The sequence below is a fragment of the Diadema antillarum genome, unplaced genomic scaffold (genome assembly GCF_040938485.1).
Source record: "Diadema antillarum isolate AM-2024a unplaced genomic scaffold, OU_Dant_1.0 seq00000367_RagTag, whole genome shotgun sequence".
NCBI classification, from domain to species: Eukaryota; Metazoa; Echinodermata; class Echinoidea; order Diadematoida; family Diadematidae; genus Diadema; species Diadema antillarum.
The window spans coordinates 334,901-392,501 of record NW_027271368.1 but is presented as its reverse complement, the minus strand read 5'-3'; the positions used below and the strand labels follow the sequence as shown (position 1 = coordinate 392,501).

Sequence of the window (57,601 nt, the reverse complement as noted above, 5' to 3'; positions counted from 1 at the left end):
ATAGATTACACTGGCCAAAAAACACACACACAAAAAAAAATTGCAAAAGTTACAGGATTTTGAGGGAATGCCAAGTACTACTATATCAATGGAAGAAACTGACATTAAAAAATTCTGCTTTTGTTAATAATGAAAGTTGTCAATCACAGTAATCTTATAGTGGAGCATACCATTCAGCTTGACTTTTCTTTGCAACCATTTTCTTACAGCATCACCAACAAGCCCACATCAAACACAGCTAGCTTGCTTTGCTTGTGGTTAATATGAATTACATCTCATGCAAACAGTGCATACCAAATTGTGTACCCTAAAGTTTATTATGAACTGCTGCCCCCATCTGCCATTTGTTTACAACACCATTCATTCAAGCGTATAGCACAGATTGCCTGATTGATACAGTTTGCTGACTATTGCTAGTCACCGGGGGCAAACCACAATTTGCCCGTTTTCTTGTGTTGGTGGGTGGGGGACCACTTTACCGGGTTGGCACCCATGGAAGTGGTGGAGTGGTTTTCATGGTACAACATTATGAAAACCGATGTGATACTCACGGACAGTGCTTGCCGACTGCACTGATGACGCTGTCAAAGTTTGCTATCGTCTTCGTTGCGCCCAAGTTTAGGTGTCTCAGCTGGGGCAGTTTCCTGTGGATTACACAAATCATGGCAGGTATGAACTTTCTTATTAACCCTTCACATGTCATGGCTTCACTTGCTAAGCTTTTTCATCAGCCTTCAGTGATCAATACAAACTTGACCTAGCTGTAGATAAAGTAAGTCCATGCGGTGTAGCAATGTGCCTCGGTCCAACCGTAAGGCCATGATTTCAAGATATGGATTAGGGGGATTAGATAAGCTCTATTCATTGACAAAAAGCTTCAAAGCATCTGTGCCAACAGGCAATGAAAACACTGCAGCGTGTTAACAAGACACAGGAAGGTTTAAGCCTTGCTGGTCCACCACTGGCAATTCCTGTAGATCTACATCAAATAATGCATTAATGCTTGATAATATGTTATGATCTGTATTAGACCATATTCATTCTTCATACTTATTGTAAACATTTTGGCATGAGACATCCTGACAAAAGAGACAAAATTAAGACTTTTGAGTGAAAAGTTTCAGCACCCAGGTATTTTGAATATCAAATTTTTTCTTCCTGGAAATGTCGTCACTTTGTGTGGATGACAATCTAAAGTTGAACTTTACGTAGAATCAAACAGTTAAAGCGCTTACTACACAAGCTTGATGATATAAATACAGATAACTCCTGTTATAGCAAAATCCTCGGGACTGGGAATTTTCCTTTCTTGTTAAATCAACATTTATTTATTTTTTTTTTTGGGGGGGGGGGGATAGCTGAACAGTAATGTATAGAGAGATATATAGATGAAAATTTGGGGACACAAATTGGAATTTCTTTGTGACAAGAATATTGTTTTCATCATGTTCATTATAATGGGAGTGCACTGTACAAAGTCTACACACCAAACATCTGGGGGGCACACAAAGGTTAAGTCCTGTACAGCTGCTTACCGTACAATCTGCATCATCTCAGATTCGGTGACCTTGGAGCGATAGAGGTTCAGTACTTGGAGTTTTGTCAGATATTGCAGCGTGGTGTAACCATGGCTGTCTATACACCGGCAAGATGGGATGCTCAGCTCTGTGCAGGGATAATAGATAAGGCGGGACAGGAACACAATCATCCGAGATTTGGTACAGAGCATTTCACAATTCTGCATCTTCTGCTTTGAAAGACAAGCACGCAATATTCATAAAATTCACTTCATGTGTTTAAACAACAATCGTAAAAGTGGAAATTAATGTGGTGTGGAAATTTTTGCTCTTTCACACAACAAGAAACTAGCAAAAAAAAGCATGCTCATCTTTTTGCTCATTATATGAAACACTATGTCGTCTGTTGATTCCGGGAAATTAAAAATATGCAACATTCACCTTATCCTGCTGAGCTTGAAAAATTACTTTTGTGAATATTTCTACCTTTACAGTACTCTAACACCAAGTTTTTCTTCTTCACTTCCATTCTGAGGGAGATGCCTGTGCATACATACCTTCTAGTCTTGGGCAAGAATGTGCTATGTCTTCCAGAACATCTTTGGTTACAAACCGGCACGCCTTCATTCGTAGGACTCTCAGCTCACTTCCACAAGCTTTGATAAAACTGTAACAAGACGGGGGAAGGGAATAGTGAGACAGGACAGATACAAACTTAGAGCAAGTTAGCAAGATCACGGAGAGTAGACCAGTTTGAAAACAACCTGTCTTGAAAGAACAGCTCATATGAGAGACATATCATATACTCAGTTGAAGATATCATTTAACAACGTTCTTGTGAACAAGCGAATTCACCTGTAGACAACAAAAATAAGCCACAAGCACCCAGAGATAGGAAAATGGGACATCCTGAAAGGTTGAAAATGTCATCTCCTTTGTCAATCTAGGTTTCACTGATCATAATCATATCTGCAAAATTAATAAATGTGAGATAACCAAGAAGGAATCAACACACTACTTTCACAAAATGTGACATATTTAAAACTTAAAGAGAGGTAATAACTCTTGCAAAACGGACACCTCCCGTCAATCTGCCATCAGTTACTATGACTCGTCATTATACACATATAACGCCTACGTGTGCTTTGAGAGCTGATTGGTACAAAAAAAAAAACCATAGTATTTTACACACTGTCCAGAGTCCCTGGTACAGAAAGGGTTCAGCTGAATGGCACTAGCAAAACAGGAACAATTCATTTCTTCACATTTCACATCAGGGACCTATATTAGTAATGGCCCGGTGGTCCAGGGCCACCACAGGGCCACCAAATTTCCAAAACAGTTATTCTTTGGCGGCAGGATCAGGTAACTAGCATTCAAAGTGGATTGTTATGTTTCCTTTGCTTTTGGGCCAAGACATTTCTTTCTTCTTTTTTTTTTTTTGAGGGGGGGGGGGGGGGATAAAATTTGAAATTTAAAGACGTCAGTGGCCAAATGAATCACCAAACACAACAAAAAAAAGTTAGTGTCAAGCCCTGTTCATACCGATGGAATTCCTGCGCTTCAATCTTGCCCCAGTCCCCACACCAAGAGAGGTCCAGTTTCTGAAGCTGACTGCATCGCCCTCTCAATCCTGAAAGCGTGTTGTTGGAAATCTACAAATATAAAACAGGCAAAAGGAGAGAGAAATGGTACTAGAGAAGAAGCCTTAACTGGGAACAAATGTGAAATGACTTTTGTAACAGCTCTGGAAAGCACAAAAGAAAGATTTCTCAATAGCCTTTCATGTGCAAACCAAGTTTCTTTCTAACTGCAGAGGCGACGATCCTCCAGCAAGAAATTAAATTGGATGCTGACAATTACTGCAGTTTCAATTCAAAAGCCATAAGAACAAATTTCTGTATAATTGATAATGACATACTGTAAAAGTGGAAATTTTCACGCATTTCGCGCAACTCAGAGACTCCAACCCCAAGCACCTTCTGATCTGGAGATTCTCCCGCCTGAAACTCCTAGCAAACGGGAGACCCAAGTTTTTGTGTGCGAAGCGCGAAGTTCCTAGGGTTATAGATGCTCTCTGGTGCTATCTAAGGCTTATTTTTGCAACATACGATAGCAGGTAAGTGGGAAATCCTTTCCAACGGGAGACATTGAGCCAGGGCGGGAGAAATTCAATCTCAAACGGGAGAACGGGAGATTTTGCAAAAATGGGTTTTCGGCGGGAGATCTCCCGTCGAAAACGGGAGAGTTGGAGTCTCTGGCAACTATGTAAAAACTATTGTGAAATCAAAAGCATGCAAATATTTTTGCTTGCCATGATGTTACAGCATTTAATGTCTTGATTCTGCAGAATTAAAAACACGTGAAACTCTTCTTATCGGGCTGAGGGCTAAAAACTAGTCACACGAAAATATCCACTTTTACATGATATTATGTCAAATTTGCCATTACGATCTTTGCTCCAGTGAAAATAGCAACATATGTAGACTATTAAGCTTATATAGATGGTTGCACTGGAAACACATGGGACAGTTCCACAATGAAGTTTTGAGCTTCAAATTAATGAATTTTTGCATCAAGTTGTTTTTTTAGGGTAACTTATTGACAAATTGCCCTATATTGATGCAGTACTTGCTGCAAGTTGTAAGGATTAGAACCAGCACAGGCTGTCAAGCAGAAGCTTGGTAGTCATGTTGCTATGATACTGTCTGGTAATCAGGAGATCATTGGTTCGAATCTAACTCAAGAATGTATGCCTGCAAGTTTTTATCATGGTTGTGCTTTTAAAACACTGAATAGTTGGTGCTTAATCACTACAATGAAGGACAATTTGTCAATCAGTCACAATAGAAGTTAATAGCATTTTTAAAGAAATCACAATCAAATCAAAACTGATCTATAGAGGGCGTCCTACCAAATGCCAGTACGGTTGTAGGTTCAGTTCCATGTAGAGCAGCTGGTCGTAGCAGTGCCGTCTGAACAGCATGCAGGTGGTTGCTATGTGGCACTTGTCAATGAGACTGAGGTAGGTGAATATTAGCTGGATAAGTTCGCCCTGCAAGTCAGACAAAGAACATCATTCACATTTTGGTCTATATGTCACCATAGATCACTGTATACTTGTGATATCTTACATCACATCATATTTTCTATTCTTGTATACTAATAACAATTATCCTACACTTGCCACACAGATCAATTCATCAATATTAAACTGGAATTAAACCCAAATATAAATGTGCATGCCATTGAGTGAATGCAGCAATATTAGTAGAACACATCAGTGAAAGGTTGACAAAATGCGTTTTCAAAGTTTCGGTGCAGACAACTCCTGGATGCGAAGACTATCACAGTTTGTGAGATCATAAACCAGGTATGAAGAAAGATTTTTTTTAAGATATAAAGAACATATATGGAAAATTCCACAAAATTTATTTCTAATGAAAAGTAGACATTCCTTTACCTTGTTACTGACATGTTAAGGGTAATTCTATTCCCTTGCTTTATAACAGAGGTACATGTAAGTCAAGTGCTCTCTCTTTAAGCTAGCAAACTGAAAATATGTATAATTTTCTTTATTTCTAGATACTCTGCAAATTTGATACACCCCAACAGAGTATGAGTCTAGACTCTAAAGACAATGTTAAAATCCCCGAGTCCCCTTGGGTAATAGCACATATTCCTAGCCACAATGCCAAAACAAGTACCTGTAGGTACAGTGTGCCTAAGAAGAGAAGCAAAATTCAAGAAAATAGATGTCTTCCAAATGAATCTCTACAAATGTAATTATGGCTTTTGCAGAGTTTTCACCTTGCATATGAATATTTCTCTCAAGTGAAGTTAACCCTTCAGCACACTGGGGTTTTGTTTTGTTTTGTTTATCAAATGACACTGATGAAAGAAAACTGCTATAGGTGAGATACCGGTAGCATGTCAAAGAAACCATTGTCCGTAGTGGGCTGTGCTTTCAGGGGAGGGACAATGGAGTCGATATCCTTTTCGTCTGACAGGGACAGCTTTTTGAGATGCTCAATGTACACCTGGTCGATGTCGGTGCCCTCGTCCTTGACCACCTTCATACCAACCAGCTTCACGCCATCGAGTTCGGTGTAGTATTCTTGGAAGCGCTGGTTGAACACCAGACGAATGAGACTGCAGCGAAAGGCCAATTATGACAAATTCAAGATGAGTTTGTGAGTGTTGGATGGAAAAACAGAGAACAGTCCTTCATTTTTTCCTTGAAGCTAATCAACATTATATGAAAACAATTTTCTAAAGCCCATGTGTCACATCAGAATGAAGTTATTACTATACATCTGCTACTATAAGTGCAATATCCATTTTCAAAAGCAAACAAGGCAGCAACATTTTCTTGTAAACAAGGAGAAGACACTAATCAAAAGTACATAATTGATACAAACTTTCAAGTCCTCTTTCACTCTTTCTATGTTTTGTTTATCAATTGGCATGCATTCTGGAGTGATTGTTTTGCCGATTGGAACAGATGTCTGGAAAATAATTGTCAATAAATAGAGATTACTTAATCCCCTAAATGCTTATTGTGTCACCACGGCCTTCCTGTTGGACTATGACAGATTGAGTGGGCTTGCAAACTTTACAACTACTTGGTAGGCCAAGTTTGGAGGATATGCAAAATGCTGAAGAAAAAGGATTGTATTAAATATATGCTTTGTGCCTGGGCATGTAAGGCTTTTACTACTGTAAAACGAGGATTGTTCGCGTGCATTTTGATTTCGCGAATGAAAGTTCTTGTCTACACTGTTTGCATTGAATGCCAGAGGCAATTTGCGAAAATTTCACACCACGAATATATCATGTTTTACAGTATCTCAATCCAATATTCTACATTCCCAACAATGTGATGACAAAAGTAAAATCTGGACAGCCATCTCACTGCCCAGCATTTGTCAGAAAGCAATTCTTTTCTTACTTTGTTCGCGTGTTGACTTTTTCGATGGGAGGTGAAAATATCTCGGCTTGATTCGACTGCTGCGGATTACCCGACCACAGCTTATGCCACCTGTGGAAGAAACCACAACAAGTGTAATGCATACAAGTTTACGGAAGAATCTACTAGAAAAGATCATACAGAATTGAAGCAGAATGCAGACAGCTAATTGTTGAAAATTTGAGAGAAATTGGACAATACAAAATTCTACAATCACTTGAATGAGGGTTTCCACCATGACATTTCATGGGATGAAAGAGTAAACTTGGTCACTTGTAATTTGAAGAACTGCTTGTATGATGCTTTATTTGTGTATAAAACATTAGTATTTTCACTTTTTTCTGCAAACAAATGTGCATTACAAAAGGTTTTTGATTTTCAAATATTAGTAGAACACATTAGTGAAAGTTTGAGGAAAATTGTACAATCCATTCGAAAGTTATGAATATATCAAGTCTCTGTGCATCCATTGCTGAATGAGAAGACTACTACAGTTTGTGATGTACATATGCATACAATGATATAAAGAAAAAACAAATGGGGTTAAACGTATTTTAATATTTCTAGCAAAATAAAGAGTGCTTGATTTGAATGCTTCTTTCATAAAGCAGGGGGGGGGGGGGAATATTACCCTTAGCGTGTCAGTAACAAATCGAAGGAATGTGTAGTTTTCATAAAAATATGCAATTTTCTGGAATTCTGTTTTTATCTTTGCTATATGAATGTACACACATGACATCAAAAACTTCACATGGCAGTCTTCTTATCCAGGGATGGCTGCACAGACTCTTTAGGAATTCAAAACTTTTGAATGGATTGTCTGATTTTCCTCAAATTTCACTAACATGGAATACATATATTGCTGCATTCATTCACTCCACACCTATATCTGGTCGAGCTTGTCCTTCATATACCTTATGTTGTTCGGTTGCACTGGTTGCCCTTCTGTTGATTTCCTCTCAATCTCCGCAGCACAGATCTCTATGATGGCGCCTGGATGGTAAATCTCGTAGATGTTGATGGCTGTTGGGTACACCTTCTCCTCAAAGAATAGATCTATGTCAGTTTGGACAGCAGGAATAAGCAATTATTCCTCTCTTATATCATACCTCTGTTCTTCTAGACTGAAAAATTAATAGATGTCTTTGAATGTCACCAATATTTACTCAGGTGGACTTCAAAAGAAAAAAAAAAAGAAATCATATCTTACGAACCAACACTCACATAATTGTATGTTGAGAAACCTGCATCTTTTGACAGCAATTCTTCAAATTAGGCAAAAAGGCTTTACAGCATAAAGCATTTAAGCAGTGCAGCATTCATTCACAGATAGCAGAGATTTATATCTTCCACTGTCCACAGAGAACTGCTCATCCAGATGGCTGTCCTGCAGAAATTTGTGATACATGACAACGACATCACAGCAAGATTTTAACAGTGGACTCCCATTACAACAAAGTCCTCGGGACCGGCAGTCTCCTTTCTTAATATCGAAATTTCGTTATAACCGAACAAATAAGCAATAAAAATACATAGAGTGGATAATGTTACGGCCTGAATTTTTACTTCGTTGTAAACGGAATTTCATTACAACCGTGTTCGTTGTCACAGGAGTGTACGGTATCTTTTTTGTTACATTTCAAACATCTTGGAATATGACTTCAGATGGCACTCTGCTAATGAAACAATATGCCAGCATTCTGGGCCTTCATTACCTCGATACAGGTGTTGTGGTGTGCATTCGCTTACCTACAAAATCGGTGCCACTGAAGCCTTCAGACCTCCCAAAGGAAACTTCAGCAGAGGGCGCCATTTCCCACCAGGTTCCGTATGTACGCTGAAGGACCACCGGAAAGAAAGAAGCAGTCAGACGAACAGACAGACAAACCAGGAGACAGACACAAAGATGAGAGAGAGAGAGAATGAGAGAGAAAGGTAAAGGTTCCCAAATATGAAAAATTTGCTTTACTTCTTTCTGGCAATGTGTCATCAGTCAACAGCAAACAGCCATATGGGACTATTTTGTAGATGACCATAAATTTCAAACATACATGCGTGATGACTGATGTCTTTTTTACTTCACGAATATCCAGTCTTTGCAGACTTCTGAGTACAGAAAACATTGCAAGAGGCATATGCATTTCTTACCGAAGAAAAGCAGCAAGAGAAATTGGTTAGTAAGCATGAATGTTCTTCAAATAGCATGCAAATATTTCACTGCAAACTCTAGAATAGTTCCACTAAAATAAATAGACACATTATCCTTTTCTGCATTTATCATTGGTTGTAAACAAGTGACAGAGTACAATTATAATGAAAGGAACTCACAAAGACACAGGCATTGGTGAAGTCGCCGTAGCTTGGGAATATCGTGCACGGCCCGGCAAGGTTGGGTACGACATAGGCCATGGATTGGTCTCCCCCATACTGGGAGCTGAAGTGAACGACTTCCTTGGCAAATTGAGCGAGCTGGGCGGAGGAGGACATGCTAGCGTGGGAGGAGCGGGAATTTTTGTCCAAGCAAGAGGGACTGCAACCCATCGAACAGAGTGCAGCCGACCTCCCAGCGTAGATCAATACTTATTGTTCAACCCCGTTGAAGACTAGTCCCGTGTACACTGGGGTAGGTGTTTATGGGAAATGCCTGTTGTAATGAAATCAGCCTGTCCTTAGTGGGTTAACGAGTGTGTGGCGTGTTGCTGCCTTCCTGCATGTAGAACAATGAAGATATTATCATGCTTTTTCGGAAAGTATAAAATGAAGCAATACTCAGAGATTCAAGGAACTTGTAATACTGAAATGGGTTCAGAGAAATTTTGTGACTATGATTTATGATACAATGATAAACGTTTATCATAAATACCTTATAACATGCACGGTTCTATGAGAGAAAGTCATCTGTGATTGTAACTATACACAGCCCAGTCGCTGTATAGATAGCGACAGTGCTGTACCGGCACAGCCAACAACACAAAGAGAGCTCAGTGATCGCTTTATGATCGCTTATGACTTTTGATACTTGACATCATTTTTTGTCACCTGAAACTCATTAAATGTAATCTTCATTAATGACACTACATAGTTATGTTCTCGATATTGACAAACACATTTCACAACTTATTGAAAATGAAGATTATACGCAGCATGTGCGAACGGTGCATATGATAATCGGGAGTTCACGCGATCTGAATGCACTTTTAAAGGTCACGCTGTTGACCGTGCTGCTAGTGCTACCAAAGAGTGCACGCGCGCAATAGATTGCTGCACTTCCAGCCACGCATGCGCGCACATAATTTGCAGAGTGGTCAATGTGCCATTTTGAATTCTGCAACGATGAACCCCGACGGTCGGGGATTGCACTAGAAAGTGCCATTTTTTTGTTCAATGGACTTATCGTGAGGGCTCTCTACGGACTTATGTACCTTCTGTAATATAAGCATGCAGTTTACGTGAGTAACGTACAAATGTCTACAAGTAATGTATAAATTGTTATAAGTTTTGTAGTTGTGTTGTGGTTCAAATTCCCCACTTTGATGGCGAAGCACCGTCTGTCTGATGACGCTGTGCCGAAGCACAGCGTCTAGTGGGGCTACTGTGATTGTAGACAGAAAAATCTGTCTGTCCAGAGGAGTCTCTTTTTACTATACTGGTTGGTGCTCCTCTGTAGAGGGGATCAGTGGAGCCAGACGCAGTCTCCGCGGAACATATCCCTGATGACCAGATACAGACCAATCTTTCGGTCAATGTGACCGACTGTAGGCCTAGCCCACCCAGCGAGTGCTATACGTGTAGCTGCTTGTCGTACTTCTATTCCTTGTCTGCCTTTAGAATACTCTCAACTTCAAAGTTTAAAAGTTATGCGTTGGAGATACTTTATGCATGACATGGATTGCTTATTCACTTCAGAATAATTCTACTAGAACGAGGTAAACTTAGACTATTTAACGTTAGAGCCGAGGTCAACATAAAACACACTGACACAGATAAATTTACTAAATTCAATACCAAAAAATTTACCCTCCCATCTTTCATGAACAGAGCGAGAGGTGCTGAAGAAACTTTCGCAAATAATATTGCTGTTGTCAGTGTTGACCTTTGCAACTTCCTGACATGAGTCTCCTTAACTATAGATCTACTACTAGTGGTCATCCATAAACCAGCCCGTCTAACGCCGACTGTAGACGCCGCGACTAGCGACTTCTGTACAGCACAGCGACGAATGCGACACGCCTGTGTAAAACAAAGTTTTCAATAATAGTCTACATACGTAATATTCAATGCGTGGGACTAAACAAAGGCTGCTTTACTCTTTTTTGATCTTCTACAATACACCACAACCAACTCTAGACCTACACCCATTATCTTGTCATGGAGATTTATCCCTGACCTACCGTAAAGAAACAACTGGCTCCTATACATGCTTTGCCCTTATGTTGTCCTTTAAAAACGATATTCATGCAGGTGAATTAACACGGAAATACTGTATCACTTACCTGTAGGCTGTACCCGAGAGTGACAACACAACACCATCCGTCGCGTTTGCTATCCCAATACAATTTGCTTGCCAGCAGTGTGTGTGTTTACCACCGGTACTAGTATACACAAAAGAAAGAGCCCATACACACACACAGTGCCGCTCATGCCTAGCTGTCAATCAAAACATTACACAAACAGTAGGCCTACCGCGTCACATCCATACCAGTAATTCTAGTAAATTCTAGTAGACCCTACAATTGTATCATTTGCAGCCTGATCTTTCAAACAATTCTTACTACAATCATAAAATAATGATTTTTATTGACAAACCAGGTTGACAGCCAATCAAATTACCTTTTTCATATGGTATTACATTAACCTTTATAACCAAATATTCTATGAGAAATGGGTCAGATAAAAACCTGAAAAATCGTTTACGTTTTCTTATTTTTGTGCTGAGTGTATATGCGAAGAGAAAACATCTTCAAAACATTTCTTGTTCTTGTATGAAATTGGTGCGGTGAACATTTTTTTTTTCTTGACATGATGAGCTTATACTTTAAAAACAGATCTGAATGAAAATGGCGTTTATCTGTTTTTGCATTCAAATGCTTCATATGCTTTTCTTTGCAGCCTGTTTTCAACTCTGATACTTGATTGTGCCACTTTCAAATTCCTGCATGTGTTAACTTTACAGTCCCTTCTTAAAGGCATAATTTACCATTTGCAGATGAAACAAAAACCCATTATTAGAGGCTTTAAAATAGTTCTAAAATGTGAGTTCGGGATAGAAACAACCACTGTATAAATTGGATCAGTAAACTCTATGTTTACATACCGGTATTGTTAAATGTAAAACATGTGAACAATAGCTATAATAACAATATTTCCAGACTAAACCGTCTACAGTTACGGTCTATTGAGAAAAACACTGATATCTCCTTATATTTTAGACTTTATTGCAAAATCTTTATGTGGTCGGATATTTTGTGGTACAACAGACTGACGCATATGCATCCAATGTGATATCTTGAACATTTTGTAAATCACTGTTCCCAAAGTTTAACTGGACCTTTAAAGAGGAAAGCGTTGTTTTCTACCCCACTGTCAATCTTTTTTTTTCTTTTCAATCGCAACATTCTGCAATAGCAAATTCCTTTCTATTTAGTCAAAAAACATTGAATTTTTTTTTGATCATTTTCGGAATTCGGAATGGTCTGGTATATCGCCTGATTAATTAGCTTATATTCAACCCACACACCATCTCACTTCAATTTCTCTAGATATATCACGCGACTCACAACTGCCCTTGATGATAGTAAGCCTTTCCTGGTAAAACTAGTCTGCAACATAAATAGAAAAGCTATGTTAAAGATGAAGGAGACAGACCTAACCAGAAGGAGGAGGGGAAGGAGGATAAGGAGGAAGAAGAGGAGGAGAAGAAGAGAAAGAAGAAGAAGAAGAAGAAGAAGAAGAAGAAGAAGCCAAAAAGAAGAAACAGAAAATGTGGAGAAAGAGCACTCCGGACCTTCCCTGTGGTACAACCTTCACAAGGACATAAAAGATGTGAAAAATGATTTTAATCATCCGGATTATTTGTCATTATGTCAATTTTCTATGTTCATTGACCATTTGTTGACTTCTCGTTCTATTGAAGTCTTAAGTTCGTTAATTATCTAATAATGTTAAAACTACTACTACCCCCATTCCGTCAATTCTATCCAATCCAATACTTATGTTGATGTTATTGTTGAAAGACTCACTGTCATTCACTGGCGTAGCCGGGGGGGGGGGGGGGGGGGGGGGGCGATGGGGGCGATCGCCCCCCCCCCCCTAAGATTTGGACCGGGGATTTGGGAGGCGGAAAAAAAATGCGTGTATACTGTATGCATGCACAGGAAGCGGGTCTCCTTTGCAACCTTTCATCAAATAAGATATTTTTTTTGAATATTTCACTCAAAGTGTGCACCAGATCGTTGAATTTCAATTCAAAATATGCAAAATCTCTCGTGCTTGGGAGGGGGATACCCCCTCCCAAACCCTCCCCCTCTGTGCCTCTTTCCCTAGCTTAGTACACTTTTTAGATTTACAAAAAATTATGAATAATTCTGAGTGCACAAGACTCATCACTTATATTCCGAAAACTCAAGGTTCCCTCATGTATAAGGGGAATTTCCCCTTTTAATCGACCCTTTCCTCCCTCAGCCCCCCCCCCATCAGTTTTTTGTGTGTGTGTGTGTGTGTGTGTGTGTGATTTCCCAAATGTTGATTCCATCAAATATGCGTAGACGAGATATCTCAATTTCAACCTTAAAAAGGCAAAAGCTCCAAGGGTTGGGAAGGGTGGGGATAACACTCGCCCACGCCTTCTCCCTGCTCGCCCGCCCCTCCCCCCCCCCCCCCTTCCGCCATGCATAGAAGTAGACTGTGGCTATACCCAGATCGCTGTATTTCAATTCTAAAAACGCAAAAGCTCCGCGAGCGGGAGGAGGAATCCCCCTTCCCCTAAGCTCTATATCTCACTAGACTTTATACATACACACAGATGGTGCACATTCGGAATAAGAGCTAAATTCCGTGATTTTATCACTTCGATGAAAAAGTATTGCACCAAAAATTTGCAACAGATCGCTGAATTTCAGGTCTGAAAACGCAAATCACCTTCGTGTGGGAGGGGATATGCCCCCATCTACACCCTCGTGTGCATGCTTTTTCTGTTTGACTGCTGAACAGACAGTGTTCATGATATTCAGTGTAAGAATTAATACAAGGAGATTATTTAGATGATACCATTTTATAGGCAAATTGTTCAAAAATAATCTACACTAAAATATACTGCAACTTTAATCAAGTGGGACTGTTTCAACTCGTTAAAACACGCAAAAACATGCATCAAATTGCACCATTTGCAACATCAAAATGCAAACAGTTCTCACCGTGGGAGGGGAGACACCCCCTCCCCTCCCCCTTCGCTCTCACCGCTCTCTCGGGTTCAGTCGCGTTCATGATATTCAATGAAAAGAATTAATACAAGAAGCGTATTTAAATTATAGCATTTTATAGGCAAATTGTTCAATGATAATCTACATCAAAATATACTGCTACCTTAAACAAGTGGGACTGTTTCACGTCGATAAAACGCGCAAAAACATGCATCAAATTGCACCATTTGCAACATCAAAATGCAAAAAGTTCTCACCGTGGGAGGGGGGACACCCCTCCCCTCCCCCCTCGCTCGCTCCGCTCGCCGGGGTTCAGTCGCGTTCATGATATTCAGTGAAAAAAATTAATACAAGAAGTGTATTTAAATTATACCATTATATAGGCAAATTGTTCAATGATAATCTACATCAAAATATACTGCAACCTTAAACAAGTGGGACTGTTTCAACTCGTTAAAACACGCAAAAACATGCATCAAATTGCACCATTTGCAACATCAAAATGCAAAAAGTTCTCACCGTGGGAGGGGGGACACCCCCCTCCCACACCCTCCCCTCCCCCTTCACTCGCTCCGCTCGCTCGGGTTCAGTCGCGTTCATGTTATTCAGTGAAAAGAATTAATACAAAAAGTGTGTTTAACTTATACCATTTTACAGGCAAATTGTTCAATAATAATCTACACTAAAATATACTGCTACCTTAAACAAGTGGGACTGTTTCACGTCGATAAAACGCGCAAAAACATGCATCTAACTGCACCATTTGCAACATCAAAATGCAAAAAGTTCTCACCGTGGGAGGGGGACACCCCCTCCCACACCCTCCCCTCCCCCCTCGCTCTCTCCGCTCGCTCGGGTTCAGTCGCGTTCATGATATTCAGTGAAAAGAAGTAATACAAGAAGTGTATTTAAATTGTACCATATTATAGGCAAATTGTTCAATGATAATCTACATTAAAATATACTGCAACCTTAAACAAGTGGGACTGTTTCAACTCGTTAAAACACGCAAAAACATGCATCAAATTGCACCATCTGCAACATCAAAATGCAAAAAGTTCTCACCGTGGGAGGGGGGACACCCCCCTCCCACACCCTCCCCTCCCCCTTCGCTCGCTCCGCTCACTCGGGTTCAGTCGCGTTCATGATATTCAGTGAAAAGAATTAATACAAGAAGTGTATTTAACTTATACCATTTTAAAGGCAAATTGTTCAATAATAATCTACATCAAAATAAACTGCTACCTTAAACAAGTGGGACTGTTTCACGTCGATAAAACGCGCAAAAACATGCATCAAATTGCACCATTTGCAACATCAAAATGCAAAAAGTTCTCACCGTGGGAGGGGGGACACCCCCTCCCACACCCTCCCCTCCCCCTTCGCTCGCTCCGCTCTCTCGGGTTCAGTCGCGTTCATGATATTCAGTGAAAAGAATTAATACAAGAAGCATATTTAAATTGTAGCATTTTATAGGCAAATTGTTCAATGATAATCTACATCAAAATATACTGCTACCTTACACAAGTGGGACTGTTTCACGTCGATAAAACGCGCAAAAACATGCATCAAATTGCACCATTTACAACATCAAAATGCAAAAAGTTCTCACCGTGGGAGGGGGACACCCCCTCCCACACCCTCCCCTCCCCCCTCGCTCTCTCCGCTCGCTCGGGTTCAGTCGCGTTCATGATATTCAGTGAAAAGAAGTAATACAAGAAGTGTATTTAAATTGTACCATATTATAGGCAAATTGTTCAATGATAATCTACATTAAAATATACTGCAACCTTAAACAAGTGGGACTGTTTCAACTCGTTAAAACACGCAAAAACATGCATCAAATTGCACCATTTGCAACATCAAAATGCAAAAAGTTCTCACCGTGGGAGGGGGGACACCCCCTCCCACACCCTCCCCTCCCCCTTCGCTCGCTCCGCTCTCTCGGGTTCAGTCGCGTTCATGATATTCAGTGAAAAGAATTAATACAAGAAGCATATTTAAATTGTAGCATTTTATAGGCAAATTGTTCAATGATAATCTACATCAAAATATACTGCTACCTTACACAAGTGGGACTGTTTCACGTCGATAAAACGCGCAAAAACATGCATCAAATTGCACCATTTACAACATCAAAATGCAAAAAGTTCTCACCGTGGGAGGGGGGACACCCCCCTCCCACACCCTCCCCCCCCCCCTCGCTCGCTCCGCTCGCTCGGGCTCGGTCGCTTCGCTCCCTCGCAGACTAACCGCCCCCCCCTAAGATGAAATCCTGGCTACGCCGTTGCTGTCATTGATGTTTTGATCTATTATTCATCAAACACGCACATTGATTTATTCCTTCATTACTGAAATGTTAAATTGAAATCTTCCTCGTGAAAGAAAATGTTTTGAAAAAATCTTTTGGGCAAAACATGAACTTATTTCTTATTCGCTTATTCATTGCTGAGTGAGTATACATTTAACTTTGTTCAAGCAGACCTGTGCTCGGGGGGGGGGGGGGGGGGGGGGGCTTCGCACCTCCTGCATCGATATCTCGCCTCCCCCATAACCCCGCCCGCTAATTACGAGACTTAGATTTGAATTAAACAATATGTGAATATCTCTTTTTTAGCTAACACACGGGCTCATAGCTTAGAAAAATTAATGCCAAATCAATTTCTTATCGGCGAAAAATATAAATGTGTCTCCAGCAACTTTGGTGTTATTTTTGAAGGGGCTATAAAAGAGTCAGAGGTAAAAATAATGATAATGATAATAATAAATAAATAAATAGATAATAGAGAGACTCTTATAAAGCGCTCATTCTACCTAAAAAGATACTCATGGCGCTATGGAACAGAGTACATAATGTATCACGTTACAACAGTATCACAGAAGATGATAAGAACAATAAACCAAACAATATACGTATACAAATATACATACAGGTAAACAATTATTGTCAATTTAAAATAAAAAGGTACGTCTTGAGATTCTTTTTAAAACCATCAATAGAAAAATGTCAGTGATAAAATGTTAATGGTTAAAATGGCAGAGATAAAAAGGTCAGAGGTAAAAAATAATGTAACATGTGAAATAATAATGTAACATGTGAAATACACTATACAGGAAATCAGCAACTGAAAATGAAATTATACAGGTTGATCTCTATTTTTGATAAAGTAACATCGGTACATTGTTGTAGTGCATGTTTGGAGACTCATTTGGAAAATCACAACTGTATTATTATCAAAGCATTATTAATGTCTGCCATTTCTCATTTTGCCTTCTTTTCCTCCTTTTGTGTACTCTTCGTTAATCTTTCTCTCGCTCTTTCAATTCCCTCATCATAAACGTTATCATAGGGTACGTTATGATACAGCACTTTCAGTGAATATAATTGAAGGGGTCGGTGCAATATATAGTGCTAACCCACACAATAGTCATTTTGAGATAATCGCTGTTGAATGTTTGGATAGTCCATACATTGTACATTAATAAAACATGAATGCATGCATTTTTTACCATCTTATTGGCTGAATTCAAATATGATATTTTCACGGAAGTTTTATAGAATGAAGGATATTTAAAGGATTATGAAAATGCATGCAACTCAATTTTGGCAAAAGTGTGGGTTAGCACTATATTGCACCGACCCCTTCAATTCGTCAAAGATCATATGGCACACCCATGAGCATTTTCACGCCTAATTTATGTTGTTTAAGGGGTAGCGTTTTGTCCATTGTATATATAGTCTCGTTAATCGTGGAGATTTTTTTCGTCACATCCTAAAGACGCTTGTTTGTAGCGAAATATTTATACTGTCTCCAGTCTGGACCCACTCTGTACATCATTAATCCTAACCGCATAAAGGACAAAATTGGCCTCACAATAAACGTAGCCATCAAGTGACGCCAATATACGAGATTAAAAACTTTGGCTATAAATGCGGTCCCTATAATACTAGTAGTCATAACCATTATGCATTCTGCAATTATACTGCTTTAACGTTAAACAGAATCATGTTAAAGGTATGGTACATATTGGTGGACATGAGAATTGGGCTTTTAACTTTTTGTGAGATATATTTATATACAATTATGATATAGTCCTACAGAGCATACCATTTTACGAGGAATTCGAAGTTTATTTGATGAAAATCGGGTTTGGAACGACTGAAACATCAAAAATCAAAGTAAAACAAAGCGATCGTAATAAAGTGTGGGTCCCACACTTTATTAGAATCGCTCTTTTTTGGATATCTCAGCCATTTCAAAACCAATTTTCTTCAAATATACATTGAATTCCTCATAGAATTACATGCTCTTTCATATTTCATAAGAGGTTTCTCATTATCTCACCAAAAAATGTTAGAAACCTGAAATTAGGTCTCAACCAAAACTATACGATCCCTTTAATATATATATATATATATATATATATATGTATATATATATATATATATATATATATAGGTATATATATATATATATATATATATATAATATATATATGTGTTATATGTACATATATAGGCCTATATATGTATATGTATATGTATATATATATTATAAATATATATGTATCATATATACGTATATATATTTGAAGAGTTTGTTCGCAAAAACCGATAAGTCCATTTTTGAAGATTTTGAAGTACGGTGTCTGTCATAAAGTAAAAAATAATACCTTTCAAATGATATATTGGTCACTATATATAAAGTTACATTTTTGAAGTTATGGTCAAAAGAAGCAAAAAAAATCTTATTATTCTCGTTATTTTTCTTGACCTTTAATCGCAAATATCTCCATTTGTCAAATATGGACTTATCGGTTTTTGCGAAGAAACCCTTCATTTACTTATTTACTTATCATTTATCAATATATTTATCGCATTTATATGAAAATGAAATAAAGAATTCAGACAAATTTTATTTGTATCTATGGTGCATGTTTGAAATACATGTATCTGAATATCTCATTTGATTTAGGCTGCAATCTTTTGATCTTTTAGGCTTTTGATCTTTTCAGGCTCTCCCACATTGGTTCTTTATACATGTACTTATATATCATTTGTTTGCAAATTATGATATAATTTGCATTGAAACGAAATAGTTTTATGAGGCTATGTTATCGGCATGTTATCAAACTATGTTTTTATCATATTTGTAGGTCAAAAAAGACCAAATAGTTCATGGATAATCATTGTAGCTAACTCAATTATGTTTGCTATTTGTTCCTGTGAACACAACGGTGGAAATAAATTCAAATCACCGATCAAAATTAGAAGAACAAAGAAGAAGAAGAAGAAGGAGGAGGAGGAGGAGGAGGAGGAGGAGGAGGAGAAGGAGAAGGAGAAGAAGAAGAAGAAGAAGAAGAAGAAGAAGAAGAAGAAGAAGATCAAAGAAGAAGAAGAAGATGATGATGTGGAAAAAGAGCCTTCGCGCATACCGGGCTTTCCCTGTGGTTTGACCTACAACCTTCACGAGGACATAAAAGATGTGGGAAAAAAAAGAAAGCTTAAATCATTTTGACCACCTGAAGGTATTAACTGCTCATTTCTCATATGTCACTTTTCTATGTTCATTGACTCATTCTATTGGAATCTTATTATCTCTAAAGCTACAAATGATGACAAGACCTAGGCATAATATATATAGTAAAAGTTTTGAGTGTTGTAACCGGCTCGCTACTTGTATGGAAGAAATATACTGTATAGAAAATTGATATGCTTGTCACGGCGCATATAAATTGCGACAGGTGTCGGATTTATTTTGATTACTAGTATTCGTCATTGGTTTGATGAATTGATGGACTGGTAGAAACCTTGAGTGCAAGCGGAGCGCACTGGTGTGGCCCATGGCCCTTCACTGTGCAGTGCAGTGGGGAAGAACCTGGGGAGTATGCGCTGTTCTTCGCAGTGACACTGCAGACGAGTACAATCGACCGTTTGTGTGGTGCGGGCATGCCAGCATACAGCACGTATTTCCGTATACTACCTGCGATAAGTGTCTTGTTCAGACTTTTACCTTGCTGTATCACTGTGTTTTTGCAAGAGAGAAAGATAGGGGTGGCAGTGATTGTGGAGAATGATATCACGGATCAGGACTGTATGTTACGTGTGAGATCAGGTGCATTTCTAGCGCAAATCCCTCCCTAATTATACCAGTTTCATGTACGTGGACGCCCGTTTACAACTGCAGTACTACGTCAGACATTTGCCGTGTTGCAGCCGTTGGATCCGCCCGCTACTTCGGCGACGGTGATGCGGAGTCTAGCTAGGGCTTCCATTCCAGTGTGTAAAAATGTTCGAGATTGTTTGCGATCCCTTAACTTTTTCACCCAGTTCTGCAATTCTGTCTCCGTAAATGCACAAAATCAACGCAAAACTGTTTAGGTGTCCTAGGTAGGTAGTACAAGCAATACGGTTTCATTCAGCGTGAAGTGAGGAGCTATAATTTCCTAGCAGGAGTTGGTAGTTTCATCTATTGAAGTGCAGGAAACTAGTGTCACAGACCCACAGCAGCCACAGGGCAATACCGATACCTAACTGTGGAGTGTTAATGTTTAATATCACCGTTGAATCAGTGCATTGCTAAACTTAGATATGTTTCAGTTTTAAAGGAGAATGAAACTCAAATGGGTCTGTTGGTTGAGTAAATGTGGAATTGTAGAACACATTCTGTGAAGTTTTTGTTAAATCTGGCAATCATCCAGTTGCATGGCAGAAGTTATTATTGATAATTTACATTAATAGAAGTGTAATTTATGTTTCAATTCAGTATGGCCGTTCTAGATAGAAGATGACAACAATTTGTGCAGTGATGTCACAGATGGGCAATCTGTCAATGATAGTAAAAGAAAATACAATGTACAAAGAGGTTTTCACCAGTGTTCATTATGCCTCCGCCAACGAAGAGGCCGGAGGCATTATGTTTTCGGGTCGTCCGTCCGTACGTCTGTACGTCCGTCCCGCTTTGTTTTTGTCGATATCTCAAGAATCGTGTGGTGGTTTTACATCAAACTTGGTATGAGGGTATATTCTGGACTAGGGGGATAATACTTTGTTTGGATTTTAGGGTCATGGGGTCAAAGGTCACAGGTTATGTGAAAAAAAAGGTTGAAAATTCATGTTTTTCTCCATATCTCGCAAATGGTTCAAGGTATCTTCATGGAACTTAGTATATATGCTTGTTCCAATGGGCATTGATTATCTAGGGAAGTTGGGGTCATGGTTCAAAGTTCAGGGGGTCAAAGGTCAAGGTCAACTCCTCAAAATATCACTACCGGTACTTATATTTATGCAATGCCTAAAGGTTTTTTTTTTAATTTTTTTAACTTGATGTATACATGTATTACCCAATATATGTTCTGTGGGAAGTTTCTTGCTCAAAGGTCAAAAGGTCAAAGGTCAAGTGAAAGTGCTGAATTGCACTTTTTCCTCCATATCTCAAAAGTAACTCAAGGTATCATCATGAAACTTACATATTTATGCATGTTCAACCTAACAGTGATTCTCTTTGGAACTGTGAGGTCAAAGGTCAAAGGCCAGGTTTAGATAATGCTATTTTCCCATTTAATACTGAAATTATACTTTTTCTCAATACCTTGAAAATTACTCAATGCATAAACTTATAAAAGGGTCAAAAGTCAAGTAAAAATCATCAGTTCCCCAAATACCTGCACTCTGACATTTTAATCATTCATCCAATTGAACCTAGTTCTAGGAAAGTGAACATTCAGCACATTTGTGTCAAACCTGTCATTTTAATATTTTGCCAATTGTGTGAAACTGTCATCACACATTGTCAAGACATTGTACTATAGACCTATTAGGAGAACCATGCATTATAGCGGAGGCATATCAGTCGCCGTAGCGATATATCTAGTTTTTCATATGCGTACCGCTACATATTTCTTCCACTTGTTTACTGACATGATATTGTTTCCCCTGCCTTCTGAATGTGGTATAACATAGAGCTAAGTGCACTTTCATCATGCTTTTTAAAAAAATGAATAAATAGGTGAGATGTTGATATCCCTTAGATTCTTTTATTTCTTATTTATTTATCCATATTTATTTATTTTTGAATGTCGTTTCCAAACTTTCATGTCACAAATTGCTGTAACAGTTACATAGTCATCTTATCCAGCAATGACAGTACAAAAACTTTGAAAAGCTTTTGAATAGATAGTCCAATATTCCCCATTGATTTATATATCCTATTGATTAATCTGCATTTACTCAATCAGCATATATTCCAGTTTTATTCTCCTTTAATGTACATTAGAACAAAATTACAGCTACCTTCAATACCATGTGCTGTGCTGTGATGTGATATCAAAGAACAGTAGGCCCCTAGTCCTATACTAACTCAAAAGTAAGCAGTTTTGTAAAAAAAAAAAAACATATCTGCAGAGACACACATATTTCATACTTGTTCCAGTACACTATTTCCAAATATGTCATAACTGATTGTTTATTTGTTGTAGTTTTTTTTTTTTCAAAATGTCCTACCACAGGTTCTAAAAGGGCATGAACAGAACTTGGCGTGGATCACACAGCACCTTAGCACTTTGAGATGAAGTGTTGTTTCTCCACACGGACGTGAAGCTTAAAAGTTTATGGACACTCCACTCTTGCTTCAAACTAGGTAATAGATGATGTGGAACAAAAGCCACAAATTCAAGAAATTTTGAAAGTTAGGATGTCTTCCCATGAGAGTCTCATATATGCTCAAAATTCAAGGAAAGAAGCCGCTGCCTGTCACCAGGAGCATCAATTAGAAAGGGGCTCTTTTTTTTTTTTTTTGCTGTAATTTTTTTGGTCTTCACTTGCTGAGTCAAAATGAGTAAAGTGCGTTAATATATTGATGAGAAGTTGGATGAAATGACCAAGAAAGTCACCTCTTTAACTGCAAAGTGTAGAGGTTCTGAACTTAATATCAAAGAAGAAGAAGAAGAAGAAAGAAAGAAAGAACATGCACGCATGATATGACTCATGGGAATACAATACGTACTAATGCCATATTTGCAGCAAAGGGGACTTTATATCTAGTTGGCAATAGCTCACTCGGGAATTAAACAGTCATTTTTAGAAAGAGTTTAGCTGCGTCTTTGAGAGGCTGGATCTTCATGGGTCTGAGTCGTAAAGACAGTGGAAGGGACACGATAGCAGAGGGGAAAGGAAAGGCGATATTTGAGGAGTGCCAACCCTAGGTGGAGAGTAATGACATCGTTGCCATGCAAAGGGCTCCCTCTAGTGCCCTTCATTCACCAGGTCGGAGGTCATCATGGAATCCTCCTGTACGACAAGGAGACCATCTGCAAACCGCTCTTTCAGCGAGAAGTGGAAAATTACCGCCATTTCTCTCCAGTCCTGGGCAAATACATCCCAAAGTTCAAAGGTGAGTCAACCTACAAGACGCCAACGGATTTTTTATTTTTTGTCTTGATGTATAGTTTGCTGTGACAAGAAAATGATACCAAGCACTTGGCATAAAGGCACAAAGGCACAAACACTTAACCTTGAAAGGATGAATTGGTTTTACTGTAACATGCTATCCAACAATTACCTGCCTGATTATACTCGGGACTGCAGTAGTCTTCAAATGGTTAAAAAGAGTTATTTATCATTCATCATTGTACAACTTGTAGCTGGATGTTGATCATGTTAGGAACAATTATTACAAAAAAAAAGTCAAGTGTTAAGTAGGTCGACAAGTACCACTTCAGTGGTCTCCTCAATTGCTCTTGATAAGACCATGATGTGTGTAATTCATTGTGCACTCATTTTCATTTTATAAAGAAGTTAAGTGTTGATATGGTTATGTCTGGGATTTTTATTAAAGCCAGTGAACTTTTCAAGCTAATGCACTGATTTGATATCCTAATTCATGAAATTCTTCCGTCGAGATGTTTCAATTGCAACTGATTGACAAATTGCCCTACATCAACGTTTAAATAAGCACTGAATTGATCAGTGTTCTTCATTTAAAAAACCTTGTTTTCTCATCTGCTAGTTCAAATTTGTTATCATTCATAAATATAAATTAATGGAAAGAATCTTTGAGCCAAAATGGATCAAGACAAGTGAGTAGATAGTCATTTGTTTGCATTTGGATTTGAAAGAGAGTGAAGGATATTAATTGGAAGTTACAAAAACAGTGCAGTAGGTGATCTGAAAACAGATCAGATTTTGACAAATATTTTGGGAGAGGGAGCAGGATTGGAATTTGAACGTTAGTGTCATGATAATCATGATGTCTAGCCATTCTTTAACTAAACAGGTGAAAGTGTTTTAGTCTGACTAGAATGCCTACGAGACCTTTGGAATGATAGATACTAGTAGTGTAAAGCGTTTGGAGCAGTATGTGGTGGACAAATATTTTGGAATAAAGGACTCATTATTTTCATCATTCTCATTGTGATAATTATTGTCATAATTATTACCTCCGCCAAGGGAGGAGGTTATGTTTTCGTTACCGTTGGTTTGTTTGTTTGTTCGTTCGTTTGTCCGTGTGCAAAATAACTCAAAAAGTAGTGAACGGATTTGGATGAAACTTGCAGGAAAGGTTTAGAATGATACGAGTAACAAACAATTAACTTTTGGTAGTGATCGGAGAATTTTTGGGATATTTATGAAGGATTTTTGATATTTTGGCAGGTAGGGTCAATGAACTTGGGGGTTCAGGATGCAGGTATTAGAGGTTTGCATGCGCGCACTAAAGTGCGTGCTCTAGTTTCTGCTAGGGCGAGGCGCGCTGTGCAGCTGAGGGTTTATGACGTAACAAAGGCTTTTATATTGGGAAATTGGGAGACTTTCAGCACACTATTATAAACACTTTCAGCATGAAGTATAAGTAGGCCCTACGTATGGGTGGAAATCACTGATATCTATGGAAGAACAAGATCAGTGATGGAAATGAGCTGCATGCTTGGCGGAGGTCTGAGCTCTCAGAGTGCTTCTCTAGTTGTTATTAGCATTAATGTTTTTATCATTGTTAGGATAATTACAATGTATTATCATTTTGTCATCACTATCATCTCTTATTATGATTATTACCCATATTATAATAATTCATCATTATTGTAATCATCATTATCATCAGAAGCAACATATATTACTTTGTATACAGGCAACCTGGCATTTTGTGGTGATGTACGAATGTACAGGACTGTTTCTGTAATTGTTGAGCGTGTACATGCAGTATAATACATTACTTTGTAAATATTATTACCTACTTGTATCTCAGACATGTAAGCTGTGATTCTATGAAATTGTGTTCCCCTTGTTTAAAGTTCCAGCAGGGAGAAGAGGGATAAAATTCTTATATATCCCCTTTTTAATGAATGCATAAGGGCAAGTCCAAGATAAGGTCCCCTCAGAAGGCAAAATTTCATCTTTGCTCAATATTGACATGTTTGGTATCATTTTGAAGCTTATGAGTTGAAGTTTTGATTTCCGTGGAGGAAAAAATGATATTATGTAAATTTATGCAAATTTCAAGGGCTTCATTTGCATAAATGTGAAACACAGCGTTACGTATGGGACATTTATAAAAATTCATATCAATTCAAAGGAAAGCAAATAATATTTGATTAATATGTGGACATAAGAAGTTCATCACATAGTTTAACTTGGTATGAAAATTTAGGGATTATGCAAATGATTATGCAAATTAGCTCGTGTCCTATCATGAGATGTCCCATACGTAACAAAATGAGGTCATTTTTTTAGGTTTTTTCTGAAATTGCTAAGGTTATTTTAATGCCCTTTTGGAAAGTTCTAATTTATTGTTAAGAGAAATTAAATACCAGAGAAAAAAGAAAAAAAAGTAAAAGAAATATCTTTTATTAGGCATTGAAATAATGATACGTATGGGACAAATGCGTTACGTATGGGACAACCTCATATATATTGCATGTGAATGCATGTAGCTAGCTGGGAAGGTCTCTCAGTACACAAATGGTCAATCATCCTGAAGGAAGCATCCCAACATTGTAGCTACTTTTTGAGTTATAGACACTTGAAACAATACATGAACTTAACTGAACAATTTTCAGAAAGGGGGAGGGAAAAATGGCAAAATACACAATGAAAAATCAGCATTAAAGGGATGGTATAGTTTTTTGTAGAAATGGGGATTCAGTTTTCAACATTTAAAGAGATGATTGGAAACCAATTATATGAATTACTTAAGAGCATAAAATCCTCAGACTAGAGGAATTCAAAGTTTATGTGATGGAGATCCAATTTGAAATGGTTGTGATATATATTAAAAAAAAAGTAAATATGATCTTTTTTTTTATTGCAAGTGATACACAAATTGTCCTTATTCAGTTTTCAGTAGTAGCCACAACAAAATTCATGGGTATACATACTGAGGTGTGACTCGAATCAATGACCTGACTGCTAGACAGACATCATCTACTCAATCACTGGGGTTCAACGCAGCAGGTATTGCTTATTTATCAAACTTAATATTTCTTGTGTCAAGTTGTTATTTATTGAAACTAAATGGCAAACTGCCCTTCATCAAGGGAAGTAAACACTTTAAAACTATTCAATTTTTCAGTAGTAACTATCCTGATAAAAATAGGGCATACATACTCAGGTTGGTCATAAAAAATATAGAATATGATTGAATGTGATTATGATGGTAAATATCTTGGGAATATTGTTCCCTTGTCAATCTGGGTCAATATTTGAGTAATTTCAAGTGATTCTACCTCAACAATTATGCAAAAAATTTGTTTATGGGTATTTTGCAAAATTATTTTGCAAAATACCCATAAACATGGTTCTCCACACACTAAACGAATGGGGGACAAAGGGCATGCATACCTAGGTTGGTCATAAAGATATAAAAATATGATTGAATATGATTATGATGGTGAATATTTGGGAAATATTGTTTCCTTGACAGTCTGGATCAGTATTTGAGTAGTTTCAACTGATTTTACTTCAATAATCATGCAAAATACCCATAAACATGGTTCTTCACACACTAAATGAATGGGGGACAAACTGTCCCATACGTAACTGTCCCATACGTAACACGTCATGTCTGTCTTTAATTAGAACCTGTAATTAGAGCTTTTTGTCTAATGACATGAAACTTACCCGTGATAATCTTGAGTGTTGTGACTTTCATCACAGTGAGTTACAAGTTGTAGAATGATATACTTTCAGAGAGTTTTGAGGTTGAAAAAAATGTTCAAAAAAACAAAATTTTTCTGGTCCCATACGTAACGGCACATATTTTCTCTTCTAGAATATAATTGTCAAGGTCATTTTTCTCAATTTTTTACATGATTATACTTCTCCTAGATATCAATCACCATGATGAAGTTCAATATGATCAAAGGTCATTAACACTATTTTTCAGGTCATAAAAGTCTCTGAATGTCCCATACGTAACGTGCGTGTTATCTTGGACTTGCCCATAATGGGATTTTACGTGTTCAAAAAGAAGGGAATGTAGCATCCATGCACTTTTGAGCACTCGGCAATCAAAAATTTTGCTGTTGAAAGTTTTGCGACAAAGGGCAAATTTCCATATGTTAATATGTAAAAATAGAGGACAGTTACTGCAACTGTGAGCTGGCTGTCAAGCGCACTGCATAGCTGAGCTGTGCATGTGTGCATGTATGGTATGGGTACATTGTAGCGCAGTTGTGTGGAGCTCAAAGTAGCACCAAGTGGCAATTTGTTTTTAAAAAAAAGTTTTTTAGAGTTTACATATTGATAATTTATGTTACAGCTCAAGATGCCTGAAATTAGTAAAAATGATTTAAATATGTAACCGTGCATCACAAAACCAACAAAAAGTCGCATCCCTTGATTTTATGTGAAGACTCAAAAAAGGTGAAATGGGTTAGCCAAATCAGGTTTGAGTTTTCGTCATTTTTTGAAAGAGCTATTCTCCTTGAACATTATTCATAAGTTTCGGATCTTAAAATGAATGAGAAAGTGGGTTTACAGTCTCAGTTTTTCTACAACAATTTTTTGGTAGATTGTTGTGATTAGGTGTGTCTTTTAGGCCCCTTTTTATTTCTTGAAAATCCTTTGCACACTCTTCACTTTCAACTGTAATGACTTTTGAAAGGAAAATGCTACTGCTTTAAATGTTGGCATTAATCATGGACAGAATGTGTTGATAGCGGATGCTCAATTTCAGCTTAATCTGATGATCCCTTTGTTGTTGTTTGTGGGGTGGTTTACATCCTGTTTTTTGTCCCATTTACATTGTATAAATTGCACAGCTAGCATGGCTTGGTAAAGATTAAAGTACTTGATTACACCCTATACTTCAGAGCCTCTTTTCTCAGTACACACTTTTCCACAGTATGTGCTTTTTTCCAAGATGTAGATAGGTTAGTAGAGTCCGTGTGAATTACATCATTTTAAAGCTTCAAGTCTGCTCTTTCAGAATCTGCCCAAACTGTTAACTAAATATTCATGTACGGCGACCTTTTGTTGGTTTTGTGGTGCAGGGTCACATATGGACTTTCTACTTCGGGGGATATAACATTATTTGCCCTCACGTAGAATTTTATTGCCCTCGTCTTTGACTAGGGCATTACAGTTCTAGTTCAGGCAATAAATATATTATCCCCCTCAATGCCAGTCCATATCATACTATCATTATTTATGATACTGTAAAAGTGGATATTTTTGTGCGACTAATTTTTTGCACTTGGCCTGGTAAGAAGAGTTTCACATGTTTTTAAATCCACGGAAACAAGGCATCAACTACTATTTACATTTACAATATTTGCGTGCTTTTATTTTCGCGCTAGTTTCTGGTTGCGCGAAATGTTCGAAAATTTCAACACCGCAAAAATTTCCACTTTTACAGTACTGTGGCACAGCAGATTTCATGTATTTTGTCTGGCAGGTGCATTCGGTCTCCAACTTATTCTATTTCCACAGGAAAGTCTACAGGAAGGCATTATCCATCATCTTTGATGTTATATAGGGAAGAAATATCATTGGCCCTTTCTGTGTGTGTGTGTTTTTTTTGTTTGTTTGTTTGTTTTTGTTTGTTTTTTTGCCACATAAAACACATGCTGGACTCCTTTCTACACCAATTGGCACAAAATGCTCGGAAAGTAATTGTCCATGAAAAGAGATTGCCTTAATTCCATAATCTTTTTAGTCCCCATTGTATCACTATGGCCTTCCTGTTAGACAGAAGTCCATTATCACACCTGAGTAGGCTCGCTAATCTCCCACTAGGTCCAACTGGATTGATTACCAAAAGCTGATGAAAAAGCTTAACAGGATTAACCAGAACCCAGTCACTTAAAAGGGTTAATGATGATGATTAATGATGATTAGTAATGGTTTGGTTTTTGTTCACTTTGATACGAAGGAAGGAACTCACCATAAGGGTTCCATGACATTTGCTCTTATAAAATGGCAATTGCTCCCATGAAATATCAGCCAAACATAGATTCTTCCGTGAACTTAACCTTAATTCTAATCCTCACACAGAGTTGCCAACTGTTACTTTTTTTTCAGAATTTTGTACTGGTTTTTTCTTTGCATAAAAAAAACACTGTAGATTTCATGGAAAATATCATTTCCCCACGATATCCCACGATATCATTACTACACATGCCTATCCCCACGATATCATTACTACACATGCCTATTGCAGAAAACGTAAAAACACTGTTTTTCCACCCAAAATATGCCCTTTCAGCTCATGGAATACTGCAATGCTGTTACCGAGGTAGGTATCACTTCAAACTAAACCTAAAACCCTATCACAACCCTGACTCTAACCGTACGTCCTTGAGAAAAGTATGGATCTGAGTAATAGTCACAGGAGCAAATGTTGTGTCACCCACCGTAAGTACAACGTACCTGGACAGTGAACAGTATATTCTACACTCGCCTTCAATACCGGATTCTCTGGTTTACATGTCTTCCTTGTAGGGGTCATTGATGTCGTGATAGAAAAGGACAATGAAGGTCACGTGACGTATCAGGCTGTCAGTGAGCCCTCGTGTGGTGGAGATGAGAGAGGAGGAGCGCCGCCGAGTGCAATTCAGTTGGAGCCAACATCGGAGTTGGAGTGCCCAAGAAAGCAGCAAGATTCTGTGCAGAGCAACGGCAGGCCTGAGGATCCTAGCTGCCAGGATGGTTGTGAAGTGAAGACAAATAAGTACAGTACTAGTCCAACCTGTCGACGGTGAGCACCAACTTTGTGATGTCATATCATCTTACCTCGAGCCTAATTTCATTGTATTCCATTCTCCTTTTCATTTCGATATGCCGGTTTACAAACATGCGTTCAAATTTCTTGCTTACCTTTCTGAAATTGTTTCTTCTTGACAAGCTGCAAGCTTGCCCAAGGTTTGCCTGATGTAGCAACAGTAAGCTAACTGGATTCCACGTTGGAGAATAGCTTGTTACTACATGTACGTCAGGAGGGAAGAAACACGTAGTACATGAATTTGAATTAAGCAGGTCTATTCTGTCCATATAAAGAAAGATTAGATCAGACTTATGGTTTTATAAAAGTTTGCATGTGACTTTTTTTGTTGTGTACATGGTGAAAACTAAAACTGCACCTCTTCCTTACAATTTTTTTTACTGTTGCTTATAGTTGACTAAGTAATTTCATCCATAGATATATCGTGAAAGTGTGGCTGAGCACAATGTTATGAGAACAGTATTCATGAGTAAACATGGGTAGCGAGTATGTTGTGCAAACAAAATGATGTATGATTGGCATCCGTTTTCTTTTCTTAAGTTCTTTCTTTTTCCTGATGCTTATGACGTTCTTGGAATGTTGTCACCTTGACCAGGATCCATTCCCTGCCAGAACTGTCCAGTCTGAGGGACGGTCATCAGGAAAACCTGTCCTCCCACGACCTCTTTAACGACGAGACGGAGTTTAGCGTCCGTCCCCAGGGTCAGAGTCTCAACCCCTGGAGTCTCCACTGCCATGAGAGACAATACCTGAGGCACACCCTTGGTGACAACAAACCATCCAAAATACACTCCAGTGAGTTTCAATGCCAAAAACCCGAAAATTTTCGCATGCATTTTAATTTCGTGAGCATTTTAATTTCGCAAAATTTGGCAAGAACCAAGATTTATGAAATTAGAATGCACGCAAAAGTTCTTATCTAGACTACTGTATATGGCATATATTTTGCGAGTCTAAATTTTGGCAAATTGGGACGTCTCCATGATTTCGCTAGTGGTTGAATTTACGATCATGGAGTCTAGTACCGAACAGAGAAATGTGTACCTGCCTGTCACATTCGTGTCAGAACCAGAGTCAATATTTCACGTGTCTTGAAATTTGCGAATAGCACCTGACTCGCGATATTAATGAAATTATAAAATGTTACAAAACGATGAACCCAGAAGTGCCCATAGAAATGCATGTCAGGCACAGCTTTCAAGCTGGGACCGGGTCGGCAAAATCATTCAAGTTTATAGGAAAATTAATATAGTTATGTCTACATGCCACTATATTTCATTAGTGAGATCTATATATTCACTACATGTTCAATAATCATGTTTTGATCAAAAAGAGGAAGTGCTCTAATGTGTAAAATATAGAATTACCACGTGATGTTTGTGTTTTCAAACAAAGCAATATCATGACACATAACACCTGGTAGAATTTCCATCTAATATGAAACCAAAACTTGCCAATCAAAACAAATTCATACTTTTGATTCCGTCACTGCATCCAAGAGTATCACACATTAAATATTTTACTGGTAATTTCCTTTTAGCTACTGGTAACTTTCCTTTTCAAAAAGTTTGTTGTTCTAGCTCAGAACAGCAAACTTTCCCAAAACATAACAATTGTATACAATGCTGTGACAATATCCATCTGACCTAAGTGATGATATGTGACCCATCACAACAAAAGGATCCTAAAGTCGCTGACAGCTGAGCCGAGAAAATCGAGTTTGAAGTCAGATCATCAAAATCAGTCAAAACCATTGAATTTCTGTTGTTGGCATTATGTTGTAGTCTATAGTTTTGTCTATCATCTGCCAAAATTTCCAAGCTAACTGAACAAAGGAAAGGCGAGAAACTAGTATTCTTCTGGGCCATGATTTCCTGACTTTCAACAGAACAGAAATGTGTCCGAAGATTTGGATTTAGCGCCGCAGATAGAATCCGCCCCTAGCAATGAGGGAGTGATCTTATCGGTCAATGCGAGGCATCCTGGTTACTGATTGGTCGTGCGTAGACCACTGGCGCTAAGCTTGAATGAACATCGCGGAGGTTGCTATGAGCGGACCTTCTATTGTCAAGAGGTGAAAACTGTCTTTCCTCCCCTTGGTCATGACTGCGTCAGAAGGAAAACTTTGAAGGCAGTTTTCTCGAAATGCTTATTTCCTAAACCACTCGACATGCGCTAATAAAATCATCGATATCTCCACAACTGAGTACTTTTATGAGTCATGTTATGAAACTAAAGTGGAGGAGTAAGGGAATAATGTTATACTGTCATTTTCAGAAAATTGTCCTCCCCCAACTTTCGGATCCTTTTGTTGTAGCGGGTCACATTATATTCTGTCCTGTTCCTACTCATACAATTTCACATGCACAAATACTGCTCTATGCTCTTCTGCATACATGCATGGCCTTTTTATGACAGTGTAGTAAAGATAAGAAATAATTTTAAGTAGCTTCCTTCTATTTTCTGTGTTTTGTAGGGACTATAACTGAAGGGAGGAAGCGATGCGTAGATAAATATAATTTTAGTGTTATTAGACCAACAGATATTAATATGATACATATTGAAGTCAATATACTAATGGGTATTGCAAGTTAACATTTAAGATTGGTATGAAAGAGGATTAAAGTAGAAATATTTTTCTATGAAAGGGGATTAAAGTAGAAATATTTGTGGGTACTGACGAATACCAATTATACATGTTACAGAGATACAGTACACACATATACAGACATACAAATAGCTCACACACACACACACACACACACACACAATGCATCATATCGTGGAGTTCAAACATTATTCAAGGCACATATAGCAAGAAGTACTGTGAAAACAAGTTATGGGATATATGCTATCTTCCCAGAGGATTTATGACTGCATGCAGTGACTGCATCATGCACATAAATTATATGGACAGCTGTTAAAATCATGTGTGATTCAGTCATAAGGTGCTATTTGTATCACTTGTTTATTGTCAGGCAGGAAAATACTTTTTGATGGTTGAAAGAATCACATAACAAAGGAGCAATGTTTGAAAGAAATGGATTTCACATAAACTTAGCAGTAAATGTGCAACTTTAAAAGTGAAGCAAACCCATTGGAGAAACTAACTGTAATTCTCTCATTTGGCTGCATATTTGCTGCTATAATGCTACTTTTTTTTTCTTCAAATTATCAAGTGAAAAAAAATAGAGGTTACAAGGTTGCATGAAAATTCTGTTGTTTTTGGGATAATCATTGATTAAATAAGTTAACATTTGACAAGCACAAGGGTAGTACAATGTAGTATTATACTTCTGCCATACATTTACATAAGCTTTGTGTTTTTTTAACTCATTACTAACAGCAGCAGGTCATTCAGTTGGCCACACTTTTATGCATGTGTACAAACTTTTTTAGTATACATTGTATTGTACTTCTTAGGCTCTGAATTTAGGATTTTAGTTAGCAGCAAGGCTATCTCTACCAAGGTACAATATCAGTTCTGTTGCATACAAGGATATGAATATGTGGGACTGTAATGAAGAGATGTGGTCAAACATTGTTTTGTGCACTTGTTCTTGTACTAAGCTAACAAGCAGACCTGCAGAATCTGGAAGATTCTGCAGGAAGCTCCTGGAAAAAAATAGAAGAAGAAGAACTTTATACCCTGACAACAGAGGAGGAGAAAAGTCTCCCTGATTTGGGAAGTATGAAATATACCGGTATTGATGCACATAACTTTGTCACAAAGTCATTTGCCATCTGTTCATGTACTTTTTTCCTGACCTCAACACCTCTTGCCCCAGAGTATATTTTGTTGGAGAATATATCTGCATACTTCCACTGCCCCTCCATCCTGGACCTCAAGATTGGCACCCGTTGCTATGGCGATGACCTGTCGGAGGAGAAGAAGCAGCAGAATATCGCACGCGCCACAGAGAGCACCACGAGAACTCTTGGTGTACGCTTTGGAGGCATGCAGGTATTTGTGATTTCAAGCATGGGTTGTTGTCACAAAGTAATTGCTTTATTTTCTGATGCATAAGCCACACCCCTTTTGTACATGTAGGTTCCCAATGGGAGGGAAAAAAAAAAACTCAAGTCAGAGGTTGTGAAAATATGTTGAATTTTCATTATATCATTCTACGCATATATGACATCACAAGCTGTAGTAGTCTTTTCATCCAGCAATGGCAGCGCTGAAACGTAAAAGATTCATATTTTTTGAACGGATTGTCTGATATTCCTCAAACTTTCACTGATGTGTCCTATCAATATTGCTGCATTCTCTCAATTGTCATGTATAAGAAGATGAAAAAAATCAAACAATGCCCAACAGAAGAACAATACTGCAAGCCCAATGCTGAAATCTGAAGTTGCTAGTTACATTGTTACCTTGTTCACGGTTCAAAGGTGATTCGTGAAATTTTGTGAAAATATGCCACCACAAAAATTTCAGCTTGTGCAAACCAGCGATGTCTGAAGTATGCAGAATTTTTTAACTTCAGGGTTTTGAAATGCTGTTTGTTCATTATTGCTTTTTTTTTTTTTGGTTGGGGGGGGGGGGTTATAAGTCCCTAGATTTTGCCTACCTCACTGGCATTACAAATTCTCCAGATGAAACATTATATATGTTTTCTCCTGTTTCTTCTCCCTCTCTTCATTTGTCTTTTGTGGCTGTTGCTATGCTACGGTATTGTGTGAGCACAGGTTTACCACGCAGACAAAGGCTCCTATATGTGCTGCAACAAAAAGTACGGCAACACGCTGACGGAGGAATCCCTTCGAGAGGAAATCGGCCGGTTCATCTACCAGCGGCACAGCCACTGTGGGGAGATTCGCCAGGCGATGGTGGACCGTATCACTGAGCTCAGGGACAGAGTCCTCCAGTTGGACCAGTATCGCTTCTTCGGCTGCTCCGTCCTGATGATTTACGAAGGGATGGACGCAGCGTCCAACGGGGACAGGGACGGGGACGGGGACGGGAGGAATGGCTGCAGGGGGCGGTCGTGGAACGAGGAGGACGCGCCGAATATCGTGGTGAAAATTATTGACTTTGGGCATGCCTCTTCCTGGGAGTTGCAGGCATCAGAGGGGATGGACTACCAGGGCGTGGACGCCAGCTTCGTGTTTGGTCTGGACAGCCTCCTCCAGATGCTTCAGGCTAGTCCTAATAAGGAATGAAGGGCTTTCATCTCCTAGTGAATGGCTGGATGGAAAGATAGATAAATGGATGGATGGATGGATGGATGAATAGAAAGATGGAGAGATTAATGGATGGATGGATAGAAAGATAGAGAGAAAGAAAGATGGATGGATAGATTGAAGATTGATAGATGGATAGATGGATGAATGGATAAATGGATAGATGGAGGGATGAATAGATGAGTGTATGAATGGATGGATAGATGGCAAAGCAGAGCATTTGCAATATCGACCAGGGAATACCTGTTTTGTCTTACATCCCTGAATAGCACAAGTCAGGCTGCGGTGACAGGTCTTTCGGCAAAGATAGGATATAGGATGTAAATTGACACGATATTGCCTTTTAGTCTCTGTCTGGATGGGCTGTATTGACAGAGTCAGATTTTAGGTACTATACACTATGATATCAACACTGTGCCTGTACAATCTTTTTATGAAAGATCAAGAAACAAATGACTCTAATGACTTGTAACTTTGTGCAAAGTTTGTAAATTCGCATCTTCCACAAAGATTTGTCGAAACTGAATGATTAAAAATGTAATTTTTGCAATGTCACAGTGACTATTAAAGGTCAACAGATAGGTGGGGTGAAAGGTCAATCCATAGTTGAATTTTGTTTCATTTCCATAGAAATGGCCAGCATGAAAAGTGTCTAAAGTCAAGGTTCATTCAATTTCTTTTTGAAGGGTATCATCCTTTTTTATCCTATCTTATAAATCTTCTTTTCCAAGATGCTAGTAGGCCAAGCTTCTGAAATATTTATGCAGCATTTAAAGAGAGGCTGACTTTCCCCTTGGAAATATTAACAAATTTGCCACAACTTAAAATGTCAAACATATATTTCTCACCCTTTTTGTGCCAAACGACAAGTCCTTTTTAACTCATGGACCCTTTTTTTTACTTTGTCCTAAATGTATATGAAATCTGTTTGTATGGCTTGAAACAAGAGAGAGAGGGAGAGAGAGTTGTTGCGGTTGCACTGTCCCCGATAAGACACCACCCCGTTGCAGCCAAGTTGCTTGCATTAAACATCCTGAAATTCAAGTCTTGAGACAGATGTGTAGAGGAGATAACTCAAATGGCAAACTATTTTGTATGTGAGAAGATTTATACCACACCATTCCTGCTAAGTCATTCTGAATTTGCAGAAGACTTTCTGCAACCCCACCCCCCCCCCCCAAAAAAAAAACAAGAAGAAGAAATGAAGGTCATGTAAAAGCGTCCCACTTTGGGGATTATGGTGGCATATTTAGATGCATATATCATACTTGGTAACTCTATATAGAACTTCTCTCATTATTGTGTCTGCATGATATAAACCCTGTTACACTCACATATGGTGACTGCATTTGTGCCAGGTTAGGTGTTTGCGTGAATGAATAATGGCTGAAATCTTAACCACTGAAAACTGCCTTGAAATACTGTCAGATGCTGAAGCTGACATGTAAGTGACAGCTTGTTACAGAGTACTGTGCATAATATTTTCTAACCGAAAAAAAAAAATAAAAATTTGACGTCTTTCATTCAACAATTCTTTTTAATACGCCTCAACACTAGGAGGGATGCAGATGGCTAGACTTAACGGATCATAGGTTGGTACAAATGAGTTTGTCGTGTGTATCCTGCATTTGTAGATCTTTTATTTTCACAGATATCAATGCAAAATCGAGCTCCTGTTGGAAGCTTCTTGGCAAAATGTAGACGGAGTAGGAGCTAACAGCAAAATATTTGCTCAGCCTTCCCACTCTGATGATTCCTGATTTTTTTTTTGATTTTTTTTTTTAAGAGGTATGGTTTGGAGGCTCAATTAAGGAGGAAGAAAAATCTTTAAAAAATCAGTGAAGTAGGGCTTTTTAGTATATTTTTCCAAATATTTTCATTTCGAGGTGATTTTCAAATCTTTCTTGAGCAATCCTTAGATACACTGTAGGGTTCAAAAAAGGGTTAACTTCAAGCCCCAGAAAAATTCTGAAATTGGGGGTAAAGCAGCATTTTGGTGCCTGCCCCAGTTCTCCCGAGTGTGGTGGCAGTGCATGTTTTGCAGCAAAGGCATGCCTTATGGCCTTTATTTTGCAGAATATTTTTCCACATGTGTTGCATGTACATCATGCTGCTTGTACGTATGCAAGCAGGCCTCCCTTGCAATAACTTGTGATAGGGGGGTAAATTTGACGACTTCCCTTCTAAATGTCCCAGATGGGGGGGGGGGGGGGGGGGGTCAAGTCGTAAGACCTGGCAACGCACACTCTACGACCTGACCTTACAACTAGTCTTATGACCGTTCTGGCTTCAGTAAGTTAGCAATGAGTATGGAAGCGCACACAGTGCGCATTGCGTAAGCTTCTGTACTCTTTGCATGATGCTGTATCGTGATTGGATTAAAGCCCACGACCAGTCATGGAAATTCAACATGTCAAATCTCTACAACTGGCGCTAAGACCCAGTCGTACGACTGGAAACTGGCAAGACTGGTGACGTCACACTTCTGGGCCCCATTTTATAAAGAGTTTATTTGATGACAACTCTTTGCTGGAATGACTATTGTCATGGTAACGACAAGAATACAGCGTCCTGATTGGCTGTTTACTGTGGAAAGTGGTCATTCCAGCAAGAGTTGTCATCCTAACATCTTTTATGAAATGGGGCCCTGGTCTTCAGGTCGTATGACCAGTTTGGATCGTATAGTGTGTGGCAGGCTTTAAAGAGGGTATCTCTTAGAATCTGGAACAAGCATTTTATGTGTATGGTTGAGTGCCTGAAGGAGGGGGGGGGGTGGGAATATTGTTACAATATGCATGGATATCTGTTATTTTATTCCATTGACTCACCTCTCACTGTAAAGTTGTCGTTTCCTTGGTTTATTCTCATGCATCAGTCATGTTCTTGTCTCGAAAAATGGTTTTGAACTCCAGAGTATAGCCTTGGTAAATGTGCCAGTCCTCTTCTCCTTTCTGAAAATGGTTTTGTAGTCCTCAGAGTGTAAGCATAGCATACTGTATACGCCATACATTTCGCGAGTCTAAATTTTCGCGAATCGGGAATTCCCGACCATTTCACGAGTGGTTAAATTCGCGATCGCGGAGTCCTGTACTGAATGGAGAAATGTACATGCGTACATCACATCCACATCGGGATCAGAGTCAATATTTTTGCGTGTCTTTAATTTCGCGAATAGCACCTGACTCGCAAAATTCGCGAAAGTAAAAACCTCGCGAAATATTCGGCGTATACAGTAGTTTCATAGCCAAACTTTGAGGTAGAATTTCTCCCTGGCCAATTCTGTTCTCGGTGTTGGATTCCGGAGTGTGGCTTTACACTTTCGTGGCCAACCTTTTTAACATTTAAACTACATGAACAGTCTAGTTTTGTTTAAGTCTATGGTTTGTTTGTGTGCTTGCTTTAGAATATGTTTATGACTGTTTTAAGTCTTTATGCCCTCGTTGAGTTTTCAGTTAGTGCCAATTTGCTAATCCTGTGGGATTTATTCAGAGACAGAATCCATTAATTACAGGATCCAGCTGTGTCTTATAATCAACCTAGTAGATAACTAAGATATTTTGTGGGCAATGGGATTAGTTGGATGACAGTCCTGAATGTTAGAAAAAGACTTATTAACCTTTTCTGTGTCAGGGATTTTGTACAGTGTGTGTACAACTCTTTTGAGTTTTCTGTGGCAAACGGCATTTAAAGCATGCAGAGGGTTAAGAGGCAAGGAAAAACACTGGAATGATTGAGAATTTATTTTAATAACAGAATCCATCATGCACAACAGTGCATGATGATCAGTAGGCAGGGACAATGAATATGAACCAATGGTAAAACAAATAGGTTCATGTAGCATGGCACACTGATATGTGGCTGTTGACATGCATATGGAGTTTCAGAGGTGTCTTCATACGAACCTGTGAACAGGGTTTTCCTGTTTGAAGGAATACAAGCTTCATTGTCACGCAACACCGGTAGTATCTGTGATGTATTGTAGACCTCTGTTGCCAGGATTGATTTATGCTGGTGAAAGATTCGTGCAAAATGCTACAAAAAAAGATGGAAATCTTTGCGTGACTGGATTCATTGTACTAAAATATCTACAAAGACACTAAATGTTAGAATAAACCACTTCAGATATGGTATAGTGATATCATAGTTCTTAGGTATCTTGCTGGGAAAAAAAAAAAAGAGTGCGAAAATGTTTCTTTATCCATTTAAACGTTTTATGTAGCTGGGTTGCCAAAGTTTGACAGGTTTTGAGAGTGAGCCGCTTTGATGTTAGACATTATCCTTGAGAAAAGTAACTTAACCCTCTGTGTGCTCTGAGTGCTGATTGGTACAGAAAACCACCGAGCATTGTACACACTGTCCTAAGTCCCTGGAATGGAATGGGTTAAAAATTATGTCTCATGAACAGTGTAACAAAGTGATGGGACAGCTCATCTTTGATTTAAGAGTCATCTGATCATATGCACATCAGCTTTTTCTTTTTAGGTACAGGTGATAAGAACTTCTAATTTTGTATATTTTGCCAAAAGCATCACAGACCTTGCCCCAATTTGTGTATTGTATGAAAAATAATTGTGAATACTTGGCACAAAAAGAAATCCTTTTTTAGTTTACTGCACTTTATAGTAACCAATATTTACATTGCACCAAAGGATTTATGATGAGTTTCATTCCCATAAAGAAACTCTAGTATGAAGTCACATAAAATTTGACTTATTTTGCCTTTTTTTATGCATTGTGAAAGAAAAATGTTCTTGACACAATTTAAGATACTGTAAAAGTGGATTTTACTTTTCCTTGGTACTTGGCCAGGTAAGATGAATTGGCAAAATCTGGAAATATGATAGTATTACATGTAACAAGCAAAATATTTGTGTGCTTTCATTTTCAGGCTAGTATCATGTCATGCGAAGTGCACGAAAATGTCCACACCGCAAAAAAAAAATCCTCTCTCACAGTAGGCTGTTGCAAACTGTTTTGTTTGCAGACTTAGAAAATAGGTTGTTGAGATAACCCTCAGCTGATGTCGTCAGTTTTGAAATATGAGTGTAGACTCTGAACTTTTGGCCAACTGTTTGTTTCAACATTGGCGGGTACTAAATGTGCTGATTCATGAAGTACAGAACTCGGCGTTTCATCCACACTATGATATACAGTATTTGGAAGGTCATATTCTCACGGGGCTGTGCATGATATCACGTTGATATTCATAATATTTCCTCATTTTTCACCGCACCATCAGGCTAGTATCTGCATGTTGGATTGCGAAAGGAAAAGTAGCCTTGACCTAGTTTTGGATTGGCCATTGCTGACACAGTTGCAGGCTTAGAAAATAGGTTAAGGTAATCTTCAGCTGATGTTGTCAGTGGTGAAATGTTAGTATAGACTCTGAACTTCGTGGCTTGCTTTTTGTTTGATCATCTCTGGTTCTTAGTATGGTGATAACGTACAATACAGATCTGGGTGTATTTGTTATTCAAATTACCATATACAGCATTTGGCGGTAATAATCGAAAGTCGTCTCTTCATGGTATCTCTTCGTAATTCACTCTCTCAAAACTCTTTGTTTTCCTCACTCCATCAAGCTAATCTTGGCACCTTGCGTAAAATGTCTAAAAAGAAAGCGCGTAGAGTCAGGCCATTGCTTTTAATTGTTTGAATTTGATTTCAGGATCAGATTTCATGCGGCAGCCCATGCCATTTGTAACTTAAATTGTTACGTCCAGTTTCCAAAGTAGCAGTGAGGACATGTGGGGTTAAGTCTTGACTGTTGCCATGGTAACTTACAATTATTTTTGTTTGCTAAGATTGCAGACATCTTTAGGCATCAGGGCCTTTTGTCTACCTTGACACGTGGGGAAATATGATTGGTGTGTGAATTTCTAATCATCTTGTTCGCCTTAATATTGTAAAATTATATGATATACTGAATAATTCATTTGTAGTTTCTGGTTTTTAAGCTAACTAAATTATATAATTCAAATACTGTTTGTTATGAAATAGAAACATCAAAGATATTATGATACATACTTTTATGGAAATTGAAACTATTTTATGTTACCGTACTGCCAATACAGATGTTACTAGGAGTGGTAATCCAAGGTTGAGGGGTTTGTTTTATTGTGTGAGTAAGATGGTTTTTGGTTTAGGGACTTGTGGTCTGAACTGTAACTTTTTTCCTTTTTTTTTTTTTTAGAGGGGATATCTATAGGCCCTACATATATTTGAATCAATATCTTTCTCTCATACTGTTGCTTTGATAGTATAGCCCCCATTGTGTTACGTGTAAAACTGTAGCTCAAATTATCTGGTGTCATCTCAAACCTTTTCCTGATGCTTCTAACCTCTTTGAAGAAAAAAAAAGAAAGGTCACCTGTGCATCAACTGAAATTTTGACTCATACTTCCATATGGTCATTTAGACTTCAAATTAAAGCTTGCAATGTTTTGAAATTAAATTGAAACTGCCATCAAGCCATCTTAAACCCTTTAGTTCTAACTGCCTATTTGTCATACCACCTTTCACTCAAACTTTCATCTTGTGAACAGGTGGGGAAGAAGATACTTAAATGACTATGGTTGTGTGATATCAAAGTCTAAAGACAAACTACTATCATGTCAGGTCAGACCTTGGCTCAAATTACTGTGATGTCATTTCCAACTGTAAAGGATGATGGTGTTTCACAAAAGTCCATTTGACAGTTTTCCTTAAAGGTCATTTATCCAATCTGAAAATGTCACAAAATATTGCATTGTTTAAAAAAAGATGTCTCATTCTTGAAATGAAATGAAAAACCAACCCCATGTCACACGAGGATTCAATCCCCTTTTGTAACAGCGTATAACAGTTGGATTTTTTTTTCAAGATCCAAAGAAATTCTTTTGAAGTCTATAGTATTGTTTTCCCTCCATCATCAAGAAGTCTTCAGTTTCAGTAATCTGAGAAAAGTTCTGAATTACATACCTGTATTTAAATGTACCAGCTTATGAAAGAAATCTAATTTTCATGGTTGCAAAAGGGACACACAAACTTTAAAGATAATGTGGTATTAAAACCTATATTTAAAGCATGATGGATTTTTTTAAAAAAATCATGTATGGAGAAAATGTTCTCATTGGTTGAGTGTGTACGGTACATTTAACAAAGCAATGCAAAGTTTCATTGTGGCACTGTAGTGATTATTTATGCGTCAGTATAGAAATATATCAGAAGGTACTATTAATTTATTGCAATATTCTGTACATACAGAAGTGTTACTATTTGCAAGAAGTTAAACGAAATAATATCAGATCTGTTTTATCGTTGCAAAATAGGCTTTTGTCAATATGTATATTTATAGCACATACTTGTAATGCTTTTGTTATATCATCAGTGTAAATAATCTATTGTAGATGGTACTTAATGCAAAGTGCTTTATGAGGTTTAGGTTTATATGGGACTGAGTCAAATCGTATTTTTGAGTTTAATTACTCTTCAGGTATCACACACAAAAGTTGTATTTAGCCTTGATTGCATGAATTCTGCATGAAATTCTTGAAATGGCATGAAAGTGCAGTTATTTATCCGTGTGGTTTTATGTTTCCTCATGTTGATGATTGTCTTTCTCTGTGGAATTTTGTTTTCATTGTTTGTCGTTAGTTTCTGTTTTTAATTGTTTAGGCCCACTGTATATGTGATGGGAGCGGAGTTCTCCTTTGATTTGTGTGTAGTAAATGCTTTAGTGCCTGTTTAGTCAGCAGCCAGTAAAGTGGGTATCTCATCGGCTTAGGGACTACGCTGTAGGTGGCGACTTCAGTCCTCAGGCCGCAGAGTGGTTGCAAAGATGTCGCAGAGACGTGTCGGTCTCCACGACACCTCTGTGTCTCCTGGAGACTAGCCTTGTCTCTGGGGAATTGTGAGAGAATCAAACATGTGCTAATAAAATATATATTATATATTTTTTGGAGAATTTTTCAGTCTCTAGCTGGTCTTGGGGATGTCTTTTGGACATCTATGATATTTGCAGCCAAGTCACTGAGACTAATTTTGTCCATGACATTACCAAGACATCTCCTCCGTTGGCGACCTACCGGTGATGTTGCAGTGACATCTCTACAACTGAGAAGACGTTTAGGAAACGTTGCAGAGACGTCGCAGCAACGTCTCCATGACATGCAGGTGATTAAGTTGTCACCTTGTTTGGAGACATTTCAGACTTCGCCGCGGAGTCGCCTTCTTGGTGAGAGCACAAACCATTTTTTGGTCTTTAGAATTGCATGAGTTGCGGCGACTGATCAGTCGCAGCAGTCGTGGTAAAATTTCCTCCACTGAGATAGGCCTTTGATCGTCCAGCAGCAGATTAATATAGTCTTATGATGACATGAGTAGTTGACGTCATGCAAGGGTTAAAAATTTTAGTCAGTCATTCTTTCCAATATTATGCAGCAAATTACTTCAGAGACTAATTGACATTAATTTCGGCAAAAAGAGCGACAACCAGGGTCAGGTTCTAAAATCGTAATGCGATTCACTTTCATTGCGAATATATGTAAGAACTTACATGTATCATATTTTACTACATCATATTCAGTCTTCCTACATGATGACGTTTGTCGCAATACCTTCATCATGTTGATGGGTCTATTCAGCCATACCATGCATCAAATTTACCTGTTGGACAGATGCTAACATGTATATTCAGTAGTGAGTCAAAGAACTCCCAATGTTGCCATGGTAACTGCCATTTGGGCACCATGTGAAACTGCTGCACTGGTGCAGTGATGTCAATAGTTGATATATTGTTCATTCTGTTGCCATGGCAATTTTATAACTTCACTGTTCCCAAACTGATGAAGCTGTACAGCTTGACAAAGCATGGCGGTCTGTTGGTTAGGGTACTGAGTCGGCAGCTGTGAGGTTGCAGGTTCTAGGATCAGACACGGCCCCTCAATTATCCTCAGATGATTTGCCATGTCCGCCGACTTGCCGTCCCTCACAAGATGGCTGGGTTGTGAGCTGGCAGTTAGCTTTGCTTCACTTCTCACAAGCAAAGGTTACCTATACTTTAAACGATAAAAGCCATGTATGAGACCTAAATTGGGATTTTCTTTAACATTTTATATTATTATTATTATTATCATTTTTTGGGAGCATATTTTAAATCAGTCCCAGTGAACTCACAACTTTTTTATGTTGGAAAAGATGTTCTGCCAGAAAGGTCACACATAGAAACTAAAACACTGCCAGTGTATCTGCACAGAATACTGCATCTGCTTTGTTTGTGGACTAATTTTTTTCAACTTTAGCAATTGGGGCATTCTCAATGTGGGTTAAACCATAATATATTTTCAGTGTCGATGTACTTACCGATAGGTTGGTGTTTTTTTTAAACTCAAAACTATCCACTCCTGGCCTTCTGTCCTTATTAACCTCCCCCCCCCCCCCCCCCCCCCCGGAAAAAAAAAATCACAAAATTCTAGTTTTATTTGATGGTAATGATTTATTCTGGGACTGAGGCATGCATGTGTACCTCCAATATGTCAATTAACAAAATAAGGACAAAGAAGTTAGCATAGGCATTTGTATCTTAGGGAAAAAAAGTGTTGATGAAATATCTTTCTTGCAATGTATTTTTATTGGCCCCATGCTTAAGGTGTCTTGTTTGAAGCATTTCTGTTCTGTATGTATCTGTTAACTGTCTACAAAATAGTTAAGGTGTACATAATACCTTATCATCACTGTCATTTTGGTGTATAATTTCACAGAAATTTACTCTATATGGAATGTTTTCAGAAATCGTGTCTTCAAATACTATGGACATTTTCGTTTTAAAACATCACGAAATCGAATATTGTGTGAAAGAACTTGTCATATACTTCATCTGCAGATTATTTTTGTAAGACATATTTATCAAATTCAGTTTTTTACATACATTCATTTAAAGACATGAAACTAAACTGTATTCCACTGTTGAACCAGATTGTAAAGGCTATCTACAAATATGTCAAGAAATATCACTGATAGTTAATGTCCATTTGTGGTATTGATGTAGAGTGCCAGAACGCATCTAAATAGTACGCGACTGGTGCTCAACTATTGAAGATATAATCTTTGAGATTATATTCATCAAATATTCATATCGTGTCTTTGTGTGTGTGTTTTTAAACTACAGTTAATTTGTAGAGTTGGTCAGTTGAGAATGATAAGGGTGTTAAATTGCTGCTGAACCCATAGTGTTCAGGACACCTTAACGCCCTTCTCATTCTAAACTGACGAGTTTTTCCACAAAATATAACAAAAAATATCAAAAGTGTGTATTGCGATGCAAAAATTTAGAAATTTAGGTATTTTTCATCATGTAATGATTCAGTTTTACATCTCCATTGACGTGTGAGTTTTGGTAGTGAGTGATGTTTAGATATGTAGCTAGAAATAGATATTTTGTGCATGTAGACCTTCTGTGCCTATTCATTCTCAGGTATAGAATTATTGTGCTTTCAATTTTTGCTAAAAGAAAAAAAGAAGAGAGAAATTATTTTATATTGTGCCATAGCTGAGCCTGTCATGAGAAATTATTGAAAGATGTGTCCATTTGAGGTAGTGTTTTGACAATTCTTGGGCTGCGTTTATCAACTTTCCCATGTTTTAAACGCCCATTTCAATACTGTAAAACACAATATTGTCGTGGCATGAAATTTTCGCGAATGGGAGCCATCGGTCTTATTTGCAGCTCGCGAGTTACCTCTTAACATTCAATGCATATATTGTAGATAAGATCGTTAGCGTGCATTTCAATTCACGAAACTTGGCTCTCACGAAATTTGCGTAATTAGAATGCACGCGAACAGTCCTTGTTTTTACAGTACCCACTATCAAAATGTGTTTTCAAATGCCTTTCAGATCACGTTTCTCAAATTGTTGCATTTATCAACTCTGTCATGAGTCGATTGGGAGGCCTTGTCACTGCTCAGCTCCATTGCGCAGTTTGACCCAAGGAGCGCAGATATGTAGTTGGCAGCGGTTGGTATGGGCAGGTCCAAGCAATAAATGTATTTCAAATCAACTTTGTGTTTATCAACCCTACAGAAATGCGTTTCTGGTTCAAACGCATTTGCAATTCCACTTTTTTTTTTCAGCATTTAAAAAATGCCTTTTCAACCCCATTTTGTCACACGTTTGTACGCATTCAATGTTTCATTAGCGGTTACATGAACACATAGCAATTCCAATTCAAATTTAAGCTTAGAATTCAATTCAATGTCAGAATTAAAGCATTACTGTGATATTGGTTTCAAACAACTCAAACTACTTAAGTGAATCACCAATGTACTTTTCAATCTCAGCTGGTGGTCTTTGGGATCTGCCCGTGTGACTGGATCATATCCATGATGTTGCATGTATGTAATCTCTACATGATTGTATATAACTAGCTGTGTTCCATGTTTTGAGCATGCACAGATCCTTGGAACATGTTTTTCTCTTTGCCGGTCCGCCGGGATCAAGAGGTCCAACCTTCTTTGGGGCCCCCCACTCACATCATAGCTTTTTGGGGTCTCAATTTGCATCATTTTTTGTTCATCATGATCACTGTGTTTGTCTGCTATGTATACATAGTATTGGGTAGGACTCGTGTTTGAAGTGTAAAATGTGTGTGCGCAATAATTGTGAAGGGATATACCCATGTACTACCGTAAATCCAGAAATATTTGTGCCATGAAATTTTTGCGAATTGGAGCCCACTGCCTTTTTCGTGGCATAAAGTTTTTGTGAATTGCCACTGGCATTCAATGCATAGTGGAGACGAGAACTTTCACGTATACATTTTAATTTTGCGAATCTTGGATTTTTACAAGATTCGGGAAAGTTTCATGCATGCACCTGAACTTTTCTGGATTTACAGTATTACACACACACACACAGGGGAAAAAAGGTGCAATGATGTACTTAATTGTAATGGATTTGTATATATTTGTCTGTGGGAACTATGGTTTAACATAAGCTATTACCTAAAACGTGGCTGTTTTTAGATTTTCAAATATATGGCATAGTGCAAATGACATTGGTTGAGAGTCATATGGCCATTAGTTCCATTGACTTTTGTATCATATTAATTATTGCCCTTTTGGTTCTCAATTTATGTTCTTGTGCCGATGGGAATGAGGTATCAGCAATACGAAAGTTGGTCCAGTTAGTTATCGCATGAGTAGCTTGCAAATGGTGTTCAGTCATGTTCGTACATTGCTTTTGTATACATGTAGGTCTCTTTCTTGTCATACTTATCAGTTATCACTGCCATCCCTTATACGCATCATCATAGTCATTGCCATGGTAACTGCTAATCATGATTATGATCACCACTAGATATTTCAATTCTTTTAGCATCTTTGGTTACATTTTCATCACTATACCATTGTCAATGCTGCCAATGTGTCTCAATTATCCATTATTCATACTCCTAAACTTCATCCTCATCAGCAGTGTTCTTATCATCATTGTGATTCTTATGAATATGGCACCTAGCATGCTGGGGCCGTATTCTGAGAGCTAATTAAGTGTCTGATTAGCACTTAATTACCGAATTGGTATTCTGAGAGCATGATTAAGTAGGGGATATATTAACTACCATAGCAACAAGCGTTTTGGCGGGAAGGACCTACGCGTTTGCGCGTATCAATGCGCGTGCACCTCTGAGAGGACTTAATCACAGAGTTAATTACGAATCGGTATTCTGAGGGTGTAATTAAGTATGAAAGTTAATGGAAAACTTAATGATACCAAAGAGTGTCATTAACTACTCCTATATCACGCATTACAGCGTGTTTTCTCTGCCACAACGATGCTTACCGTCTTCGGTAACCGAGGAGCGGTTGAATCTTGTTATCATGGTATCCGTAGAATTCAGAGAAAAAAGAAATATAGCCGATCTTCGAGGAATTTTGTAATTTTATGTGAGCAAAGAGGTTGAGATCTTTGCGTGTGTAGGTGAGAGGTTGTAATCAAATACCGGAGTGTGCGCATGGAGCTCTTGGGTTGTAATTACAGGGGGCGTGCAGGAGCGCGCATTGAGGGCATATTTGCGCGTGTAATCATCATTTGGCTTCTAACAACGCGTCTGATTGGATGGAATAACAATTAGATGGGAGGGACCTAAGATAATTACAGGGGACTTAATCATACCTTAATTACATCCTCAGAATACCGATTTTGCCCATGATTAAGGGCCTATTAACTTCACGACTTAATCACGAAGTTAATTACAGACTTAATTACGACCTCAGAATACCACCCCAGGTATTCATTTTGACTACCAGTGGATTTCAATATCATGGAACATGTCATATGTCAATTATTTTTGGAGTTGAATCGTTTGATGAAAGTTGGATGAAATTATATTTTTGTATGATCGCAAAATTTGCCTTGCAATATACATTTGTGATGATGAAATGTGATTATATTATGTCAAGCCTTTTTTCATATTATTGTATCATGAATTGCCCTGATGTTATCCTCAAAAAGTCATTTGCTCTGCATTTTAATAGACATCAAGTCTGATGATGTTGCCCATGCTCACATGATCTGAATCTGACCATTTGAATCTACATTGTAGGTTCATAACTGCTATTCTACATTGCTGTCTTTACTCATGGGGACACCCTGTCTTCTATAAAGGAAAAATTCCTTGTCCAAAGCCACCCCACACCCATTCTCACATAGATTGTGCACAGATTCACATAACAGTGTGCCATGATGTAGTTCAGATGTGATGTTTTTTATGTCAAACCTATGATAATTATAACATACAAGATGTTGGCAGAGGCATGATCAAAATAAAGAGACAGTGTTTACTTTCTTAGTCCCTGATACTTGTATGTATGTAGGTTTTCCAGTGTCAAGAACAAATTGTGGGTAATACATTATACCTGTAAAGACACTTCAAGACAACTTATGATGAACTATATGCATTGAAATGCAACGCAATTAAATTATGGCAGTTTGTACAAATAACACTGCTGTCAACTGCAAGTACACAATGATTTTGCAGAATATGAGATGTATTCTTCTACTGCAAGTAGATAACTTTAAGAGGCTCTATTATACAATGTACAACAACTTGTCGGCATCTTAGATGTTGGGTACTATTTTGTGTATTTCTTCAGCTCAGGAGGATTTATGTTATGTGCATGTAGTGAAATGTGATAGCATGGAAGTCCTGTTCATAGCTTGTTTGCACTTATAGGGCCATTTGTAGTGCAATGGCATACGGTCGACAGTATCGTTTGAGTTGTTTCTGTTTTTATATTACCTTGGGATTTTTTTTTTTAATTCTTTTCTATACTGTGTTAGGTGGTTTGTGTGTTGACTCTCCCAGTACTATTCTCTCTGGTATCCTGATATTTTCTTTTCAATAAAAATAATTTTCAGAATACATGAAATCAGGAGTCTTTGCTTGTTCCTCTGTCTTGTTTATTATGATTGTTTACGTGTCTTGTGCAAAAACAAAACAAAACAAAACAAAAAACAAAAAAGAGCTCACACACGCACACACACCCCTTCCAATACATTTGTTAAGAGTACAATGTTGATGGGTATATACACTGTAATGACACACGGGCACAAGGACAGCTATTGGTAAGAACAGAACAAGGAGGTATCACGGACCTCCTTAGGAAGAATAATTCATCAACAAATGATAGAAGAAATAAGTGATAAAATGAAAATATTATCCTTCCCTTCCATATACATAAAAACCATTCACTTCATGCAGCACTGCAGCTGTTGTCAAAAGTTACATTCTCCCACTGTGATGGGAGAGGCGAGTGAGCGCACTGTCAGTGCTGGTTGGAAATACAATTTGTAATGTATCCATAGTGACCAGGTTAATAATAGTTTGTAAAGCACATTGAAATTCATTAACAAATCTGAAATTTGCTATATAAAAACTGGCTATTGTTATGTGTATTATTATTACAGGGCCCCCTTCCCACTTTTTTGCACCATACATGGGAATATATAGGGTGTCACCACTAAAGCATTTTGGGACCCCCCTCCCCCCTTTTTTTTTTTGCTTGCTTGTTGGCTGATGAAGCCCACAAGTGGGCCCCCATTTTTGAAAACGTAGTACCAGCCATGTTTTATTAATGAAAACCTTAATTACAAATTACAATGTATTGCTTTATATTCAGTGTTGCCACAAATAAGGTCATGAAATGCTCTTCTACATTGTGATCACTGTTTCTCCTCACTCAAGACTCTCACAGCTTTGTACATTTGTATATGGCTTGTTCACACAATTCCTTTGTTATTTTCCACCTTAACGAACCAGTTTTGAATGAGTCGTGAGGTATGGAGTATACTAATCATATTATTATCATTATTGCTATTATTATAATCATTATTATCATTATCATCATTATCATTATTATTATCATTATGATTATTATCATCATCATCATTATTATTATTATTATTATTATTATTAATATCATCACTATTATTATTATTATTATTATTACTATTATTATTATTATTATTATCATCATTATTATTATTATTATTATTATTATTATTATTATTATTATTACCATTATCATTATCATTATTGTTATTATTATTATCATTTGAATATCATTAGATCAAAGTCAAGCGAGGCCTGACAAAAGGCTAAAATGTAGTAATCCGATCAATGTCAGTCCAGTCCACTTGAGCTCTCCCAGAGATCAGTCGAACCGAGTCGTGCAATTACTAGTGCGCCCTCTATTGTTCACTGTACACGCTGTCGTTCATGGAGTGCAAAGTCATGTCGCTGTTGTGGCTTTACAGGACTGTATCTCCGAAATACCTAATGTTCAAAACAAAACAAAACAAAAAACAAAAACAAAAACCATCGCAGAAAGCACCATGACAAACGTAGATTTCGACATGACATCACTTAACTGACTATCTGACAATCTTAATCACAAACTGATTTTCACCAAAATTTGAGATACAAGGTCTCGACAATCCATCGACGCTATGCTAGTAACAACTTAGTCGTTTGTTTTCAGTCAGTTTCCAACTAGGCCTTTTATTTTCACAGTACCATAAAACTTTTTTAAAAAGTCTGATATGTAAGGATTGGCAGCATATAAAACGATATAAAGTACAGATGTATAAGATAATAAATAGGAATCGAAAATGAAAATATCTCAGACGAAAAGATGGCTGGGATGTAATTTTTTTTTTTCGTGACGTACACTAATGTGAAATAGTGAGACATTAAAAGATGATTCTGACTGATAAATCAGTTTAGAAAATGGAATATCAACGAAATCATGCGCAATATTTATGATAGGGAAAGGAATAAAAACACAAACAAAATAATCTTGTTCTCCTCGATTTAACATTAATGATACATATCCGTAAATTGGCAGTGAAAATGCAATGGCGTATTTATAACAACAGAAACAATTATAGCATGATAACAAATTGATAGAACTCGTCACCCAGTGTTCCTCTAGCTGACCAATCTAAACTGCATTGGAAGCATAATATTGGCTACAACATGCTTGCCCTGCACGTTGTGCTTGTGAGAGGGAGGGCGAGGGACTCTAAAGGTCCCGTTTACCTTTGGGAGCAATGATTTAAAAGATGTTTAAGATATCACAATGTCATATAGGTCTGTTGTATCACAAAACATCCTACCATATATAAAATTTTGCAATAAAGCCTAAAATATAAGGAGATATCAGCATTTTTCTTCATAAACCATAACTGTAGACGGTTTAGTCTGGAAACATTTTTATCATGACTATTGTTCACTTTTTGTATATCTAACAATAAACATTGATTATACCGGTTCAATTTTGTCCATTGGTTGTTTCTATCTCTAACTCACATTTTGGAACTACAGTATTGTAAAACACTAATGCTGGGTTTTTGTTTCATCTGCAAATGGTAAATGATGCCTTTAATTATGGTCAATCAAAAATCTTTACAACGTCAGAAAAAACAAAACAAATCGAATAAGATGTATTATGTTTATTAGATAAACGAAACGATATGATCATAAGTAAACAAGAGACGAGTGAAAGTTTCCTCTATCCGCTCTTATAGCCATGGTTACTAAGCTTTCATACACTTTAGTATGATTGATGTTTATGATATATTCTCCCAAACCTAACCTATATTTTCCAAGGCAATTTATTGTTTAGAAGTAAACAGCGTGAAAATTTCGTTCAGATAACAAACGAAACAAAACACAGAAGAAAAAAAGTGAACAGACCAACAATGATTTAGAGCGATGAAAGTAATGGTGAGTGACCATTCTAGTTTGATGACGCGGTGTACTCGTCTGGCAGGTAGTGTTATGACGCAAGACCATAATTATTATGGCAAATGAGTGTGACGGAAGAATGAAAACCACGAAATGGTGATAATTGATAGGTTTGTGTATCTTTTAGAACCGCTGTGTATGACGTTTCTACCGACTCTACCAATATCTATAGGCCTATAATATTCGTGTGTATCCACTGCCATTGTGACTGAGATGGAGTGGGCGCCGCGCCGCTGGTCAACCGAACCTTGGGCGTAGGTTGTTCTCTACGCTGACTACGCACGATGATTATTACGTTCTACCTCCAATCGGAAGTATTCCATTTACGCTCTTTTAATTCATTTAGCTCCACAAGAACAGAGCTGGCAATGGAGACAACCGACCCCACCCTCACTACCTTCCGACCACCCCGCCCCCACCCCTACTTCAGACCCTGCGTCCGATTGGCAAGGTAAATTTAATTTAGTGTGTTGAAAACCATGATCCGTTACAGCTGCGTTCAGGAGGGTCATTTTATAGCTTATGCGTCATGTGGTTTATGCCAGGGAAAAGCCATAACTTTGTGCTAAAGATTCCCATATAGAATCCGGGGATGATGATAAACCCTTAATTATGCTGAGGTTAGGAAGGAAAACGTAGCAGTAATCTCCTTAATTATGCGCTGGTGATGTACGCAACTTCGAAGATCGCTACATAATCCATGTTGTCCTGAAATCCACTTTCAAACTTTATATACTACTTGCTAACAAAACAAAACAGACAAACAAACAAGCATCTTCACAATGACATATCCGCAATTCTAGTATTGCCGTCCATGTAAACATCCTTTTGCCTTGATTCGAGTAAATGGTGATAACACGGAACCATGATGTTCAGTGTGGCCACTGCATGTGCTTGTATCCGTATCTTCATCGCTATATTTGTACTGCAATGTGATATGATGTGTAATTTTGATATATCTATTCAAAAACAATTCAGCCAGATGTATTTCATTTAATGATTTGTTTAATGTTGGTTTTTTTTTTGGCATAATAGGCCTATAGCGCACTATGATGAACAATTTCTCCATATTTGAATAGTAATCTGATTACTCACTGATTTCTCTGTTTGATTGTGATGGATACTTTCCGATGAAAATAAAATTATTACGTGACACTTCAGTTCCATATAGCCTTCTTATAAATTCACGTCGGATTTGATTATGATGACCCTTCTCTCATATTGCATAAAAAGTAGGATTAGAGATAGAATGAATAAAAATGCTTTGCTTTTTATTGGTGCTTTAATGTAATCCAGGAATAATATTGATGTAATCTTTAGTGGTTTGTTTACTCGTCATCTTCAACCATCTATTTTCTCTATGAAGTAAAATGTAAATGGGACATGGATATAATCGTTCTCTTCCACGGTTCATTACATTTGACGGCACCATATTTTCGCGTCTGTACACTGTGAAAATAATTACTAAATACGAATAGGTTGAACAAAGCAACAGTGTGAACGTGCCTCGCGCCAATAAGAGCCTACACGGTCACGCCGTCGTATGAACTTCCGCATTTCCGTAGTGAGGTAAGTGCAAACGCGCTAACACGTCGTCCTTCGGAGCGATGGCGCGTGGCAGTCCGTGAATGGATTGTCGGAAGTCTCTAATTAACTCTGTCCAATGACGACGCCGTGAAATGCGTAGACGTGCATACTAATGACATACGATTAGTCTTTGTTCTAGACACCGTCTTAGTGCTATACCTTCGGTGCTGCATGGTCGTGAGTGGATGATGTGATTATGATGTAACCGAACATTCACTTTCACTCTTGAAAATATTTTGCATCACAGTCAAGGGTATATATAGAACACGACACATAGTACATGTTCATCTTAATTGATTCAAGGTCACAAGAAAAGAGAAGAGACTGAGAGAGAGAGAGAAGGGGGGGGTGGTAATATGAATCGGTTACAGCTCGTTATTCCGAAGGTTCGTTATTCCGAAGGCTCTTCAGTCCGAAGATTCGTTATTCCGAAAGTTCGTTATTCCGAAGGCTCTTCAGTCCGAAGATTCGTTATTCCGAAGGTTCGTTATTCCGAAGTTTATTTTCGGATTAACAAATCTTCGGAATAACGAACCTTCGGAATAACGTCACAAATGTTCGGATTAACGAAACCTTTTTCATTTTCGGATTAACGAACCTCTAGGCATATGGAATTTGTGTGTTTTGGATTAACGAACCTTCGGAATAACGAACCTTCGGAATAGCGAACCTTCGGAATAACGAACAACACCCTATGAATCTACCACATAAGATTCAAATCAGCTTCAATGCATGGAGAAAAACTAGACAAATATAACAGTAAATGTTTCTTCAAAGTGATGTTCGAAAGCAAAATGCTCTCAGGTGTGATGGTGGTGATGCCCATTCCTCACGGGGTTGTGTCTGCTATTGATCCACACACACGATTATTTTGGGTAATTTCCTCTTCTTCTTTTTTCAACTTGGAATAAACGAGAGAAACTTTTACCCCGTGCAACAATAAGCTTCATGGAGAAAACGGTTGTTGTTTCTTTGATGTATTGATCAAATACATTATTTTTTATTTTTGTTTTCTCTTTTTTCTTGTTAAATGAAACGGTGTTACACACCTTTCTGTTTCGACTGATAGTATTCTATCTATCATAATGAATGTATCCTGAATACTATCTTCAGTTCAGTATTGAATATCGTCCGTTTGGTATACATGGTATACAATAATTCATTCTTTCTTTTCTTTCTTTGTTGTTGTTTTTGTTGTTGTTGTTGATGATGATGATGAACGCGACTGAGTAAAGACAATTAATCTAAGTCACAGAATAAAACAAAAATTAGGAGATCGGCGCGAAGTTTTTGTGACATGCATGCATGGTAGGCTTAAAGGACAAGTTCACTTTCATAGACATGTGGGTTGAGTGAATGCAGCAATATTAGTAGAACACATCAGTGAGAGTTTGAGCAAAATCGGACAATCTGTAAAAAAGTTGTGCATGTTTGAAGTTTCTGCTCAGTCACGGCTGGATGAACAGACTACTATAGCTTGTGATGTCATATGAGTACAACGATATAAAGAAAGAATAAAGAAAATTCAACATATTTCCATTTTTCTCGCATAATCAAAGAACACTCGACTTCTCTCTTTCAGAAGGCAGGGGGAATAATATTACCCTTAACATACGTCAGTAGCAAGTCGAAGAAATGTAGACTTTTTTTCAAAAAGTAAAGTTTGTGAAATTCTTTTTTTATTTTCCTTTACGCATGTGACATCATACACTGTAGCAGTCTTCTCTTCCAGCAGTGACTGCGCAGATACTTAAAATATTCGTAACTTCTGAACGGATTGTCCAATTTTCCTCAAACTTTCACTGATATGTTCTACCAATATTGCTGCATTCTCTCAATCCTTATGTATATGAAGGTGGACTTGTCCTTTAATACTTTAAGATTACCACCTCTCATCCATCCCTATCTGAAATAACGCTATTTTTAGTCATCCGTGACGAATTTAGTTTTCACATCATATTCAGTATTGATATTCCACATATACTTACACTGATATTTTCACACTGTCGTGTCATAGAAAATACCTCACTGTGCCCCTTGCATCTTGATGTTATCAAAGGTAACACGCATAATGATTAATTCACGGTGTCCATGAAATAGGGTAACACTATCCAGTGCTTTAAAGGGAAACACCACGCCGTGCTCATCAAGCATACTTTGATGTATATGTATATGTATAATATATATATATATATATATATATATATATATATTTATTTATTTATTTATTTATATAACATATATATATATATATATATATATATATATATATATAAGAAAAAATCAGACAAACGAAAATGTTTGAATTTTGGTCAAAATCAGACATGAGAGCTTGTGCTCACAAAGCATTCTGAAACTTATTACATAATGAAATATTAAACCTGTGATGTCACCACCTGATATATACAACTCGTATTCATGCACCATTCAGGACCAACATTTTTGCTAGACATGCACTTAATTGCTAAACATCTCTCGCTGAAATAAAAGGAAAAGGGAGAAAAGAAATATTATTTGCATGAAATAATTGTAAATAGATTAGAAATGATGGAAGGGGATGTTATATCGCTATGTTACTACGCTTCAAAGCATTGTTGTCATAATAATTTTTTGAAAGCGATGATAGAGTTGCATGTATAGAAAGGACGTCATGGACTCATCTATTTTCATGACCAGCCGGCGGAAGCGGGAGGGGGAGGGGGGCGTCTCGAGCCCCACTTTTTTTTTTCGCACAAGATAATATAGGAATACATAGGGTGTAACCACCCACCCACCCCCCCCCCCACACACACACACACACTACTACTACTACTACTGGTGCCAGCACCAGAAAAAAAAATAGAATGTGCACCAGAGCGATTTGTGAATATTTTTTTTTTTTTGCTTGTCAGCTAGGAAACCCGGAAGTGGAATCAGAAAGTTGCGCTAAAGACCTTAAAAAAAAAATAACTAAAAAAACAAATCTTCCTTTTCTTGTTTGCTGATGTTTTTTGTTTGTTGGCTGATGAAACCCGGAAGTGGCATAATGTGTCCCCGACCGTGTACTGGATAACGTGCGAATCACAAACTAATGTGACATCGTTCATAAAAGTATGAAGCAGATCAGTTGAGAGCGTACACGTGATCAGGCATTTACTTTGCCTATGATGCGTAATCTTGCTAATGACCGGTCATAAGGAAAGTTCGTAGAATAATGAAGCAGATCCTAATCAAATGATTGCTAGAGAGCACACATGTGACTAGACATCATTCATTTCGCCTTACACGTAATTTCGCCTATGACCGGTCATTAGTAAAATATAAAAAGACCTGTCATATAACACGCACAATATACTCAATGTCACTATACAGGCCTACGTGAATGGGCGAGATTTCTCCGTTTTGTTTACTCGAGAAAATGGCTGCCGCGGAATTTTATGAAA

At 37.9% G+C, this 57,601-nt stretch overlaps 2 protein-coding genes across 2 annotated transcripts in view; one reads left to right on the top strand and one right to left on the bottom strand.

The window, feature by feature from the left end:
* Window positions 1-11,029, bottom strand: part of LOC139731216 (F-box/LRR-repeat protein 4-like) — a 16,418-nt gene extending 5,389 nt beyond the window's left edge. The window contains exons 1-12 of the mRNA XM_071642098.1: window positions 10,980-11,029; window positions 8,815-9,193; window positions 8,236-8,323; window positions 7,421-7,542; window positions 6,728-6,750; window positions 6,469-6,558; window positions 5,441-5,669; window positions 4,432-4,572; window positions 3,063-3,172; window positions 2,075-2,184; window positions 1,536-1,665; window positions 552-644 (exon numbers count right to left, since the gene is read on the bottom strand). Coding sequence (XP_071498199.1) covers window positions 552-644; window positions 1,536-1,665; window positions 2,075-2,184; window positions 3,063-3,172; window positions 4,432-4,572; window positions 5,441-5,669; window positions 6,469-6,558; window positions 6,728-6,750; window positions 7,421-7,542; window positions 8,236-8,323; window positions 8,815-9,027 — 1,349 coding nt within the window. The 5' untranslated portion in view covers window positions 9,028-9,193; window positions 10,980-11,029. The remainder of the gene's footprint in view (window positions 1-551; window positions 645-1,535; window positions 1,666-2,074; window positions 2,185-3,062; window positions 3,173-4,431; window positions 4,573-5,440; window positions 5,670-6,468; window positions 6,559-6,727; window positions 6,751-7,420; window positions 7,543-8,235; window positions 8,324-8,814; window positions 9,194-10,979) is intronic.
* Window positions 11,030-22,755: 11,726 nt separating this feature from the next.
* On the top strand, window positions 22,756-36,366 carry LOC139731251 (inositol hexakisphosphate kinase 3-like). The gene is made up of 5 exons (XM_071642138.1): window positions 22,756-23,296; window positions 29,839-30,094; window positions 30,714-30,913; window positions 33,907-34,082; window positions 34,811-36,366. Exons 1-5 carry the CDS (start codon window positions 23,119-23,121, stop codon window positions 35,282-35,284), a joined length of 1,284 nt encoding a protein of 427 aa, XP_071498239.1. The 5' UTR covers window positions 22,756-23,118; the 3' UTR covers window positions 35,285-36,366.
* Window positions 36,367-57,601: the final 21,235 nt, after the last annotated feature.

Bases quoted from the DNA above. Each gene is read 5' to 3' on its own strand.
- LOC139731251 (XM_071642138.1), top strand. From the start codon at position 23,119: ATGACATCGTTGCCATGCAAAGGGCTCCCTCTAGTGCCCTTCATTCAC. The intron at 30,095-30,713 runs GTGAGCACCAAC...CACCTTGACCAG, and splicing joins ACTAGTCCAACCTGTCGACG to GATCCATTCCCTGCCAGAAC. The intron at 34,083-34,810 runs GTATTTGTGATT...GTGTGAGCACAG, and splicing joins TACGCTTTGGAGGCATGCAG to GTTTACCACGCAGACAAAGG.